Here is a 56840-nt window from a genome sequence, read left to right as displayed (position 1 = left end):
GGGAAAGAACTACATCACAAATTATACTGACAAGTCTGTAAATGGGAGAAAATGTATTGATACATCCTTTGTCCAGTGTATGATCTCTCAAACATTTAAAAAAGATAACAGGCTGTGAAAAAAGAATAGTTCTTATGTACTGTAACACTAGTGGATGATAAAAATGTGAAAGAAGATCATCAAAGCTGCTAGAGGGCTATCTAGATTTAAAAGACTGGCTTACATTAGGCGGATGCCCATGACTACGTTTTTGTCGTAAGTTATGTAAAATGACAACCCTTTGAAAAAAAAATGCAATGTGAAAAACCGAAGATAAAAACTGACTTTAAAAAAGTTAACATAGACGATTAAGCTGTTTTTATCTAACACCATTTCGTGTTCTCTTCAGTGTGATACAGTTTGGTTACCAATTTATTTTATCTCGAGTGGTAAAAACAATATTGGTTGAGACTTTGTACAAAGATTCACATGCATATCATTCATCAAGAATTAATAGAAACATGTGTTTAGCTTTATGTATTTCTTCTTTCCTTATGTTGTAGATTGAATTAATTGCAATGTGGGTGCTTTAGCTACACCATTTGTCTAAATGCATAATATGGTTATAAGGCTTTTCTACCTCAGGCATAGATTACCTAAGCTTTATTTGGCAACACTTTCAGGAATTTTGGATCTCAATGCTCTTCAACTTTGTACTTTATTTGGCTTTTTTTTTTAAAAACTTTTTTGGATTCGAGCGTCACTGATGAGTCTTTTGTAGACGAAACGCGCGTCTGGCGTATATACAAAATTTAGTCCTGGTATCTATGATGAGTTTATCTACCAATTAGTTTTATGTTTTTTTTCAACGAAAACATTCATAGCAAAATAAGACCTACAAATAATTCAATTAACGAAATTAAGATATCAAAGAGTAATTATATTGACCAAATTTGTTAGTTTGTTGTCAGAAATATAAAACAAAAAATCACCAAACCAAAATTGCAACATTATGCCTAAAAATCTGACATCGTGGTTAAATGAAAGTAAATGTCTACTAAGTACAAAACAATACCATATAGGTAATATCTGATCAAGCAGACATTTTGTTTACATTTTTAATATAAGGGTTGATTTTGGAATTTAAAACATTCATCATTTAGTCGGGTAGAGATTTTTTTTTATTTCATTCAATGAAAGATATAATATTTTGCAAGGTACATCGTTTTAACGTTGATTGCTTTCAAAATGGACATCATTTTAATACATTTTTCTGTACGGTGAGGTGTATAATAAAACTTCAAGCCTATTGGTTGTAGATGGTAAACTTGAATCAACTAGAAAAAGGAGGCTGGTGACAAAATAATGATAAATTGTACAACTAATCAATATTAAAGTAGACATTCAAGCTCGTTGGTTGTAGAAAGTAAATTTGAATCAACTAGAAAAAGGAGGCTGGTGTCAAAATACTGTTAAATTGTACAACAACCAATTAATATAAAACAAGACCTTTTAGGGAGATAGATGAAAGTATAGATGTTTAATTCTAGCGTCAAATATCATGTTCGTATGCAGGACATGTGCACAGTTTTGTATTAGATTAATTGCTGAGTATTTTTTTTAGATGCAAGTTCACAAAATATAAGTACGCAGGAAGATTCGTGTCACACCCAACAATAATGAAACCCACGAAATAAAACCCCTATAGTTAAACATGCCAATCTTTCATCAAGCTATCTGTCATGAATATCACTTGATCTTTATCTTTTCTACAATTCTATTTAATGTCATAACTGATAAGCCAATCTTTCATAAAGCTATCTGTCATGAATATCACTTGATCTTTATCTTTTTTACAATTGAAGTTTATGTGATAACAGATAAGACAGACCTATTGAAGGTAAATTATTTCCCAAATTTCTCATTATTGTTACTTTTGTCTTTACTTTATAACGTGAGAAGACTATTTAGCACTGGCTTGCACAATTGTATATTCAGGTTAACTGTTTTTTAAAAGCACGTTTATCATTAATTGATTATTACTTGCGCTGTTTAAACTTTCAATAAATGTCTATGAACTGGCTATTAAATTTTATCAAATAAAAGATCGCTATCAAATTTATAACACTAGTTTTCTGAAGGGATATCCAAGTGGCAACGTTTTTGTAGTAACAATTCGATATCAGAAAATGTAAGTTACCAACAACACGGCTAACAAGAATACCGCTTGCGTCCAACTTGTAGTCCTAAACCATAAAATATTTAGCATCAGCCCTGAATGCCTACCCCCCCCCCCCCCCACGCCAACCACTCTCCCTCCCCCTACAATAATCAAGACGATATGACATAGAGCAACGACTAATGAAGACATGCGTCCGCATTCAAGATTATAACATATATGTTGTGCAGAGTTGCCTAGTTTATCGAGTTCTCAATCAGCCCCTGTTAATATCTAATAGATAATATGTGCACTAGAAAAAAGGTAAACAAAGGACTACGTTTATTAGAAAATGCAAAAGAAGATGTTTAGCTAAGTTTCTAATATAATAAAATAGAAGTATTAAAAGAACTTCGTTCGTTTTTTTGCCAAGAATTGGTTGAGGTAACTTTTTTTTTTACCTTAAACAGATACGCATTCTCGGTCATACATATGACATCATTAATAAGTACAGTATAGAACTATTTTGTTCAATGATAAAAAAAACCTTCACATTTCAATGCTGAATACCCGCATTATATTCATACTCGATACTTCTATATCCATTTTATTTTACTGCAGAACTTTTTCACTTTTAGAAAAAATATCGTAACTTTCTAAATCAAGACATTTTTTTAACAAAATATGTGTCAATAGAACACCAAATATCGTGCAAATATCACATTTCTATTTTAATTAACTTGCGAAATCTTAATCAAAATCCTCATTTTAAAATCTTCAATTTAATACTTTTATTTTATATGGCAAACGTGTACGGCTTCAACTTGGTGTGAATTTTAAACTACTTTAAAGCAAAATGTGGAAGTGTTGGTTTTTATATTTTCCTTTTTTAACCGACACAAGCAGATTGAATAGAATACTGTAAACCAACTAATTTTCGCGAGCGATTTATTTTCGGGACTATCACGTGTAAAAAAATATCGCGAATATAAATCGTCGCGAACATGTAAAACTTAAATTTGTCCGTACATAACTACACCAAGTAAATTTGAGAATTGCGAAATTAATTCGCCATGAAATGGACAAGAAAGGGCTAAATGCGAAATAAAGTATCTGCGAAAATAAGTTGGTTTACAAATTTAAAACATTTGTTTTAATATCGCTGGGAATTGAGTTCTAAATTTATTCCAACTGAAGTCTATTCTGCCAATCAAAATTTACATATGGATTGTCGTTTAGTTTCAGGTTTCACAAAATGGTACAATCGTATATATGTAAGTATGCTTGTTCTTATATTGAATGAACACGAATTGATAAAGCTTAAGTATCAAGTACAAACAAGGTAAGCCCTTCGATTTGTTGTTTAATGTAAATTTCATTGAAGCCATGAAGGACTTATGATTTGCCAAAATGTCATCCTTGTGAAATGATATGTCTTTGTATGTGGGATTACTTGAGTACTCATTTATTCCTAATTCTTTTATAAGACATAGTCATGATTCGAGTTAAAAACAAAGACAGTATTATATGAAGCATTGTCCGTTGGAACAACATACTGATCGTGAATGGCCCATGGTCTGGTGTAGTCCTCAATGGAATCCATAGTTATTTTGAAGTTATGGTTCTAATTGATGTGATTGGGTTCTTTAAACTTAGGAAAATGAGAAATCACCTTTCGGAGACTTTTTTGTAGAATAATATTTGAATCCCAAGTAAAAAAAAAATAGCCAGAGTGGCTGTACCCGTAAGGCGAGTGGGAACAGTCATATGTATGAGGGTGTTTTGGTATCGCTCTAAGTCGAGGTCCTTTAATGCTTGTTTATAGTTAAATACTTCCGTGCTATGGTTTTGATGTAACTGTAGGATACAATAGGAACAGACTTGTTTTGAAAATAAATAGGAATGTTAGATGTTACCTGCTTGTAACGTAGAACGTTGCAGATGTTAATTGCATCAATTCTTCTATTAGTAACGTGAATAGGAAGACTTTGTCTCCTTTCCTAATGCAAAGGTTCCGAGCTAACTGGTTTGAAAACTTTAAGATGGTAAAGAGCTTCTTCACAAATTAAACTGACAAGTCTGTAAATGGAAGAAAATGTATTGATATATCCTTTGTCCAGTGTATAATCTTTCAAACATTTAAAAAAAAATAACAGGTTGTGACAAAAGAATAGTTCTAATGTACTGTAACCCTAGTGAATGATAAAAATGTGAAAGAAGATTAGCAAAGCTCATAGAGTGCTATCTAGATTTAAAAGACTGTGTGTTACATTTTATTGTTGTGTCGTTGTTCTCCTCTTATATTTAATGCGTTCCCCTCAGTTTTAGTTTGTTACCCCGATTTTTTTTTTCCATGACTAGTTAAGTGAAATGACAACCCTTTGAATAATAAATGCAATGTGAAAAAACGGAGATATAAACTCACTTAGAAAATTAACATAGACGATTAAGCTGTTTTTATCAAATGCCATTTCGTGTTTACTTAAGAGTTGGTTATCAAGTGTGAGGTTTATCGCTATTAAACCAGGTTTAATCCACCATTTTCAACATTTGAAGATGCCTGTACTAAGTCAGGAATATGACAGTTGTTGTCCATTTGTTTTTTATGTGTTTTGTAATTTGAATTTTGCCATGATAAGGGACTTTCCGATTTGATTTTCCTCTATATTCAGTATTTTTGTGATTTTAAATTTTACCAATTTGTTTTTATCTCGAGTGGTAAAAACAATATTGGTTGAGAATTTCAACAAAGATTCACAGGCATATCATTCATCAAGAATTCATAGAAGCATGTGTTTCGCTTTATGTATTTCTTCTTACCTAATTCTGGTACCTTTTTTAACAATCTACACCACTGGGTCGATGCCACTGCTGGTGTACGTTTCGTTCCCGAAGGTATCACCAGCCCAGTAGTCAACACTTAATCGCTTAAGTGTTGACATGAATATCAATAACGTGGTCATTTATAAATTTCCTGTTTTAAGAAACTTTAAATTTTTCGAAATAACGAAGTATTTCTTATCCCAGGCATAGATTACCGTAGCCGTATTTGGCACAACTTTTTGGAATTTTGAATCCTCAATGCTCTTCAACTTTGTACTTGTTTGGCTTTATAAATATTTTGATATGAGCGTCACTGATGAGTCTTATGTAGACGAAACGCACGTCTGGCGTACTAAATTATAATCCTGGTACCTTTGATAACTATTTACTAATGTTGTAGATTAAATTAATTGAAATGTGTATGCTTTAGCTACACCATTAGTCGAATTGCAAAATATGGTTTACAAATTCGTTTTATGTTTTTATCTGAAACTACGATAGGTAGAACGAAAACACGCATAACAAGGTAAGACCTACAAATAAATCAATTAACGAATTAAAATGTTAAAGAGTAATTCTCTTGACCAAATTTGTCAGTTTGTTGTCAGAAATATAAAAAAATAATCACCAAACAAAATTGCAACATTATGGCTAAACATCTGACATCTTGGTTAAATGAGAGTAAATTTCTACTAACAACAAAACAATAATATATAGTTAATATCTGATCAAGCAGACATTTTTGTTTACATTTTTAATATTCGGGTTGATTTTGGAATTTAAAACATTCATCATTTAGTCGGGTAGAGATTTTTTTATTTCATTCAATGAAAGATATAATATTTTGCAAGGTACATAGTTTTAACGTTGATTGCTTTCAAAATGGACATTCATTTAATACATTTTTCTGTACGTTGAGGTGTATAATAAAACTTCAAGCCTATGGGTTGTAGATAGTAAACTTGAATCAACTAGAAAAAGGAGGCTGGTGACAAAATAATGATAAATTGTACAACTAATCAATTTTAAAGTAGACATTCAAGCTCGTTGGTTGTAGAAAATAAATTTGAATCAACTAGAAAAAGGAGGCTGGTGTCAAAATAATGATAAATTGTACAACAACCTATTAATATAAAACAAGACCTTTTAGGGAGATAGATGAAAGTATAGATGTTTGATTCTAGCGTCAAATATCATGAGCGTATGCAGGACATGTGCACAGTTTTGTATTAGATTAATTGCTGAGTATTTTTTTCAGATGCAAGTTCACAAAATATAAGTACGCAGGAAGACTCGTGTCACACCCAACAATAATGAAACCCACGAAATAAAACCCCTATAGTTAAACATGCCAATCTTTCATAAAGCTATCTGTCATGAATATCACTTGATCTTTATCTTTTCTACAATTCTATATATAGCTAGTTAATGTTATAACTGATAAGCCAATCTTTCATCAAGCTATATGTCATGAATTCCACTTGATCTTTATCTTTTCTACAATTGAAGTTTATGTGATAACTGATAAGACAGACCTATTGAAGGTAAATTATTTCCCAAATTTCTCATTATTGTTACTTTTGTCTTTACTTTATAACGAGAGAAGGCTATTTAGCACTGGCTTGCACAATTGTATATTCAGGTTAACTGTTTTTTAAAAGCACGTTTATCATTAATTGATTATTACTTGCGCTGCTCAAACTTTCAATAAATGTCTATGAACTGGCTATTAAATTTTATCAAATGAAAGATCGCTATCAAATTTATAACACTAGTTTTCTGAAGGGATATCCAAGTGGCAACGTTTTTGTAGTAACAATTCGATATCAGAAAATGTAAGTTACCAACAACACGGCTAACAAGAATACCGCTTGCGTCCAACTTGTAGTCCTAAACCATAAAATATTAAGCATCAGCCCCGAATGCATACCCCCCCACGCCAACCACTCTCCCCCTACAATAATCAAGAAGATATCACATAGAGCAACGACTAATGAAGACATGCGTCCGCATTCAAGATTATAACATATATGTTGTGCAGAGTTGCCTAGTTTATCGAGTTCTCAATCAGCCCCTGTTAATATCTAATAGATAATATGTGTACTAGATAAAGGTAAACAAAGGACTACGTTTATTAGAAAATGCAAAAGAAGAAGTTTAGCTAAGTTTCTAATATAATAAAATAGAAGTATTAAAAGAACTTGGTTCGTTTTTTTTGCCAAGAATTGGTTGAGGTAACTTTTTTTTAACCTTAAACAGATACGTATTCTCGGTCATACATATGACATCATTAATAAGTACAGTATAGAACTATTTTTTTCAATGATAAAAAAAAAACCTTCACATTTCAATGCTGAATACCCGCATTATATTCATACTCGATACTTCTATATTCATTTTGTTTTACTGCAGATAGTTATCAAAAGTACCAGGATTATAATTTTATACGCCAGACGCGCGTTTCGTCTACATAAGACTCATCAGTGACGCTCAGATCAAAATAGTTCAAAAAGCCAAATAAATACAAAGTTGAAGAGCATTGGAGACCCGAAATTTCAAAAAGTTGTGCCAAATACGGCTAAGGTAATCTACTCCTGGGGTAAGAAAATCCTTAGATTTTCGAAAAATTCAAAGTTTTGTAAACAGAAAATTTATAAAAATGATATTCATGTCAACACCGGAGTGCTGACTACTGGGCTGGTGATACCCTCGGGGACGAAACGTCCACCAGCAGTGGCATCGACCCAGTGGTGTAAATAGAAAAAATATTCGTAACTTTCTAAATCAAGACATTTTTTTTAACAAAATATGTGTCAATAGAACACCAAACATCGTGCAAATATCACATTTCTATGTTAATTAACTTGCGAAATCTTAATCAAAATCCTCATTCTAAAATCTTCAATTTAACAATCTTAATTAATATGGCAAACGTGTAAGGCTTCAACTTGGTGTGAATTTTAAACTACTTTAAAGTAAAATGTGGAAGTGTTGGTTTTTATATTTTCCTTTTTTTAACTGATACAAGCAGATTGAATAGAATACTGTAAACCAACTAATTTTCGCGAGCGATTTATTTTCGGGACTATCGCGAGAAAAAAATATCGCGAATATAAATCGTCGCGAACATGTAAAACTTAAATTTGTCCGTATATAACTACACCAAGTAAATTTGAGAATCGCGAAATTAATTCGCCGTGAAATGGACACGAAAGGGCTAAATGCGAAATAAAGTATCTGCGAAAATAAGTTGGTTTACAAATTTAAAACATTTGTTTTAATATCGCTGGGGATTGAGTTCTAAATTTATTCCAAATGAAGTCTATTCTGCCAATCAAAATTTACATATGGATTGTCGTTTAGTTTCAGGTTTCACAAAATGGTACAATCGTATATATGTAAGTATGCTAGTTCTTATATTGTATGAACACGAATTGATAAAGGCGAGGAGGGGGTAGTAAAAGGAAGAGATTTACCTTTTTTTGCTAAAGATGCTATATAGAAAACATTAAAAATGAATGCAACACTTTTTACATTTCTTGGGTTCGAATCGAGTTTCTGAATTTGCTTAAGCTTTCAAAAGGTACGCTCAAACTTCAATGCTTAAAAGCAGCAATATATAACAGCAGAAACAGCTGCAGTGCTATCTGATCAAAAGGACTTAAATAATAGCCAAAGCCATCTTAGGTCAACATAACCGGAAGGAGAAAGACATTAACAAGAGACGACAATAAGCAGTGATTTAAATTGTTTTCATCGAGTGTTATTCCCTTAGAAAAAAAGGATGATTGTTTTTAAAATTAGATAATCATTCAAAAAAAAGAATCAATAGTACCTTCTCCCCCACAGAAAAAATATCAAAATATCTATAGGATTGTTTACATTTATATTTCTACATAAAAATATGATGATGTGGTATGATTGAAAAATTTACAACCATAAATCAGTGACAAAAAATACCAGATATATTTTCATGTAGTATCTTCAACCGTTGATATACACTACATGTATGCTATCGTCTAGAATGTGTGTGTAAATTATTTAGGGATTTTATTTTCAATTGGAAGCAAAAGATACCAAATGGATATTCCAACTCAGATATGTAAGTCAAAAAACAGACTGACAACGCCATGGTTAAAAACGAATGAAAGCAAACAGACGAACAACAGTACACAGACCAAAACATAGAAAACTGAAGACTCAACCACACGAACCCAACCAGCAACATGAAACAGCTGCAGTGCTATCTGATCAAAAGGACTTAAATAACATGAAACAGCTGCAGTGCTATCTGATCAAAAGGACTTCTATGTGCTCTGGGAGGATAATCATGATTGAGACTGCCTTTATAAATTGGTTTTGTTGAAGCATGATTTAATCTTTTTTCATCAACAATTTAAAAGTATTGTCAACAAATGTTCATATTTAGCTTTTTTTTGTCATTTCAGTTCTTTTAGTTACTGTTTTGTCCACCATATGGAAGACATCATCTGGTATGCTATTATTCCATTTTATTTATGTTGTATCAGTGTCCTAGAAAAATTAAACATAACAGTAAATTGAACGCTTTGAAATTTGCTTTGAACTCTTTTCTAAACTGTGAGCACTATCTTAGTTCTTCATACATTATCACATGATAAAGTTAATATGTTTTTCTCAAACTGATATGCATATCAGTCAATTGTCATTCCTCAAAGTTCATATCGATTATAAAACAAATTAGAATTGAGATTTAAAAAAATTGATTTGTCCTAAGAATAATATAGAGAAGACACATCAGTGTATTGTGTTCTTTTTTATTCTTTTCGTTATGGTATTTTTCTCGTGTTAACATTTACATATACAAAAATTAGACATCATACTTCAATTTTTCAGTTTCTAAAAGAAGTGATGTCGAGACTGCTTAAATTGTTAACACGTTTTTTTTATTAAGAGATCTTTTTATTCAAGAATGATTTTAAAATAGGAAATTAGCATTAGTATATTTTTAGGTCTCGAATGTTTTTCCTGTCATAGCGAATCTGACAGATCCAGGTGTTCGACACACAAAGTAGTATGTCGAGATGGACTTGAGGTAGATGTTTAAATGTTTAGTTAATTACATATGAATGAAAAACTGTTTAACACCCGAAACTAAGATATACAAGAAAATACATGATGCATTTTATATTTCAGTTTGATTATATCTTCCACTTATTAGTGTTTAAATCAAAACATTTTGAAACTAACGTTTTCTCGATTTAAAAAAGACGATGCTTGTTTCATGTTGTTAGTCGTTTCTTTTTTGGACACGAAACTATTCCTTTGTCACCGTCGTACGGTTGATAGTTATCCCAAATTCTTTCACTATGCCCGTTTCTGTAGTGACGTTACAGATTTTGATGAAATTCAATCATATACAAGTGGTTAATTGTCAAAAATTTCATTACCAAAAAATAATTAAACCCTTCACTTCATATTTTCCCCCTTTGCCAATGGAAAGTTGAGTAACAGCACAGCATGTGGCCCAAGACCACAATTAATGACCCCGCTTTTCGTTGTTCACGAATATAGTTCCCTTTAATTATAGTGTATTTTTTCTTTATTTTTTTTCTTTCCCTTTCTCATTCATTTCTTAGCTTTTCTGGGGTGGAAATGAAAGAACAGAGCTGAAATAAACTTCCAGATGGTTTATTTTAACTGATTTTAATAAGGAAAGAGTGATTAGGCCAGGTGCAAAAAGGTTATATTTACACTTTTCGGAACATCTCTTGACTTGCCTATAAGGGTATGGATGCGTATTGGCCAAATCTGTATGATGTAAAGATGCAATTTTTCTGAAAATTGCATATATTTTTGGACTTGTACTTTACATTACACACACAAAAAATTAGATAAAAAGAACAGACAAAATTTTTTTAATGCGACAAAACGTTATAAAGAAATGATAGAGGAATTAATTGTGGTCTCGGGCCATGTATATGAAAAAACTAACTATAAAAATCAGTTGCAAAAGGCTAATCTCATCAAATGGACTTGGCTATGTTTACATTTATAGTAGGCGTTAGAAGTGTTAGGTGGCAGGTTTGTTTTTGAATTAAGATTTATGCTATGCAAGCATATTCAGTATACGGTAACGGGTATACAATTTCTTGATATGACAAGTATTTGGATTTATATCTACTGGTCATACAAAACGTGATACTTCAGTCAAACATTTTCTAATCATTTGAAGTGTCTATTTTAAAAATTGCCTTTATGTATTTCTTGGTTATTCTTTAGGAATGCTTCTTTGACAAAACAACGTTGCAAAATTCTGCTGTTGTTTACACTGCAGGCTGCAGATCAAAAGCGGTAAGTAAATGACTTTATCTAGATTCAGGGATTATAACATCAAATACAAATACCGGTCATTACCTTATTTCATTTTTGAATTACTATTCTGTCCAATACTACAAGGTGAAGTACATGCATGTGGTAACATGTCACAAAGCATAATCTACACGAGACTCTTTGCAACATACATATGATAGATAAACAACATCATTGCTAAAGATTACATTTACACAAGTAGTTTGTTGAAAATGAAAATGCGGTTAGAATTATCCGACTAATTTCTATTATGTATCAACTTTCTTTACAACAATTACATTAGAAGACATGATCTATAATGTTTTTTGTCGAGCTTTCGACTTTATCGAAAAAGCGAGACATAGCGATCCAACATTCCGTCGACGTCGTCATCGTCGTCAGCGGCGGCGGCGTCCACACAAATTCACTCTGTGGTTAAACTTTTTAAAATTTTATTAAACTATCCTGGATTTCTACCAAACTTGGACAAAAGCTTGTTTATGGTCATAAGATAGTATCTAGAAATAAATTTTGTATTTAACATGTTTAACTTATAAATGGACTTACTTTTTTTCCAGATAACATGACATACAGTCTGCAGTTAAATTGTTTAAAACATTTATAAGATTCAGAAACTATCCTGGATTTTTACCAAACTTGGACAGAAACGTCTTTCAATCAAAAGATAGTATCAAGAGGAATATTGTTTTTATTTTTTTTACTCATTTTTTTTTAGCCTGCGATTAACAGCAAAAATAGTCTAGACACTGGGCTCCGTGGAACCCTTACAAATTTTTCTATAATAAAATTTACATGTAGAAAGAGAATTATCTCATTGACACTCGTACCACATCTTCTTTTAACTTATTAAAAAAGTCTGTCGTATTATATTAAAAACAAATGTTGTATTATATTAAAAAAGATGATTTGGTATGATTGACAATTAGAAAACACTTCACAAGAGACCAAATGAAATAAATACATATAGACAACCGAACGGCCTTCAACAATGAGCATATCTCATACCGCATAGTCAGCTATATGACCCCGAAATGACAACGTAAAACAATTCAAACGAGAAAACAAACGGCCTCATTTATGTACAAAAAATGAACGAAAAACATAAAACAACGACAACCACTGAATTACAGGCTCCTGACTTGGGACAGACACATACATGCAAAATGTGGAGGGTTAAACCTGTAAGCGGGATCCAAACCCTCCCCTAACATGGGACAGTGTTATAACAGTACAACTATAAAAATCAGTTGAAAAAGGCTGAACTCATCAGATGGATAAAATTCAAATACAAGTGGACGTGGTATGCGTTGTTTTATGTATACACGATAATTCTTTTACATTTTGCATGTGAATAATCTGATAAGCATAGAAAATCATAATTAAAACATATGTAGGATGATCAATAAGTCACGCAGCATTTAGTTATACAGAAGTTAACGACAATAAGATTTCTGACATACAATTTTGATATATTGATAACCTTTATTTCGCGTATCTAGCTAATGCTATTGGTGTTTAGTTTCCAATAACAAGCATCACAATAATACATACAACATTTGTACTAGTCAACTACATTATGCTGCCTTCGAATCAACCAGTCTTTGCTTTTACCTTAATGTGACACGCTTAGTGAAAACACCAAATGTTAAGTCTTAGGTTTTCTTTGAACGGGGATGAATGCACTTACAATCTTCCACTTTCGGGACAAGTACAATAAACGAGATTATCAAACCGTTGCAAATTTAAAAAAAAGAGATGTGAAAATTTCAAAATAGAAACCAAACTTATCAGTGGTTGTGAAATACAAACTTTTTATTCTATTTAAGGTGTGTGATTTGTTAGGAAATGCCGTAGGGAAAAGAGATGACATGAGCCGGTCACGGAGGACGTCGGTAGTCTGTGCACAGTGCTGTAATACAGCACCAAAGAATAAAATACCTTGCAATGCACAATTATGCGACGATCGTAAGTGTTATCTTGTTTACAGATCGATGTGTCTTGAGGTAAATCATACAACAAAAATTATAGATTTTGGTATATCTAAATATATCTTTATAAAAACGCAAGATTTGATAATGATGGTAATACACTATAATATCTAAATATCGACAAAATGACGACCAACCTCATGACCAAAAGAAAATATTAGGAACGATTAGTTTCCGTAAATTCATGTAATCCTACAGGTTTTCTATTAGTCTTTATTTACAAAATATTTCAATAAAACAAAATGCTATAGTCTAGTTTATGTCATACTCTGTAACGAACCAAACAAGGAAATATGGACGGGATGGTCTATACAATATTAAACTAATATTTCACCTCAGATAAACCATATAATGTTGGCAACTGTAAACCATTTGAAGAGTGTAATTTGCAATTTAAATAAGTTAATCATTGTTTAACAGCTTCCTTTGAAATTGAAAATATGCACTGAAAATAAACAAACGTAGCATTAATGTGTCCATTCGTGAAAATATAAAAAAACATCACCTGAAATTCTGACCATAAAAACAAATTAATTGATACCTAAATCCGACCTTATAAATATGATATAATTACAGGTCTGACCTGCCTATCGTGTCACAGCGTATCAGATATTTCTAAGTGTTTGACACATCATACAGTGTGTCAAGGGCCAGATGAGGTAGGTTTGTAGTAAGGTAATTAACCATTATACCTGATCATCGGCAATCTTAATATTTCTATTATTTCTATATATATACATGTATATATTGTAAAATAAGAGGCAAAAACGCTACCACATGGATATTTTAAATCATAAGTCACTGACAAACTGATAATGTCATGATAAAAATTGACGAACAAATAGAACGAAAGGACAAACAAAGGACTACAAAACACTGTAAATAAAAGGACTCACAGTCTGAGTAACACAAACCAGTGATTTAGCTTTAAAGAAGACTTATTTCATCAACAAGGACAATTTTACGATGCGAACCTATAATCTTTAAATGTATTTATATAAAATGCAAGAAACCATTGGTAAACCGCTTACACATGTTTGCTAAAAAATTATCTCGCAAATTTTCTTCTTTATAATTTTTTGTTGATTTTGAAAATGAAGTGATCATTGATTTAACGTTTTACCATTCCACATATGAAATGTTTTGGTCGATGCGGAAATATTTATTTTACATAATCACGGGCTATGTTGTTTTGGTGTTGATTTTTTTTAAGTATATAGTTCTTTATTTGTTTTTCGTTCATGTTTGTTTGGTACACAAATAAGGCCGTTAGTTTTCTCGTGTGAATTGTTTTATATTTGTCATTTCGAGGCCTTTTATAGCTGACTTTGCGGTATGGGTTTTGAAGGCCGTACGGTGACCTTTTGTTGTTAATTTTTGTGTAATTTAGCCTCCTGTGGAGAGTTGTTTTATTGGCAATCATGCCACATCTTCTTTTTTTTATACTGTCTTCCTGTGTGGGACCGAATGGATATAAAATACTATCGAATGAGTGTTTCTGGCTCATCCTTTTATCCACTCATGCAACTGTTTAGATAATGTTTCGTATTGGCAATATTTTATAAATTTGCGTATAGCATTCCAATTACATTCCTATTCCTTTGTTTGTGGATGTTGAATACCTTTATTTGTTACATAATTATCAATCCCTTATATATATGTCCGAATTAGATTTATCAGTAGAAGAACAATAATAATAATTAAAAAAAAAAACACAAGATAAAATTGTAAGAATTATGAGAAAAAAAGCTATTAACAAGTGGAACGAGAGAAGGGCAACTGTCATATTCGTTGCTGAGTACAGTGAAGATTGTGAACTTTTTTATTACAGGAATGTTATTTAGACAAAACAATTCTACCCAACTTATCTACTGCCTACAATGCAGGATGTCGGTCAAAGACGGTAAGAAGATTATGCAAAATACTTCGCAATTAGTTTCTAAGGTATTTGCTTCAAGTTATTTTTTTAATATGTGTATTTATGTTCTAATTATGATAAATGTTTGTATGTAACTTATATTTTACAACAGTTTAACTATCAATGTAAAACCGTAAACTTGCAACAAGAATTCGTTTAACAGTAGTAGTAAGATTAGTTTTAAGTTAAGAACCATATAATACACAGAGAATATAGTAAATACATTCAAAGCATAAATGGAATACGCATTAGCTTCTGTTTAATCCGAAACAGTCAGACTTAAAAAAAAAAAGAGACTGGTCTCTTTAAAATTTCAAGGGAGATACATGGCCAAAAAATACCAAAATAATTTTATGAACCGGTATGTAAAAAAATGGATATGTAAAGGGTCTATATGGACGTTGATTGAGCTAATGCTAAATATAGATGAATAAACCCTGCTCATAACCTAGCAATACCATCTCCTTGAAATCATATTGGAAATAGAAATACAGAACCCGTTGCATCTCCGTAAAGGTTAAAATTCAGTAATTTTTCATTTTTTTTTCTCAATTAAATGATTAAACTTATTTGTTATAAGGAAGCTATTAAACCAAGAGTCCCAAATGGTGAAGTTGAAATCATCCCTTCGTAAATTTTACGGACGCCATCACGAGTTGGTTGACCGTTATGGAATAACCGTTTCACAAAGGATATCGGATATGTTCCTTACGTCGTAACTACAATCCCCCTCCCTTTCATGAATGTGACCTACCGAATTAGACTATTTACCGGATTTGTAATCACATAAGCAACACGACGGGTGCCACATGTGGAGCAGGATCTGCTTACCCTTCCGGAGCACCTGAGATCACCCCTAGTTTTTGGTGGGGTTCGTGTTGTTTATTCTTTAGTTTTCTATGTTGTGTCATGTTTACTATTGTTTTTCTGTTTGTCTTTTTTAATTTTTAGCCATGGCGTTGTCAGTTTGTTTTAGATTTATGAGTTTGACTGTCCCTTTGAAATCTTTCGTCCCTCTTTTATACTTGTACACGAGTATGAATAAGCCAAATATATTATTATGAATTAGGCCATTCATTTTCTCAATTGAATTGTTTCACATTTTACATTTCGGGGTCTTCTGTAGGCGACTAGTGTTTTTTTTTCTCATTGTTGAAGGCCGTACTATTGCCTGCAATATTGCTAACATTCACTTCATTTCAACCTAGTTGATTGCTGTCTCATCATACTCATTTGCAGTTAAACCACATCCCCTTATTTGTATATTATAAGTATAAAATATTTGTCGCTGAACTAAATGACAGCAATTAATAAATCGTTAATTCAGTTTTAAAATAGCTTTAGTTAAAATTTAAATTAAATATTTCGTCTATCAAATATGTCAAGCCGACTGAAAGTGTCCGTCAATAATGCACCATATAATGTTTAATGACACGATTTCAGTCCTAAAATGTTTATAAAATATTTCCCCTATGTTTGTAAAAAATGTAATTAACACTTTCCTCCTTCATGACAGGAACTCAGCTAGCAATAATAAAGAACACTTTAAAACACCAAAAGGAGTATATAACATGTAGGTTAAATGCGAAAACTAATAAATATAGAATTGTGTTTATAAAATTAATGTCAAGTATTTGTCGCTTATCAATCAAACACAATTTGGATAAAAGGAACTTAATTTAGAAAAGAAAAATTGGCAGTGTGTATTTTATCGACAATTTTAGGGGATTTCTGTTGATTTTCATGCTTAAATATCGTGTTTTTCTAAATTTTCACAACTCCAAATCTCAACATTCTTTTATTAATTACCGAATCCTCATGGGCTATTATTTTGTCATGGGTGGACCGATTTTCCGTTTTGGACTGAGAGGGTAAACACATAAACATTTATTTTCGAACATTCGTAATATGCGAAACTTTCTAAAGCATTTTTGAACACACAGTCTGACGAATGTGTCGGAAACGCGGTCAATAAAGTGTTATTTTTTATTATATTATTCTGATAAATTACGATGCCAAAAAAAAGGGGTGGGCCGCTCTTGTTCAATTATCTTGTCTTTCCAGCTCTTATGTCAAAATTTTAATCTTCAACACCAATGTCATGTGTTTGCAAAGATCTGCAAATATAAAAACCAACGTCGTTGTTTGCCGCTGGAAGACGTTTTTTTATTACAGAGAAAGAAACTTCAATTGGATATGACATCATTGCTTAAAAATACACTTAGATGACCTATGGTCAAAAATGTTATAAGGCTTTAATCATTTAGTGTGGTATAGGTTGCAAAATTTTGATTTATAATATATACTATATTGAAACGACATATATGTCCCCTTGGCATCAAACCCCCAAACGACGTATATGTCGCTTTGGCATCAACACTGATACGACATATATGTCGCTTTGGCATCAAGAGGGTTGATTAATATTACGAACGCTTCCACGAACGTGTATTCCTAAGGAACGCTTCTACTACTACATGATAACGTAATACATATTTTTTCATACTAAATTGTTTTTATGAACTTAAGAAAGGCATGTGTAGTGTCAACAAAACTCAATGTGAAGGTTTCCTTTACGATTGTCATATTATTCTATGATCAAATATAACATACACTATGTATATGTTCCGGACCATATGAATATTTGGACCGTACGCGTATGGTCATGACCATATGCGTATAATCATATGGTCCGACCGTACGCGTATGGTTGGACCATATGAGTATAACACTCGTTTGGTTATTAACGGGCCGGACCATATGAGTATTTGGACCATATAGGTATTATTTTTAAAATTACATTTTAAAAATTTCAATAATACAAAAACTTTATCTAAAAAAACAATAATGGTTAACTGACAATGTATTATTTTTAATTCAAATACTGCGTAAAAATTAAATATTGATGCCATAGTTAGTTTTCATAGCTTATTACATTCTTGCATGTAGGCTTGGGTGACATTTACTTCCACACGGTATCATAGCTTTTTTGCATTTGCAGGTCTTGGTTGTGCACGACCCCTTTCATTTACACCTTTTCTTTGCGAGTGAAACTTATCCTTTTTGCAGCTGCGTACAGTAATACCGAGGTATTGGGCTAATTCCGATATGTCTACGGTATTTTAAGAATTATTACAAATAATTATCTATAGCTATAATTCGTAATAATTTAATTTTGGATGTAACGCGTCTTCTGATTGGCTGACGTTATTTTGTTATTAGCCCATAGACATAATTTAGTCATGTGACCGTGACGTCATCAACGTTTTTTCATTGTTTTCTACGGTTTAAAATGGAATTTAGAATTAAATTATAAGAAATGACTGTAATATTTTTTTCTGTCTATTCGAAATAACATAAAAAATGTGGTGCACACTGTTAAATAACCCGCTAGGCGTGTTATTCAGTGTGCACCAATTTTTTTATGTTATTTCTTCATAGACAGAAAAAAATACTACAGTCATTCCTTAAATAAATTGTTATAATATTAGTTATCTTGGTGTAATCAGGGGTGTACAGAATTTTACACCGTTGTTGAAAATTCATACACCCTGAGGCGCAGCCGTACACCCCTGATTATACCAAGATAACGAATTTATTTCTTATGAACAATTTCTTTACTCATTTTGAAACCAGTAAGTAAAATTGTAAAAATGGTAATGAAATTTCCAGCGTAATATCATTTCAATGTCCATGTTGCTGCACATTGTCAAATACTTTTTTACTTTATTTTTGGAAAAATTCAGAAAATTTTTGTGTTCTTTTGAGTTTACAAAATTTTATTTTTGGCATTTTCTTCTTATTATTTTTTTCTTTATTTTGGGAAAATTTTATTTATCCCCGGGTGAACAAGGGTGGGTGTTATTTACACCGGGGTAGTCAACCAATCAGATTGCAGTATTTTCTCTGCATAAGAAATAAAGATTAGTACTAGTTTTTATCATATACTTAGCATTAATAAGATAGCTTTTGCATATGTGTAATGTGCGGAAGTACACAAGCCATAATTTCCCAACCGGTCTGATAACCCATATCAGGGGCATCTCGTGCACAAAACCCATAATAGTGCCTCTCGTGCAAGCTACTACCGGTATCGGTTGTTTACTTTTCCATTGTGACGTCAGATATTTTTATGACGACGTAAAAATTTACGGGAACTTTTGTGGGATAGTTTAGTACTTGCTAACAAATGCCATTGACAATTATGAATCATTTTATAGTACAACAAACATGGAGTTGTAATGATCATAAAACTCTTCCAAGTTTTTAACGTTTCAAAATGCCTCTATAGAAAATAGTAACATACATAAATATGGAGGTAGTGATATTATTGTTGGGCAATTATAGTGTATTTTTGGATTCATAATTTAACTTTTATATAAAGTTTTTGACTGTTTTAGTTATTTTATTTGTTAATTTGCCATACATAAAACAATTGTCGGAAGTATATGATAAATCGATTAATACATGGCCTTTTCCATATCGGCCCGGGTATTATCACCCCGACTTCGTCTCGGGCTGATATGGGGGTCTCGGGATGATACCCGGCCGATATGGAAAAGGCCATGTATTAATCTCTATATGAATACTAGTGAAATGTAAAACTTGCACAGAAAAATACATATGATATTTGAAATAAGCAAATGAAGTTTTATCATAAATCTACTGTTAAAAACCTTTGAATTTGGTAATGTTATGTATTTCCTTCTCCGGGAATATATTCTTTTCCCTTTATTTGGCAAACCTTTTGAAATATATCTTCAACATTGGCCTTATTTTTTTTACCTGTTCTCCTTTTCTCTTGTGGACAAAACATACATCTGGCGTAAAATAGTAAGCCTGATATATATCATAAGTTTATTTTAATGTTCATACAATAACTTTAAAGTAGTAAGAGGCACATACATTGTATGAGGAAAACATGCACTTTGCGGCATTGGTGTAGATATATCCAAATAGCACATACTTAATTTAGCCGATCTCAGTGTTGTGTCTGATCTCGTTTTGATAGGTATGTAGTCTCTTATCTGGGGCTGTTGGGAAGAGAAATGTTGATATTCAGCTACAGAGACTAAAGAAGGCATCGATTTCTTGTAGCGAGTGTTGTAATACACAGCCTGATAGGGGTGGTGTCCCATGTAACAGAAATCTATGCAAATTGGGCAAGTATAAAATTGGCGTTAAACTGCAAATAACACATTGTTCTAATGGCCTCCTTTCGAGTTATATCCATTACCAGAAAAGTTCGTCTATATTGTGCACTCTGTATTATCATTTGCAAGATAAAGGAGATCGCATGTATCCCTGCTCTATCAAAGTTCGTCAAGCGTCTTAATGATCGTCATTATGCAAGATAAACTAGAAATAATATTTGTTCAATAAGTACTTAATCACAATTCTCTAATGATAGCAGTGTTGAATGTCATAAGATTATAAGAATTAAATTTGTCAAATAAATCGTACAATGTAGCCTTATGTTTTTTTCAACCAATCGATCAACATAAGAACAGGAGTGACGACGCCCCTAAACGCACGAAGAATGTTCACTTAAACCAAATTCGTTGACGGAAATCGAAAGTTGTCTATTATTTTATTAACCATTCTGTAATCGAAATAATAGATAAGTGAGTTTACAAGTCGCAGATTCATAAAACTTACGCTTGCATTCAAAACAATATTGCTATAATCATTTCCTTAAGATATATGAGACCTTCAATTATTAATTCATGTGGAAGAATTCTGCTTCTCAATTATTTGTGACGATATTCCAAAATGTAACAACTGAATAAATTCATGCGGGTTAACCAAACATACACATTATATACGACTTCCCGAGACAGGCATTTCTAGAAGACAAAATAATACGTTTTAACATATGTACATGTATGATGTTTTTTTTTTATTTTATTTCTTTCTACTTTGATATTGGATTTCTTTGTTTTCTTCATATTAATGATGTATTTATTGTTTTGTTCATGTTTCAACATTTGTATATCAATTTGACTAAAACAGCAACTTTTTTATTGGAATATTAATGCACCGCAGGAACAGTTTACGTGGTACGGTTTGATATGAAAACATTTCAGCTGTTTCTTAATTCAAAATTGCTATAACATAGTCTCTTATTTTGCTCAATCATAGGAACTTCCGCGTATGAGACATGCGGTGTATGTGACCGTGTGTCAAGTCCTGGTGCTTGTTCTGTTTATCAAGTTTGTCCTCCGAATGAGGTGAATACTTTGTTTCACTTGTGTAAGCATCTTGACGTTTCCGTCTTAACCCTCTTACTGTCGAGTTTTTTTCTTGCTTTGTCGCGCCAAAAGCATCTTGACGTTTCCATAGACTATGGAAACGTCAAGATGCTTTTGGCGCGACAAAGCAAGAAAAAAACTCGATAGCAAGAGGGTTAAGACCCCTTTTGGCCTATTTTGTCGGAAATTTTAAAACACATGAAAAATAATATCAAAACTTAACCCTCTTGCTGCCGAGTTTTTTCTTGCTTTGTCGCACCAAAAGCATCTTGACGTTTCTTATGCGTGACGTTGCAAAACTTGTGCCTCTCTGTAGAACTGCGCTTTCCCGCCGTCAATAGTTTTTCCCACGTCAATGTAGCCGTAATTATGAAAAGCGATGTTTAAAGTAATTTTACAAAAGTTCTTGCTCTAAGATTGTCATAAACGATGTTTTTAATACAACATTATTTAATAAATACAACTTTTAACCTTGAAATATAGATATATTTAATATAAAAATAGGGAGAAGTTTTAAAAGTATCTTCTTAAGGAAATACATGTACTAGAAAATTGAAGAAGGATAAAAAGTCATATAATAAAACAATTGTTAACTTTTGATTTCAGTTGATACAATGAGTGATCAACGCCATAGATGTGACAATCACACTCGGTCGTTGGTCCGGTGAATATCATATCTCTTGGGTTGATAAATCATTGTATAATCCTCATCAAAATTCTATAATTGTATAGTATAGTATAGAGACTGTGATAATCACTTGTTTATCAAAATGCAAATTTGGTACAGCTAACGCGGTACCGTTTGTTTTAGTTTTACTTGAGATCTTTTTTAAACGGCCGATTATACATGAATCAGTATAACGCATGATATATTGCTCTTTATTCAAAAGCATAATCTAGGTTCGTTTCTATATATAATTTTTGTACATTTATTTGGAATCTGTTTTTAAACGTAAAACATACATAATGTGAATTCAATGACATATTGCACAAGCTTACATGTATGACTTTAATTCATAAGATATTGTGCATCTTTAGCTTTATATATTTTGCTAAAAACATAATCAATATTTGTTACGTTTTCATCATTCAGATTGTCCATTATTCAAAGTCCAATTCGTTTTGAAATTACATTGCTCTAATTGTTATAACATACTTGTTTTTCTTCGTTTTACTATACATAGCATCATCTGTGTCGTATGACACATGTGGAGTGTGTGACCATGTGTCTCGTCCCAGTGATTGTACTGTTTTTCAAAGTTGTCAACCTACTGAGGTAATTAATTAGTTTCCGCATTGTAATCATATATCTCACGATCCTTAAAAACAGAGCTTAAAAAGATAAAAGGTGTAGGTAATCCATTCATGACAAACATTCAATATATGCATAGCAAAAGTAAAACAAAAACTAGAAAAACAAAACAAAACAAACCCCCAAAAAACATTCAGATTTTTTTTTAAAACAACGCTTTTTGTTGTTTTTTTTTCAGGTCAAAAATTTTGGCAACAGCTATAATACAATCAAATCAAATTGTATCAACGGAATGTATTTTATTTTTCTGTGTATTGCTCTGGTGATCGATGATCTGTTTGTACTGAATTTCATATTTTTCAAATGTAAGGCAAATGAACAAGTTATACATGTGAAGGTGCCTGTTGACAGCAGTATCTTCGGTTTTGACTCCGAACAGTTACATGCTCACGTATAAAAATTGCAGTTTTTATCTTATTTGTCTCGGGCGAAGACTGCTTACATCTATGTCATTTATTTTCTTTGATGTTATATCACATATTGCTAAAATTTCACGGTGGATTTTCGTTCATGATTTTTATAGATGTATAGTCTAATTGAAATTTTCATCAACAACAATTAACATGCAATCTTTATGTATTTTTGCATTGACTATATGCTAAAATAAAATTCAAATTGACATGTCTTTGGTCACAAAAGTAAAATTCTAGAATCTACTAGAAGTCGAATCAAATCGAATATGAATCAACATCTACTACAAAAACGCTGTTTTATCCAATTCGTAACCATAGAAGTAGCGAAACAGCATCGGTTTGAGGGTTTTTAATTTATGACCTCATAGTTTACCTCAATGTTGATGCTTCGAAATCTTTCAAGTAGTTTTGCGGAATATAAATTCATCTTAAATTCTTCCTGGTTTACAAACTGTAATTAATAGATTAGTTTTGTACTGCAATAGAACATGAATATGAGTTCTGTAGTTTACAAGTTGTCAACATGAATTAGAATTGGATGTATGGAAGGTATAACAGAAACAGGTAATTTGTTTCAGAGTAAAGAAATTATAACACAGCAAACATTCAAATAAATACAAACACGGTTGCACTTTAATATTATGGCATTGGCCGCATTTGTATGACGAAACCATAGTTCAACTGAGTTCTCTTGATTATTTTAAAACTTATTTTCGATGTATTATTAACATTTGCAGGTGTGTAAACTGAATCAGATATTTTCAGGTGGTAGAATCATACATGAACTGGGATGCGAAATAAAGACAGTAAGTATGGCAAATATAATATCAATTGGCGGACTTTTGTTCAAGTTTATTGTTAACTCTCTGAAATTGTTAAACATCTCACAGTGGTATACTGCTATTGCCTTTATTTATTCATCCCTTATTTTATTGATTTTGTATTTACACTGTATCATAGATAAACTCTATTCGTTTAATGTATGTTCACTTGTGTTAATATGACTTTTGATTAAATAAAGTAATTTCAATTGATATTTTATAGTGGGTCTTTCTATGTTGTGATGTTACACTGTAGTTTCAGATGAGGTGAAGATTAGAACATTCAAATGTTTAAACCCGCTGTAATTGTTTGCACCTGTCTTAAGGCATGAACCTGATGTTCAGTTGTTTTTTATGTTGTTCATGCTTGTTTCTCGTTTTTGTATATAAATTAGACCGGTGGTATTCCTGTTTGAATAGTTTTACATTATTTATTATTTGGGCCCTTCATACATGTAGCGTGATGTTCGGTGTGATCCACGGCTCAGTGTTGATATCCCTAATTTAACCTATAACGGTTTACGTTTGAATCGAGTGATGTCTCATTGTCATTCATACCACATTTAATTATATCTACTCAAAACAAATACCGTTATGTGAGGATATGATATCAAATAGCATAAGAAATGTTGCGCATTTAGAAAACATTTGTTAAGACAATACACCCATCCCCCACCCCTCTAGCTAAATAGTCAGCCCTATACTACATACAACTCCATTCTATCAAACGCCTCTACAAGAGACTCAAAACATTTTTAGCACCATTCTCCAAAAGATGGGCACAAAAACTTTACGATTTGCACCCAATACACAGGCGCGGACCCAGAGCTTGAAGCGGGCGATTTAGTGAGAAATGTTTTTTGAACACTAGAGAAGTTTTCTTGTAATACCAAGCCATATGTTTTTCAATAAATGGCACACTTTTTGTTCATCCGGCATATGGTTACTCTAAATAAACTGTATTACAGTAAGGTGCATTAGTACAATACGGTGGTATGATACGGGATTTACACGCAGCTGCTGTGTTTATTTCTTACCTAACTACCTACACTGTATTATTATACAAAACATGTTAAAATGGTCATAAATTGTAAACATAACGCATGTTCTAATTTTTGTTTTAGTTAATTATAATCAGTTAAATATTACATACATATCAAAGCGATTAGACAAACTATTATTATTGTAAAATTTGAAGTATTCAAATAATCGAGTTGTCCTACTTTTATTTATGTCAGCGAGATTTCAGTATGATTCAATTTAGATTGTCAGCAGATATAGTATTTATATTTAGAGGTTATATTTTTTGCTTGTTTGCGCATGTTAAATAAACTCATCATAGATAGATAATAGGATTACATTTGGTATATACGCCAGACGCGCGTTTTGAACGTCACTGATGAGTCTTTGATGACGTCTGGCGTATATAATAAATTTAGTTCTGGTATCTATGATATGTTTATTTGTCTACAAAAGACTCATAAGTGACGCTCGAATCCAACAAAGTTAAAAAGGCCAAATAAAGCACGATGTTGAGGAGCATTGATGACCCAAATTCCTTAAAAAAAGTTTTTATTAATACAGCTAAGGTAATCTGTTCCTGAGGTAGAATAGCCTTAGTATTTTAAATTCATTTTTTTTTATAAACAGTTAATTTATAACCAGTTAAAACACACTGAGACCATCTAATGTAATTGTTTATTTGTATTTTGTAGGTTTGTGACGCAATGTTGAGAGAATACAAGGCAAGTCACCATGGAAAACGAGCAGATCATGGAGATCTTGTTTTATGTTCAGCATGTTGTACTGGAAAAAATTGTAACACGAAGGCTGATTGTAAAACCCTTATCCAGAGTACGTTTATTTAAGCATTTCATATAATTATAGCTATAATATAAAACTTAAATCATTGGGAATATCTTTCTCAACGATAGTTTAAAAGCATTGCTATCTACATGTTCATGATTTGATAAAAATGTGTATCATAAGTTCAAAGAAACAGAATCCATTCCATAACAGATCATGTGATAACTAGAAAAAGACCGGATGTGAATGCAAAAGTTCATGCCAAAACATGATGTTAAAGCTTGGCAGTTGAATGGCAAAACATTTAGAGTCGTAATCCCAGGCAAGCAAGCATTTATTTAAAGCATTATATTATTGCATCTGATAAATAATGAAATGCAATGTCGTGCTTTCATATGTCCCGAAACCGTAATTTAAGAAAAATGAGTCAGGAAAATAGTTGAAATTGTTACATTTATACAGTCATATATTATACAAAATATGCAGTTCAGTTTGGGTAATGTTTTTTGTTTTTGTGTTTTTCAGATCAGCCTTGTTTCAACAGTACAACTTGTGGATGATGCCATTGAACTTTTCTGAATAAAAAATAAACCCACTTCACTTTCATGTATTGGTATATGATATTGGAGAGAGAAAACAATTTTATAATTTCCTGTATCATGATTTTATCAGTAGTTATTATTGTGTTATAATATGTAATGAACACCGCTGATTGATTTCTTGGTATATGAAATAATGTGTATAGTAAACAATTTCAGAAATACTGAACTCCGAGGAAAGTCCATAATCAAAGGGCAAACCCAAATGATCAAACACATCAAAAGAATGGACAACAACTGTCATACTCCTGACTTGGTACAGGCATTTGCAAATGTAGAAAATGGTTGATTGGACCTGGTTTTATAGCACTAAACATTTCACTTGTATGACAGTCGTTTCAAATTCCATTATATTTACAACGATGCGTGAACAAAACAGACATAATAGGTAAAATTTTCTAAAAAGGGATACAGCAGTCATCACGGTGTAACAAAATTATCAAATATTAAACAAACAAAAAAGAAGCACTAAAACGAATCTATCAACTATAACAACCACATTCATTGCTTACTTATATAAGTTTAAGTATTTTAATCAACCCATAAAGGATTGAAATATTTGAAGTCCTGTGAATGAATGAAAAGGTTCACATCAACTCTAGTGTAGAGTCGCTTGTTTGTCGTCAGAATGTAAATGTCACACTGGAAGAGATATAAAATAATTTTGTCGTTCAAAGTGTTTTCAAAATTAAAATAGAGCAATATAATATTGGCATTATAGTAGAACAATAACGTAATGAATTTATAATAGAATAATAACATAATCGCGGGATGTTCAAAAGTACAGAGCCACGTCATGTGTTCCCAAGAAACACAAACAGTGAAACTTACACAACATCAGAAAAAAATAAAGATAATCCAAACAACACATTGACGGGATGTATAAGTACCGAGCCACGTCAAATGGATATCACTGAAAACAGAATAAACAGTAAAAATAATATTTATAATAGAACAAAGACAAATAAAAGAACAACATAACACGTTATTAGGATGATAAACAACGTCAGTACGCAGAATCTATACCCAAGACCGTCATGTTTTATTTGTGAAGTTGATACGAAATATAAATCAACAAGGTTTTGGTACCTTTCGATGATTTTTTTGTAGAAAAAGAAGAGACGTTCTTTGACCTACCCCTGGTTCTTCAACTTTCTGGTCAAACTTTGGTGATGTTTTATAAAGTCTGAGTAGGAGCTGAACGCTCTTGAATATCGAATAAATTAAATACAATAAAATGTATGTACCATATGCAGGTGAAGTTGGTATATTGCTACTTAGGTGGGGTAAATTAATAATTTCAAAATAAAAATCGTCTCGTTTGTCATTGCTTCTCGTACTGAGACGACTGTGTAAGTTGATTCGAGGTATAAGTCTAAAAATGAGGCAGAGGAATCCATGTCTGTTATTTATTTAATTTCTTATTCTTGGGAATATATTAATGGAACCCAATCAGAAAAGTTAGGATTGTTAATGAAAAGAACATCATCAATATATCTGGATCTTCTTGTTTTTGAAAAGTGTCTTAAGGGGCTCCGATTCATATGAAAATAAGAAGAGGTCGGCAATCAGAGGCGCACAGTTTATTCCCGTAGAAATCTACCTCCGACTCCAAATATGTTGTCGAAAAGAAACTCCAGTATACAACACTTGTTCCTCTGTGTAGCATGTTTTACCCTTTTGTGCACTATAAAAAAAAAATTGCATTATGATATCCCAAAGGAATAAATTTATAGCGTACGCTACCATTTTTATGTTGAAAGGCATTATATGGATTATTTCTTTCTGGCGATTTTTCAATTTCACACAAGGAATGGTGAGTACAGGGTCGAAAAATCAAAAGATTTGATAGAACTAATTTCAGATAAAGACCGACATTTAAAATTGTCTTGAAGTTCTTTAGAACTTTTAAGAATCCACATATGGTTTATACCACTACGCGAGAAAACAGTTTCACAGTATATTTGAAGACCCACTTTCACTGCGGACAGAATTTTAGTAAATCTAATAGAAATTCTTTAGCAGAACATGTAGAGGAGCCGGAAATGTACCGTGTTTGTACAGAACTTTGTGAAGCTTATGTATCGCACACAAACAAGGTAAGTCCTCCTATTTTTTGTTCAAAGTAATGTTCATTGAAGCCATGAAGGACTTATGATTTGCCAAAATCTCATCCTTGTCAAATGATATGTCTTTATATATTGGATAACCTGAGTGCACTTTTATTCCTAATTCTTTTACAAGACATTCGTAGTAATACGTATTACATACAAAGACAATATTATTCGAAGCTTTGTCCGCGGGAGCAACAACGTACTGATCATGAAGAGATGTGAGACATTTCACGGGCTCTTTGTCTCTGAAAACGGACTTTGGTCGATCATACACAGTTTTTCAAGTTATGAATGCGATGTTTTATTAGAGACCTGATTGTTTTGACCCATTCTGACAAAGTGTTCAGTGCAACTTTTTCTTGTTTAGCTAAAAGTCCTCAATGGAATCCATATTTTGAAGTTATGGCTCAAATTGATGTGTTGGGGTTCTCTAAACTTAGGACCATGATTAATCATCTTTCGGAGATTTTCATGTAGAATTATGTTTAGATCCCCAGAAATAAAATAGCCAGAATTATAAGGCGAGTGGGAACAGTCACATGTCTGAGGGTTTTTCATGTATTGCTCTAAGTCAAGGTCATATAATGCTTGCTTATAGTAAAATACTTTAGGTGCTATGGTTTTGGTGTAACTGTAGGATACAATAGGAACAGACTGATTTTGAAAATAAATAGGATTTTTTTAGATGTTACCTCCTTGTGATGTAGAACGTTGCAGATGTTGATTGCATTAAATCTTCTATTGGTTAAGTAAAAAAGAAGGAATTTCCTGTTTTCCTCGTGTAAAGGTTGCGATCTTACTGGTTTGAAAATACGGAAAAGAACTACATCACAAATTACACTGACAAGTTTGTAAATGGAAGAAAATGTATTGATACATCATTTGTCCAGTGTATAATCTTTCAAACATTTAAAAAAAATAACAGGCTGTGAAAAAAGAATAGTTCTAATGTACTGTAACCCTAGTGTATGATAAAAATGTGAAAGAAGATTAGCAAAGCTCTTAGAGTGCTATCTAGATTTAAAAGACTGTGTGTTACATTTTATTGTTGTGTCGTTGTTCTCCTCTTATATTTAATGCGTTTCCCTCAGTTTTAGTTTGTTACCCCGATTTTGTTTTTTGTCCATGACTACGTTTTTGTCGTATTTAAGTGAAATGACAACCCTTTGAATAATAAATGCAATGTGAAAAAACGGAAATATAAACTCACTTAAAAAAATTAACATAAACGATTAAGCTGTTTTTATCTAATGCCATTTCGTTTTTCCTTAAGAGTTGGTTATCAAGTGAGAGGTTTCGCTCTATTTAACCAGGTTTAATCCATCATTTTCAACATTTGAAGATTCCTGTATCAAGTCAGGAATATGACAGTTGTTGTCCATTTCTTTTTGAGTTGTTTTGTAATTTGAATTTTGCCATGATGAGGGACATTCCGATTTGATTTTCCCCTAAATTCAGTATTTTTGTGATTTTACATTTCACCAATTTGTTTTATCTCGAGTGGTAAAAACAATATTGGTTGAGACTTTCAACAAAGGTTCACAGGCATATCATTCATCAACAATTAATAGGAGCATGTGTTTCGCTTTATGTATTTCTTCTTACCTAATCCTGGTATCTTTGATAACTATTTACACCACTGGGTCGATGCCACTGCTGGTGGACGTTTCGTCCCCGAGGGTATCACCTGCCCAGTAGTCAACACTTAATCGCTTAAGTGTTGACATGAATATCAATAACGTGGTCATTTATAAATTTCCTGTTTTAAGAAACTTTAAATTTTTCGAAATAACGAAGGATTTTCTAATCCCAGGCATAGATTACCTTAGCCGTATTTGGCACAACTTTTATGGAATTTTGGATCCTCAATGCTCTTCAACTTTGTTCTTGTTTGGCTTTATAAATATTTTGATATGAGCGTCACTGATGAGTCTTATGTAGACGAAACGCGCGTCTGGCGTACAAAATTATAATCCTGGTACCTTTGATAACTATTTACTAATGCTGTAGATTAAATTAATTGCCATGTGTAGGCTTTAGCTGCACCATTAGTCTAATTGCAAAATATGGTTTACCAATTCATTTTATGTTTTTATCTGAACCTACGATAGGTAGAACGAAAATATGCATAGCAACGAAAGACCTACAAATAAATCAATTAACGAAATTAAAATAATAAAGAGTAATTCTCTTGACCAAATTTGTTAGTTTGTTGTCAGAAATATAAAAAAAAATCACCAAACAAAATTGCAACATTATGGCTAAATATCTGACATCTTGGTTAAATGAGAGTAAATTTCTACTAACAACAAGACAATAATATATAGTTAATATCTGATCAAGCAGACATTTTTATCTACATTTTTAATAATAGGGTTGATTTTGGAATTTAAAACATTCATCATGTAGTCGGGTAGAGATTTTTTTTTATTTCATTCAATGAAAGATATAATATTTTACAAGGTACATAGTTTTAACGTTGATTGCTTTCAAAATAGACATTCATTGTATAGACTTTTCTGTAGGATGAGATGCATAATAAATCTTCAAGCCTATTGGTTGTAGATTGTAAACTTAAAACACCTAGAAAAAGGAGGCTGGTGACAAAATGATGATAAATTGTACAACTAATCAATACTAAACTAGACATTCAAGCTCGTTGGTTGTAGAAAGTAAATTTGAATCAACTAGAAAAAGGAGGCTGGTGTTAAAATACTGATAAATTGTACAACAACCTATTAATATAAAACAAGACCTTTTAGAGATATAGATGAAAGTATAGATGTTTGATTCTAGCGTCAAATATCATGAGCGTATGCAGGACATGTACACAGTTTTGTATTAGATTAATTACTGAGTATTTTTTTTAGATGCAAGTTCACAAAATATAAGTACGCAGGAAGATTCGTGTCACACCCAACAATAATGAAACCCACGAAATAAAACCCCTATAGTTAAACATGCCAATCTTTCATAAAGCTATCTGTCATGCATTCCACTTGATCTTTATCTTTTCTACAATTCTATATATAGCTAGTTAATGTCATAACTGATAAGCCAATTTTTCATCAAGCTATCTGTCATGAATTCCACTTGATCTTTATCTTTTCTACTATTCTAGTTAATGTCATAACTGATAAGCCAATCTTTCATCAAGCTTTCTGTCATGAATTCCACTTGATCTTTATCTTTTCTACAATTGAAGTTTATGTGATAACTGATAAGACAGACTTATTGAAGGTAAATTATTTCCCAAACCTTCTCATTATTGTTACTTTTGTCTTTACTTTATAACGAGAGAAGTCTATTTAGCACTGGCTTGCACAATTGTATATTCAGGTTAACTGTTTATTAAAAGCACATTTATCATTAATTGATTATTACTTGCGCTGTTCAAACTTTCAATAAATGTCTATGAACTGGCTATTAAATTTTATCAAATGAAAGATCGCTATCAAAGGAGTAGGTTCAGTAAGACCCCTTTTTGGCCCCAAAATATAGCAGTTTTAGAAAACTGTGAAAATGTAATCGTTTAGATATTTATTGCAAAGTAGAATGCTTCTGCCTCATAAACATGGGCTGTTTTTGACAACACAATGCACATATATCGGGTACGAGCATCATTAAGTCATGCTAAATTACTGAAATCTTCACAATTGTAGCATTTTAGTTTCCGTCTGAAATGAAAGTGGCCGCATTCGTGTTCATTCATGATATTGAAATGTAATTTGTATTTGATGACAATACATGATATATATAAAGGTTGAGAATGAACACGGATGCGGCCACTTTCATTTTTGACAAAAACCATCTGAAAAGTGACGATTTTTGGCATATTTGATAGATTTTTCATATTTAAGCTTGAATCGGGGCGTTTTAAATGTCTTATTGAGTTGAAATCTTCCACATTAAATAATTGAATCAATTGAAATAGACACTTAAGTGTTTAGAAAGTGTCTAAAATCTTTCGTTAGATGAACTTGAAAATTGAGGCCGAAATCGGCCCTTATCGGACCTACTCCTTTATAACACTAGTTTTCGGAAGGGATATCCAAGTGGCAACGTTTTTGTAGTAACAATTCGATATCAGAAAATGTAAGTTACCAACAACACGGCTAATAAGAATACCGCTTGCGTTCAACTTGTAGTCCTAAACCATAAAATATTAAGCATCAGCCCCGAATGCATACCCCCCCCACGCCAACCACTCTCCCCCTACAATAATCAAGAAGATATCACATAGCGCAACGACTAATGAAGACATGCGTCCGCATTCAAGATTATAACATATATGTTGTGCAGAGTTGCCTAGTTTATCGAGTTCTCAATCAGCCCCTGTTAATATCTAATAGATAATATGTGCACTAGAAAAAAGGTAAACAAAGGACTACGTTTATTAGAAAATGCAAAAGAAGAAGTTTAGCTAAGTTTCTAATATAATAAAATAGAAGTATTAAAAGAACTTCGTTCGTTTTTTTGCCAAGAATTGGTTGAGGTAACTTTTTTTTTTACCTTAAACAGATACGCATTCTCGGTCATACATATGACATCATTAATAAGTACAGTATAGAACTATTTTTTTCAATGATAAAAATACTTCACATATCAATGCTGAATACCCGCATTATATTCATACTCGATACTTCTTTATCCATTTTGTTTTACTGCAGATCTTTTTCACTTTTAGAAAAAATATTCGTAACTTTCTAAATCAAGACATTTTTTTAACAAAATATGTGTCAATAGAACACCAAATATCGTGCAAATATCACATTTCTATTTTAATTAACTTGCGAAATTTTAATCAAAATCCTCATTCTAAAATCTTTAATTTAACAATTTTATTTTATATGGCAAACGTGTACGGCTTCAACTTTGTGTGTATTTTAAACTACTTTAAAGCAAAATGTGGAAGTGTTGGTTTTTATATTTTCCTTTTTTAACTGATACAAGCAGATTGAATAGAATACTGTAAACCAACTAATTTTCGCCAGCGATTTATTTTCGGGACTATCGCGAATATAAATCGTCGCCAATATGTAAAACTTAAAATTGTCCGTACATAACTACACCAAGTAAATTTGAGAATCGCGAAATTAATTCGCTGTGAAATGGACTAGAAAGGGCTAAATGCGAAATAAAGTATCTGCGAAATTAAGTTGGTTTACTAATTTAAAACATTTTTTTTCTAATATCGCTGGGAATTGAGTTCTAAATTTATTCCAACTGAAGTCTATTCTGCCAATCAAAATTTACATATGGATTGTCGTTTAGTTTCAGGTTTCACAAAATGGTACAATCGTATATATGTAAGTATGTTAGTTCTTATATTGAATGAACACGAATTGATAAAGGCGAGGAGGGGGTAGTAAAAGGAAGATATTTACCTTTTTTGCTAAAGATGCTGTATAGAAAAGCATTAAAAATGAATACAACACTTTTTACATTTCTTGGGTTCGAATCGAATTTCTGAATTTGCTTAAGCTTTCAAAAGATACGCTCAAACTTTAATATTTAAAAGCAACAATATATAACAACAGAAACAGCTGCAGTGCTATTTGATCAAAAGGACTTAAATAATAGCCAAAGCCATCTTAGGTCAACATGACCGGAAGGAGAAACACATTAAAAAGAGACGAAAATAAGCAGTGATTTTTTAAAATTGTTTTCATCTAGTTTTATTCCCTTAGAAAAAAGGATGATTTTTAAAAAAAAATAGATAATCATTCAAAAAAAGAATCAATAGCACCTTCTCCCCCACAGAAAAAATATCAAAATATCTATAGGAGTGTTTACATCTATATTTCTACATATACAAATATGATGATGTGGTATGATTGAAAAATTTAACAACCATATACCAGTGACAGAAAATACCAGATATATTTTCATGTAGTATCTTCAACCATTGATATACACTACATGTATGCTATCGTCTAGAATGTGTGTGTAAATTATTTAAGAATTTTTTTTAAATTGGAAGCAAAAGATACCAAATGGATATTCCAACTCAGATATGTAAGTAATAAAACAAACTGACAACGCTATGGTTAAAAACGAATAAGCAAACAGACGAACAACAGTACACAGACCAAAACATAGAAAACTGAAGACTCAACCACACGAACCCAACAAGCAACATGAATGATTCTATGTGCTCTAGGAGGATAATCATGATTACGACTGCTTTTATAAATTGGTTTTGTTGAAGCATGATTTAATCTTTTTTCATCAACAATTTAAAAGTATTGTCAACAAATGTTCATATTTAGCTTTTTTTGTCATTTCAGTTCTTTTAGTTACTGTTTCGTCCACCATATGGAAGACATCATCTGGTATGCTATTATTCCCTTTTATTTATTTTGTATCAGTATCCTAGAAAAATTAAACATAACAGTAAATTGAACGCTTTGAAATTTGCTTTGAACTCTTTTCTAAACTGCGAGCACTATCTTAGTTCTTCATACATTATCACATGATAAAGTTAATATGTTTTTCTCAAACTGATATGCATATCAGTCAATTGTCATTCCTCAAAGTTCATATCGATTATAAAACAAATTAGAATTGAGATTTAAAAAAATTGATTTGTCCTAAGAATAATATAGAGAAGACACATCAGTGTATTGTGTTTTTTTTTTATTCTTTTCGTTATGGTATTTTTCTCGTGTTAACATTTACATATACAAAAAATTAGACATCATATCTCAATTTTTCAGTTTCTAAAAGAAGTGATGTCGAGACTGCTTAAATTGTTAACACGTTTTTTTTATTAAGAGATCTTTTTATTCAAGAATAATTTTAAAATAGGAAATTAGCATTAGTATATTTTTAGGTCTCGAATGTTTTTCCTGTCATAGCGAATCTGACAGATCCAGGTGTTCGACACACAAAGTAGTATGTCGAGATGGACTTGAGGTAGATGTTTAAATGTTTAGTTAATTACATATGAATGAAAAACTGTTTAACACCCGAAACTAAGATATACAAGAAAATACATGATGCATTTTATATTTCATTTTGATTATATCTTCCACTTATTAGTGTTTAAATCAAAACATTTTGAAACTAACGTTTTCTCAATTTAAAAAAGACGATGCTTGTTTCATGTTGTTAGTCGTTTCTTTTTTGGACACGAAAATATTCCTTTGTCACCGTCGTACGGTTGATAGTTATCCCAAATTCTTTCACTATGCCCGTTTCTGTAGTGACGTTACAGATTTTGATGAAATTCAATCATATACAAGTGGTTAATTGTCAAAAATTTCATTACCAAAAAATAATTAAACCCTTCACTTCATATTTTCCCCCTTTGCCAATGGACAGTTGAGTAACAGCACAGCATGTGGCCCAAGACCACAATTAATGACCCCGCTTTTCGTTGTTCACGAATATAGTTCCCTTTAATTATAGTGTATTTTTTCTTTATTATTTTTCTTTCCCTTTCTCATTCATTTCTTAGCTTTTCTGGGGTGGAAATGAAAGAAGAGAGCTGAAATAAACTTCCGGATGGTTTATTTTAACTGATTTTAATAAGGAAAGAGTGATTAGGCCAGGTGCAAAAAGGTTATATTTACACTTTTCGGAACATCTATTGACTTGCCTATAGGGGTATGGATGTGTATTGGCCAAATCTGTATGATGTAAAGATGCAATTTTTCTGAAAATTGCATATATTTTTGGACTTGTACTGTACATTACACACACAAAAAAATAGACAAAAAGAATAGGCAAAATTTTTTTAATGCGACAAAACGTTATAAAGAAATGATAGAGGAATTAATTGTGGTCTCGGGCCTAAGAGGTGCATTTCAGCAAGTTTTGAATTTATACTTTGACAACTTCTCTGAATGATCTATTGGTATTGATTTGTCAAACTATATGAGAAGAAATGATTTCCACTTTTATTTGATAGAAATTTGTAAAAAAAGTCACTTTTCAGCTGATATGCCCAAAAAGTAGCTTTTTCACTTTTTTCAATATTTTTGAAAAGGCAGCATCCTTAATTTTTCTTTGACATTTTTTTTTCTGATATCTATTTGTGTTTGTGGTATTTATTTCATGTGTTTTACTCATTTGTGAACTCTGAACACAAAGAAAAGTGGATAAAAGCATTAAAAGAGTGCAAAATGTGCTGTTTTAATAGTCTAGGTCTAACGGTCCGTACGAAGCAAGTGAAATATGAAGTTCTATGCACTTAAAAATTGTATTTCTTTAAACAGATTGCACTGAATCTATATCAAAAGCACTTATTACTGGTTGTTTAAACTTGGCTGTTTCACAGAATACCTTTATTTTCTTCTGTTGGATGGCTGGTGGTTAAAATATTGGCATTTTAAGACTGAAATTTCATGCAGATTTTAAACAGTAAATTGAAAAAACTTTGCATCAGACCATACTGTCTACATATATAGTTAAAAGCAACAGTCTTGTAACATCCAGGCTTCATATTTGATCATATCCCAGCAAGGATTTGAACAAAAAGAAGCATATTTCCATCTCCAATATCATTTATATGCAATTTAAGATGGAAATATAGGGAACGGCCCAAATTGACAACTTGTTATTTTAAGCTTGACATTGCTTAAGACCATGTAAAACTCATGTGTTATGCTATTTGAAACTTATATTTACATCAAAAGAACATTTATGATATGTAAAATGTTTTGTTTTAACTTAACAACTTCAGAAAATTGTTGTAAGTGGAAAATATTGCATTTCATATAAGGCCTCACTTCATTTGAAAACCTCTATTTTTTGGCATAGGCACATATAAAATGAACTTTTGTCAAATTTTTATAAGTCTCATACATTAAGTATGCTATCATGTACTTTGAATAGATAATATATTATCCATTGAGACATTAAAAAGTGCAATTTGGTGTTTTTTGGGGATTTTTGAAGCCAAAATTTGAAAGTTGAAATTGTTCTATTTCAACGTCAAAATTCAGCAACCAAAGTTGAGATATAAAAAAAAACACATTTTCTATAATATATATCATATGGCTTTGAAACTTTGTAAACTGACTCATAATACACTAAGCTTAACTCATGCCAAGTTTTATTGGAATTGGTCAAGTTTTTGGCCCCTTATAGGCCCAAGACCACAATTAATGACCCCGCTTTTCGTTGTTCACGAATATAGTTCCCTTTAATTATAGTGTATTTTTTCTTTAGTTTTTTTCTTTCCCTTTCTCATTCATTTCTTAGCTTTTCTGGGGTGGAAATGAAAAAAGAGAGCTGAAATAAACTTCCGGATGGTTTATTTTAACTGATTTTAATAAGGAAAGAGTGATTAGGCCAGGTGCAAAAAGGTTATATTTACACTTTTCGGAACATCTCTTGACTTGCCTTTAGGGGTATGGATGTGTATTGGCCAAATCTGTATGATGTAAAGATGCAATTTTTCTGGAAATTGCATATATGTTTGGACTTGTACTGTACATTACACACACAAAAAATTAGACAAAAAGAACAGACAAAATTTTTTTAATGCGACAAAACGTTATAAAGAAATGATAGAGGAATTAATTGTGGTCTCGGGCCATGTATATGAAAAAACTAACTATAAAAATCAGTTACAAAAGGCTAATCTCATCAAATGGACTTGGCTATGTTTACATTTATAGTAGGCGTTAGAAGTGTTAGGTGGCAGGTTTGTTTTTGAATTAAGATTTATGCTATGCAAGCATATTCAGTATACGGTAACGGGTATACAATTTCTTGATATAAGTATTTGGGATTTAAATCTACTGGTCATACAAACGTGATACTTCAGTCAAACATTTTCTAATCATTTGAAGTGTCTATTTTAAAAATTGCCTTTATGTATTTCTCGGTTATTCTTTAGGAATGCTTCTTTGACAAAACAACGTTGCAAAATTCTGCTGTTGTTTACACTGCAGGCTGCAGATCAAAAGCGGTAAGTAAATGACTTTATCTAGATTCAGGGATTATAACATCAAATGCAAATACCGGTCATTACCTTATTTCATTTTTGAATTACTATTCTGTCCAATACTACAAGGTGAAGTACATGCATGTGGTAACATGTCACAAAGCATAATCTACACGAGACTTTTTGCAACATACACATGATAGATAAACAACATCATTGCTAAAGATTACATTTGCACAAGTAGTTTGTTGAAAATGAAAATGCGGTTAGAATTATCCGACTAATTTCTATTATGTATCAACTTTCTTTACAACAATTACATTAGAAGACATGATCTATAATGTTTTTTGTCGAGCTTTCGACTTTATCGAAAAAGCGAGACATAGCGATCCAACATTCCGTCGACGTCGTCATCGTCGTCAGCGGCGGCGGCGTCCACACAAATTCACTCTGTGGTTAAACTTTTTAAAATTTTATTAAACTATCCTGGATTTCTACCAAACTTGGACAAAAGCTTGTTTATGGTCATAAGATAGTATCTAGAAATAAATTTTGTATTAAACTTATAAATGGACATACTTTTTTCCAGATAACATGACATACAGTCTGCAGTTAAATTGTTTAAAACATTTATAAGATTCAGAAACTATCCTGGATTTTTACCAAACTTGGACAGAAACTTCTTTCAATCAAAAGATAGTATCAAGAGGAATATTGTTTTTATTTTTTTTACTCATTTTTTTTAGCCTGCGATTAACAGCAAAAATAGTCGAGACACTGGGCTCCGTGGAACCCTTACAAATTTTTCTATAATAAAATTTACATGTAGAAAGAGAAATATCTCATTGACACTCATACCACATCTTCTTTTAACTTATTAAAAAAGTCTGTCGTATTATATTAAAAACAAATGTTGTATTATATTAAAAAAGATGATTTGGTATGATTGACAATTAGAAAACACTTCACAAGAGACCAAATGAAATAAATACATATAGACCACCGAACGGCCTTCAACAATGAGCATATCTCATACCGCATAGTCAGCTATATGACCCCGAAATGACAACGTAAACAATTCAAACGAGAAAACAAACGGCCTCATTTATGTACAAAAAATGAACGAAAAACATAAAACAACGACAACCACTGAATTACAGGCTCCTGACTTGGGACAGACACATACATGCAAAATGTGGAGGGTTAAACCTGTAAGCGGGATCCAAACCCTCCCCTAACATGGGACAGTGTTATAACAGTACAACTATAAAAATCAGTTGAAAAAGGCTAAACTCATCAGATGGATAAAATTCAAATACAAGTGGACGTGGTATGCGTTGTTTTATGTATACACGATAATTCTTTTACATTTTGCATGTGAATAATCTAATAAGCATAGAAAATCATAATTAAAACATATGTATGATGATCAATAAGTCAGGCAGCATTTAGTTATACAGAAGATAACGACAATAAGATTTCTGACATACAATTTTGATATATTGATAACCTTTATTTCGCGTATCTAGCTAATGCTATTGGTGTTTAGTTTCCAATAACAAGCATCACAATAATACATACAACATTTGTACTAGTCAACTACATTATGCTGCCTTCGAATCAACCAGTCTTTGCTTTTACCTTAATGTGACACGCTTAGTGAAAACACCAAATGTTAAGTCTTAAGTTTTCTTTGAACGGGGATGAATGCACTTTCAATCTTCCACTTTCGGGACAAGTACAATAAACGAGATTATCAAACCGTTGCAAATTTAAAAAAAAAGAGATGCGAAAATTTCAAAATAGAAACCAAACTTATCAGTGGTTGTGAAATACAAACTATTTATTCTATTTAAGGTGTGTGATTTGTTAGGAAATGCCGTAGGGAAAAGAGATGACATGAGCCGGTCACGGAGGACGTCGGTAGTCTGTGCACAGTGCTGTAATACAGCACCAAAGAATAGAATACCTTGCAATGCACAATTATGCGACGATCGTAAGTGTTATATTGTTTACAGATCGATGTGTCTTGAGGTAAATCATACAACAAAAATTATAGATTTGGGTATATCTAAATATATCTTTATAAAAACGCACGATTTGATAATGATGGAAATACACTATAATATCTAAATATCGACAAAATGACGACCAACCTCATGACCAAAAGAAAATATTAGGAACGATTAGTTTCCGTAAATTTATGTAATCCTACAGGTTTTCTATTAGTCTTTATTTACAAAATATTTCAATAAAACAAAATGCTATAGTCTAGTTTATGTCATACTCTGTAACGAACCAAACAAGGAAATATGGACGGGATGGTCTATACAATATTAAACTAATATTTCACCTCAGATAAACCATATAATGTTGGCAACTGTAAACCATTTGAAGAGTGTAATTTGCAATTTGAATAAGTTTATCATGGTTTAACAGCTTCCTTTGAAATTGACAATATGCACTGAAAATAAACAAACGTAGCATTAATGTGTCCATTCGTGAAAATATAAAAAAACATCACCTGAAATTCTGAACATAAAAACAAATTAATTGATACCTAAATCCGACCTTATAAATATGATATAATTACAGGTCTGACCTGCCTATCGTGTCACAGCGTATCAGATATTTCTAAGTGTTTGACACAGCATACAGTGTGTCAAGGGCCAGATGAGGTAGGTTTGTAGTAAGGTAATTAACCATTATACCTGATCATCGGCAATCTTAATATTTCTATTATTTCTATGTATATACATGTATATATTGTAAAATAAGAGGCAAAAACGCTACCACATGGATATTTTAAATCATAAGTCACTGACAAACTGATAATGTCATGATAAAAATTGACGAACAAATAGAACGAAAGGACAAACAAAGGACTACAAAACACTGTAAATAAAAGGACTCACAGTCTGAGTAACACAAACCAGTGATTTAGCTTTAAAGAAGACTTATTTCATCAACAAGGACAATTTTACGATGCGAACCTATAATCTTTAAATGTATTTATGTAAAATGCAAAAAACATTGGTAAACCGCTTACACATGTTTGCTAAAAAATTATCTCGCAAATTTTCTTCTTTATAATTTTTTGTTGATTTTGAAAATGAAGTGATCATTGATTTAACGTTTTACCTTTCCACATATGAAATGTTTTGGTCGATGCGGAAATATTTATTTTACATAATCATGGGCTATGTTGTTTTGGTGTTGATTTTTTTAAGTATATAGTTCTTTATTTGTTTTTCGTTCATGTTTGTTTGGTACACAAATAAGGCCGTTAGTTTTCTCGTGTGAATTGTTTTATATTTGTCATTTCGGGGCCTTTTATAGCTGACTTTGCGGTATGGGTTTTGAAGGCCGTACGGTGACCTTTTGTTGTTAATTTTTGTGTAATGTAGCCTCCTGTGGAGAGTTGTTTTATTGGCAATCATGCCACATCTTCTTTTTTTTATACTGTCTTCCTGTTTGGGACCGAATGGATATAAAATACTATCGGATGAGTGTTTCTTGCTCATCCTTTCATCCACTCATGCAACTGTTTAGATAATGTTTCGTATTGGCAATTTTTTATAAATTTGCGTATAGCATTCCAATTACATTCCTATTCCTTTGTTTGTGGATGTTGAATACTTTTATTTGTTACATAATTATTAATCCCTTATATATATGTCCGAATTAGATTTATCAGTAAAAGAACAATAATAATAATTAAAAAAAAACACAAGATAAAAATTGTAAGAATTATGAGAAAAAAATCTATTAACCAGTGGAACGAGAGAAGGGCAACTGTCATATTCGTTGCTGAGTACAGTGAAGATTGTGAACTTTTTTATTACAGGAATGTTATTTAGACAAAACAATTCTACCCAACTTATCTACTGCCTACAATGCAGGATGTCGGTCAAAGACGGTAAGAAGATTATGCAAAATACTTCGCAATTAGTTTCTAAGGTATTGCTTCAAGTTATTTTTTTAATATGTGTATTTATGTTCTAATTATGATAAATGTTTGTATGTAACTTATATTTTACAACCGTTTAACTATCAATGTAAAACCGTAAGCTTGCAACAAGAAATCGTTTAACAGTAGTAGTAAGATTAGTTTTAAGTTAAGAACCATATAATACACAGAGAATATAGTAAATACATTCAAAGCATAAATGGAATACTCATTAGCTTCTGTTTAATCCGAAACAGTCAGACTTAAAAAAAAAAAGACTGGTCTCTTTAAAATTTCAAGGGAGATACATGGCCAAAAAATACCAAAATAATTTCATGAACCGGTATGTAAAAAAATGGATCTGTAAAGGGTCTATATGGACGTTGATTGAGCTAATGCTAAATATAGATGAATAAACCCTGCTCATAACCTAGCAATACCATCTCCTTGAAATCATATTGGAAATAGAAATACAGAACCCGTTGCATCTCCGTAAAGGTTAAAATTCAGTAATTTTTCATTTTTTTTCTCAATTAAATGATTAAACTTATTTGTTATAAGGAAGCTCTTAAACCAAGAGTTCCAAATGGTGAAGTTGAAATCATCCCTTCGTAAATTTTACGGACGCCATCACGAGTTGGTTGACCGTTATGGAATAACCGTTTCACAAATGATATCAGATATGTTCCTTACGTCGTAACTACAATCCCCCTCCCTTTCATAAATGTGACCTACCGAATTAGACTATTTACCGGATTTGTAATCACATAAGCAACACGACGGGTGCCACATGTGGAGCAGGATCTGCTTACCCTTCCGGAGCACCTGAGATCACCCCTAGTTTTTGGTGGGGTTCGTGTTGTTTATTCTTTAGTTTTCTATGTTGTGTCATGTTTACTATTGTTTTTCTGTTTGTCTTTTTTAATTTTTAGCCATGGCGTTGTCAGTTTGTTTTAGATTTATGAGTTTGACTGTCCCTTTGGTATCTTTCGTCCCTCTTTTATACTTGTACACGAGTATGAATAAGCCAAATATATTATTATGAATTAGGCCATTCATTTTCTCAATTGAATTGTTTCCATTTTACATTTCGGGGTCTTCTGTAGGCGACTAGTGTTTTTTTTCTCATTGTTGAAGGCCGTACTATTGCCTGCAATATTGCTAACATTCACTTCATTTCAACCTAGTTGATTGCTGTCTCATCATACTCATTTGCAGTTAAACCACATCCCCTTATTTGTATATTATAAGTATAAAATATTTGTCGCTGAACTAAATGACAGCAATTAATAAATCGTTAATTCAGTTTTAAAATAGCTTTAGTTAAAATTTAAATTAAATATTTCGTCTATCAACTATGTCAAGCCGACTGAAAGTGTCCGTCAATAATGCACCATATAATGTTTAATGACACGATTTCAGTCCTAAAATGTTTATAAAATATTTCCCCTATGTTTGTAAAAAATGTAATTAACACTTTCCTCCTTCATGGCAGGAACTCAGCTAGCAATAATAAAGAACACTTTAAAACACCAAAAGGAGTATATAACATGTAGGTTAAATGCGAAAACTAATAAATATAGAATTGTGTTTATAAAATTAAAGTCAAGTATTTGTCGCTTATCAATCAAACACAATTTGGATAAAAGGAACTCAATTTAGAAAAGAAAAATTGGCAGTGTGTATTTTATCGACAATTTTAGGTGATTTCTGTTGATTTTCATGCTTAAATATCGTGTTTTTCTAAATTTTCACAACTCCAAATCTCAACATTCTTTTTATTAATTACCGAGTCCTCATGGGCTATTATTTTGTCATGGGTGGACCGATTTCCCGTTTTGGACTGAGAGGGTAAACACATAAACATTTATTTTCGAACATTCGTAATATGCGAAACTTTCTAAAGCATTTTTCAACACACAGTCTGACGAATGTGTCGGAAACGCGGTCAATAAAGTGTTATTTTTTATTATATTATTCTGATAAATTACGATGCCAAAAAAAAGGGGTGGGCCGCTCTTGTTCAATTATCTTGTCTTTCCAGCTCTTATGTCAAAATTTTTATCTTCAACACCAATGTCATGTGTTTGCAAAGATCTGCAAATATAAAAACCAACGTCGTTGTTTGCCGCTGGGAGACGTTTTTTTATTACAGAGAAAGAAAATTGGATATGACATCATTGCTTTAAAATACACTTAGATGACCTATGGTCAACAATGTTATAAGGCTTTAATCATTTAGTGTGGTATAGGTTGCAAGATTTTGATTTATAATATATACTATGTTGAAACGACATATATGTCCCCTTGGCATCAAACCCCCAAACGACGTATATGTCGCTTTGGCATCAACACTGATACGACATATATGTCGCTTTGGCATCAAGAGGGTTGATTAATATTACGAACGCTTCCACGAACGTGTATTCCTAAGGAACGCTTCTACTACTACATGATAACGTAATACATATTTTTTCATACTAAATTGTTTTTATGAACTTAAGAAAGGCATGTATAGTGTCAACAAAACTCAATGTGAAGGTTTCCTTTACGATTGTCATATTATTCTATGATCAAATATAACATACACTATGTATATGTTCCGGACCATATGAATATTTGGACCGTACGCGTATGGTCATGACCATATGCGTATAATCATATGGTCCGACCGTACGCGTATGGTTGGACCATATGAGTATAACACTCGTTTGGTTATTAACGGGCCGGACCATATGAGTATTTGGACCATATAGGTATTATTTTTAAAATTACATGTTAAAAATTTCAATAATACAAACACTTTATCTAAAAAAACAATAATGGTTAACTGACAATGTATTATTTTTAATTCAAATACTGCGTAAAAATTAAATATTGATGCCATAGTTAGTTTTCATAGCTTATTACATTCTTGCATGTAGGCTTGGGTGACATTTACTTCCACACGGTATCATAGCTTTTTTGCATTTGCAGGTCTTGGTTGTGCACGACCCCTTTCATTTACACCTTTTCTTTGCGAGTGAAACTTATCATTTTTGCAGCTGCGTACAGTAATACCGAGGTATTGGGCTAATTCCGATATGTCTACGGTATTTTAAGAATTATTACAACTAATTATCTATAGCTATAATTCGTAATAATTTCATTTTGGATGTAACGCGTCTTCTGATTGGCTGACGTTATTTTGTTATTAGCCCATAGACATAATTTAGTCATGTGACCGTGACGTCATCAACGTTTTTTCATTGTTTTCTACGGTTTAAAATGGAATTTAGAATTAAATTATAAGAAATGACTGTAATATTTTTTTCTGTCTATTCGAAATAACATAAAAAATGTGGTGCACACTGTTAAATAACCTGCTAGGCGTGTTATTCAGTGTGCACCAAATTTTTTATGTTATTTCTTCATAGACAGAAAAAAATATTACAGTCATTCCTTAAATAAATTGTTATAATATTAGTTATCACCCCTGATTATACCAAGATAACGAATTTATTTCTTATGAACAATTCCTTTACTCATTTTGAAACCAGTAAGTAAAATTGTATAAATGGTAATGAAATTTCCAGCGTAATATCATTTCAATGTCCATGTTGCTGCACATTGTCAAATACTTTTTTACTTTATTTTTGGAAAAATTCTGAAAATTTTTGTGTTCTTTTGAGTTTACAAAAAAACAAAAAACAAAAAAATATTTTTTAAAAATCATGAATTTTTTTTTTTGTGGCATTTTCTTCTTATTATTTTTTTTCTTTATTTTGGGAAAATTTTATTTATCCCCGGGTGAACAAGGGTGGGGTGTTATTTACACCGGGGTAGTCAACCAATCAGATTGCAGTATTTTCGCTGCATAAGAAATAAAGATTAATACTAGTTTTTATCATATACTTAGCATTAATATGATAGCTTTTGCATATGCGTAATGTGCGGAAGTACACAAGCCATAATTTCCCAACCGGTCTGATAACCCATATCAGGGGCATCTCGTGCACAAAACCCATAATAATGCCTCTCGTGCAAGCTACTTCCGGTATCGGTTGTTTACTTTTCCATTGTGACGTCAGATATTTTTATGACGACGTCAAAATTTACGGGAACTTTTGTGGGATAGTTTAGTACTTGCTAACAAATGCCATTGACAATTATGAATCATTTTATAGTACAAAAAACATGGAGTTGTAATGATCATAAAACTCTTCCAAATTTTTAACGTTTCAAAATGCCTCTATAGGAAATATTAACATACATAAATATGGAGGTAGTGATATTATTGTTGGGCAATTATAGTGTATTTTTGGATTCATAATTTAACTTTTATATAAAGTTTTTGACTGTTTTAGTTATTTTATTTGTTAATTTGCCATACATAAAACAATTGTCGGAAGTATATGATAAATCGATTAATACATGGCCTTTTCCATATCGGCCCAGGTATTATCACCCCGACTTCGTCTCGGGCTGATATGGGGGTCTCGGGATGATACCCGGCCGATATGGAAAAGGCCATGTATTAATCTCTATATGAATACTAGTGAAATATAAAACTTGCACAGAAAAATACATATGATATTTGAAATAAGCAAATGAAGTTTTATCATAAATCTACTGTTAAAAAACTTTGAATTTGGTAATGTTATGTATTTCCTTCTCCGGGAATATATTTTTTTTCCCTTTATTTGGCAAACCTTTTGAAATATATCTTCAACATTGGCCTTATTTTTTTTACCTGTTCTCCTTTTCTCTTGTGGACAAAACATACATCTGGCGTAAAATAGTAAGCCTGATATATATCATAAGTTTATTTTAATGTTCATACAATAACTTTAAAGTAGTAAGAGGCACATACTTTGTATGAGGAAAACATGCACTTTGCGGCATTGGTGTAGATATATCCAAATAGCACATACTTAATTTAGCCGATCTCAGTGTTGTGTCTGATCTCGTTTTGTTAGGTATGTAGTCTCTTATCTGGGGCTGTTGGGAAGAGAAATGTTGATATTCAGCTACAGAGACTAAAGAAGGCATCGATTTCTTGTAGCGAGTGTTGTAACACACAGCCTGATAGGAGTGGTGGCCCATGCAACAGAAATCTATGCAAATTGGGCAAGTATAAAATTGGCGTTAAACTGCAAATAGCTCATTGTTCTAATGGCCTCCTTTCGAGTTATATACATTACCAGAAAAGTTCGTCTATATTGTGCACTCTGTATTATCATTTGCAAGATAAAGGAGATCGCATCTATCCCTGCTCTATCAAAGTTCGTCAAGCGTCTTAATGATCGTCATTATGCAAGATAAACTAGAAATAATATTTGTTCAATAAGTACTTAATCACAATTCTCTAATGATAGCAGTGTTGAATGTCATAAGATTATAAGAATTAAATTTGTCAAATAAATCGTACAATGTAGCCTTATGTTTTTTTCAACCAATCGATCAACATAAGAACAGTGACGACGCCCCTAAACGCACGAAGACTGTTCACTTAAACCAAATTCGTTGACGGAAATCGAAAGTTGTCTATTATTTTATTAACCATTCTGTAATCGAAATAATAGATAAGTGAGTTTACAAGTCGCAGATTCATAAAACTTACGCTTGCATTCAAAACAATATTGCTATAATCATTTCCTTAAGATATATGAGACCTGCAATTATTAATTCATGTGGAAGAATTCTGCTTCTCAATTATTTGTGACGATATTCCAAAATGTAACAACTGAATAAATTCATGTGGGTTAACCAAACATACACATTATATACGACTTTCCGAGACAGGCATTTCTAGAAGACAAAATAATACGTTTTAACATATGTACATGTATGATGTTGTTTTTTTTTTTTATTTCTTTCTACTTTGATATTGGATTTCTTTGTTTTCTTCATATTAATGATGTATTTATTGTTTTGTTCATGTTTCAACATTTGTATATCAATTTGACTAAAACAGCAACTTTTTTATTGGAATATTAATGCACCGCAGGAACAGTTTACATGGTACGGTTTGATATGAAAACATTTCAGCTGTTTCTTAATTCAAAATTGCTATAACATAGTCTCTTATTTTGCTCAATACATAGGAACTTCCACGTATGAGACATGCGGTGTATGTGACCGTGTGTCAAGTCCTGGTGCTTGTTCTGTTTATCAAGTTTGTCCTCCGAATGAGGTGAATACTTTGTTTCACTTGTGTAAGCATCTTGACGTTTCCGTCTTAACCATCTTACTGTCGAGTTTTTTTCTTGCTTTGTCGCGCCAAAAGCATCTTGACGTTTCCATAGACTATGGAAACGTCAAGATGCTTTTGGCGCGACAAAGCAAGAAAAAAACTCGATAGCAAGAGGGTTAAGACCCCTTTTGGCCTATTTTTGTCGGAAATTTTAAAACACATGAAAAATAATATCAAAACTTAACCCTCTTGCTGCCGAGTTTTTTTCTTGCTTTGTCGCACCAAAAGCATCTTGACGTTTCTTATGTGTGACGTTGCAAAACTTGTGCCTCTCTGTAGAACTGCGCTTTCCCGCCGTCAATAGTTTTTCCCACGTCAATGTAGCCGTAATTATGAAAAGCGATGTTTAAAGTAATTTTACGAAAGTTCTTGCTCTAAGATTGTCATAAACGATGTTTTTAATACAACATTATTTAATAAATACAACTTTTAACCTTGAAATATAGATATATTTAATATAAAAATAGGGAGAAGTTTTAAAAGTATCTTCTTAAGGAAATACATGTACTAGAAAATTGAAGAAGGATAAAAAGTCATTTAATAAAACGATTGTTAACTTTTGATTTCAATTGATACAATGAGTGATCAACGCCATAGATGTGACAATCACACTCGGTCGTTGGTCCGGTGAATATCATATCTCTTGGGTTGATAAATCATTGTATAATCCTCATCAAAATTCTATAATTGTATAGTATAGTATAGAGACCGTGATAATCACTTGTTTATCAAAATGCAAATTTGGTACAGCTAACGCGGTACCGTTTGTTTTAGTTTTACTTGAGATCTTTTTTAAATGGCCGATTATACATGAATCAGTATAACGCATGATATATTGCTCTTTATTCAAAAGCATAATCTAGGTTCGTTTCTATATATAATTTTTGTACATTTATTTGGAATCTGTTTTTAAACGTAAAACATACATAATGTGAATTCAATGACATATTGCACAAGCTTACATGTATGACTTTAATTTATAAGATATTGTGCATTTTTAGCGTTATATATTTTGCTAAAAAAATAATCAATAATTGTTACGTTTTCATCATTCAGATTGTCCATTATTCAAAGTCCAATTCGTTTTGAAATTACATTGCTCTAATTGTTATAACATACTTGTTTTTCTTCGTTTTACTATACATAGCATCTTCTGTGTCGTATGACACATGTGGAGTGTGTGACCATGTGTCTCGTCCTAGTGATTGTACTGTTTTTCAAAGTTGTCAACCTACTGAGGTAATTAATTAGTTTCCGCATTGTAATCATATATCTCACGATCCTTAAAAACAGAGCTTAAAAAGATAAAAGATGTAGGGAATCCATTCATGACAAACATTCAATATATGCATAGCAAAAGTAAAACAAAAACTAGAAAAACAAAACAAAACAAACCCCCAAAAAAATTCAGATTTTTTTTTAAAACAACGCTTTTTGTTGGTTTTTTTCAGGTCAAAAGTGGAATTCTTGGTAAAACACTTTCGTTGAGTGATTATTTGACGTTCTTTTGAAAATATAAAAAATGTTCACAACAAATATTTTAAAAAAGGCCATTGGTTTCATTATGCATTTGCTAAATGATGTTATCATTTTAATTTTAAATTTTACAGAATTATCACTGCATTCTATCATTGTATATTTTTAATATGACAAATATAGGTACTAACATTTTTCTTGGATTTTGGTAACAGCTATAATACAATCAAATCAAATTGTATCAACGGAATGTATTTTATTTTTCTGTGTATTGCTCTGGTGATCGATGATCTGTTTGTACTGAATTTCATATTTTTCAAATGTAAGGCAAATGAACAAGTTATACATGTTAAGGTGCCTGTTGACAGCAGTATCTTCGGTTTTGACTCCGAACAGTTACATGCTCACGTATAAAAATTGCGGTTTTTATCTTATTTGTCTCGGGCGAAGACTGCTTACATCTATGTCATTTATTTTCTTTGATGTTATATCACATATTGCTAAAATTTCACGGTGGATTTTCGTTCATGATTTTTATAGATGTATAGTCTAATTGAAATTTTCATCAACAACAATTAACATGCAATCTTTATGTATTTTTGCATTGACTATATGCTAAAATAAAATTCAAATTGACATGTCTTTGGTCACAAAAGTAAAATTCTAGAATCTACTATAAGTCGAATCAAATCGAATATGAATCAACATCTACTACAAAAACGCTGTTTTATCCAATTTGTAACCATAGAAGTAGCGAAACAGCATCGGTTTGAGGGTTTTTAATTTATGACCTCATAGTTTACCTCAATGTTGATGCTTCAAAATCTTTCAAGTAGTTTCGCAGAATATAAATTCATCTTAAATTCATCCTGGTTTACAAACTGTAATTAATAGATTCGTTTTGTACTGCAATAGAACATGAATATGAGTTCTGTAGTTTACAAGTTGTCAACATGAATTAGAATTGGATGTATGGAAGGTATAACAGAAACAGGTAAGAAACAGGTAATTTGTTTCAGAGTAAAGAAATTGTAACACAGCAAACATTCAAATAAATACAAACACGGTTGCACTTTAATATTATGGCATTGGTCGCATTTGTATGACGAAACCATAGTTCAACTGAGTTCTCTTGATTACTTTAAAACTTATTTTCGATGTATTATTAACATTTTGCAGGTGTGTAAACTGAATCAGATATTTTCAGGTGGTAGAATCATACATGAACTGGGATGCGAAATAAAGACAGTAAGTATGGCAAATATAATATCAATTGGCGGACTTTTGTTCAAGTTTATTGTTAACTCTCTGAAATTGTTCAACATCTCACAGTGGTATACTGCTATTGCCTTTATTTATTCATCCCTTATTTTATTGATTTTGTACTTACACTGTATCATAGATAAACTTTATTCGTTTAATGTATGTTCACTTGTGTTAATATGACTTTTGATTAAATTAAGTAATTTCTATTGATATTTTATAGTGGGTCTTTCTATGTTGTGATGTTACACTGTAGTTTCAGATGAGGTTAAGATTAGTACATTCAAATGTTTAAACCCGCTGTAATTGTTTGCACCTGTCTGAAGGCATGAACCTGATGTTCAGGGGTTTTGTATGTTGTTCATGCTTGTTTCTCGATTTTGTATATAAATTAGACCGGTGGTATTCCTGTTTGAAAGATTTTTAAATTATTCATTGTTTGGGCCCTTCATACATGTAGCGTGATTTTCGGTGTGATCCACGGCTCAGTGTTGATATCCCTAATTTAACCTATAACGGTTTACGTTTAAATGGAGTGTTGTCTCATTGTCATTCATACCACATGTAATTATATCTACTCAAAACAAATACCGTTACGTGAGGATATGATATCAAATAGCATAAGAAATGTTGCGCATTTAAAAAACATTTGTTAAGACAATACACCCATCCCCCATCCCTCTAGCTAAATAGTCAGCGCTATACTACATACAACTTCATTCTATCAAACGCCTCTACAAGAGACCCAAAACATTTTTAGCACCATTCTCCAAAAGATGGGCACAAAAACTTTACGATTTGCACCCAATACACAGGCGCGGATCCAGAGCTTTAAGCGGGGGGATTTTGTGAGAAATGTTTTTGAACACTAGAGAAGTTTTCTTGTAATACCAAGCCATATGTTTTTGAATAAATGGCACACTTTTTGTTCATCCGGCATATGGTTACTCTAAATAAACTGTATTACAGTAAGGTGCATTAGTACAATACGGTGGTATGATACGGGATTTACACGCAGCTGCTGTGTTTATTTCTTACCTAACTACCTACACTGTATTACTATACAAAACATGTTAAAATGGTCATAAATTGTCAACATAACGCATGTTCTAATTTTTGTTTTAGTTAATTATAATCAGTTAAATATTACATACATATCAAAGCGATTAGACAAACTATTATTATTGTAAAATTCGAAGTATTCAAATAATCGGGTTGTCCTACTTTTATTTATGTCAGCGAGATTTCAGTATGATTCAATTTAGATTGTCAGCAGATATAGTATTTATATTTAGAGGTTATACTTTTTGCTTGTTTGCGCATGTTAAATAAACTCATCATAGATAGATAATAGGATTAAATTTGGTATATACGGCAGACGCGCGTTTTGAGCGTCACTGATGAGTCTTTGTTGACGTCTGGCGTATATAATAAATTTAGTCCTGGTATCTATGATGAGTTTATTTGTCTACAAAAGACTCATAAGTGACGCTCGAATCCAACAAAGTTAAAAGGGCCAAATAAAGCACGATGTTGAGGAGCATTGATTACCCAAATTCCTTAAAAAAAGTTTTCTAAATACAGCTAAGGTAATCTATTCCTGAGGTAGAATAGCCTTAGTATTTTAAAAAATTCAAATTTTTTGTAAATAGTAAATTTATAACCAGTTAAAACACACTGATACCATCTAATGTAATTGTCTATTTGTGTTTTTGTAGGTTTGTGACACATTGTTAAGAGAGCACAAGGCAACTCACCATGGAAAACGAGCAGATCATGGACCTCTTGTTTTATGTTCAGCATGTTGTACTGGAAAAAATTGTAACACGAAGGGTGATTGTAAAACCCTTATCCAGAGTACGTTTATTTAAGCATTTCTTATAATTGTAGCTATAATATCAGACTTAAAAAATCATTGGTAATATCTTTCTCAACGATAGTTTAAAAGCATTGCTATCTACATGTTCAAAACCAGTTCTGTGTGAATGATTTGATAAAAATGTGTATCATAAGTTCAAAGAAACAGAATCCATGATTCCATAACGGATCATGTGATAACTAGAAAAATACCGGATGTGAATGCAAAAGTGCATGCCAAAACATGATGTTAAAGCTTGGCAGTTGAATGGCAATAGATTTAGAGTCGTAATCCCAGGCAAGCAAGCATTTATTTAAAGCATTATATTATTGCATCTGATAAATGATGAAATGCAATGTCGTGCTTTCATATGTCCCGAAACCGTAATTTAAGAAAAATGAGTCAGGAAAATAGTTGAAATTGTTACATTTATACAGTCATATATTATACAAAATATGCAGTTCAGTTTGGGTAATGTTTTTTGTTTTTGTGTTTTTCAGATCAGCCTTGTTTCAACAGTACAACTTGTGGATGATGCCATTGAACTTTTCTGAATAAAAAATAAACCCACTTCACTTTCATGTATTGGTATATGATATTGGAGAGAGAAAACAATTTTATAATTTCCTGTATCATGATTTTATCAGAAGTTATTATTGTGTTATAATATGTAATGAACACCGCTGATTGATTTCTTGGTATATGAAATAATGTGTATAGTAAACATTTACAGAAATACTGAACTCCGAGGAAAGTCCATAATCAAAGGGCAAATCCAAATGATCAAACACATCAAAAGAATGGACAACAACTGTCATACTCCTGACTTGGTACAGGCATTTTCAAATGTAGAAAATGGTTGATTGGACCTGGTTTTATAGCACTAAACATTTCACTTGTATGACAGTCGTTTCAAATTCCATCATATTTACAACGATGCGTGAACAAAACAGAAATAATAGGTAAAATTTTCTAAAAAGGGATACAGCAGTCATCACGGTGTAACAAAATTATCAAATATTAAACAAAAAAAAAGAAGCACTAAAACGAATCTATCAACTATAACAACCACATTCATTGCTTACTTATATAAGTTTAAGTATTTTAATCAACCCATAAAGGATTGAAATATTTGAAGTCCTGTGAATATTCACATCAACTCTAGTGTAGAGTCGCTTGTTTGTCGTCAGAATGTAAATGTCACACTGGAAGAGATATAAAATAATTTTGTCGTTCAAAGTGTTTTCAAAATTAAAATAGAGCAATATAATATTGGCATTATAGTAGAACAATAACGTAATGAATTTATAATAGAATAATAACATAATCGCGGGATGTTCAAAAGTACAGAGCCACGTCATGTGTTCCCAAGAAACACAAACAGTGAAACTTACACAACATCAGAAAAAAATAAAGATAATCCAAACAACACATTGACGGGATGTATAAGTACCGAGCCACGTCAAATGGATATCACTGAAAACAGAATAAACAGTAAAAATAATATTTATAATAGAACAAAGACAAATAAAAGAACAACATAACACGTTATTAGGATGATAAACAACGTCAGTACGCAGAATCTATACCCAAGACCGTCATGTATTATTTGTGAAGTTGATACGAAATATAAATCAACAAGGTTTTGGTACCTTCCGATGATTTTTTGTAGAAAAAGAAGAGACGTTCTTTGACCTACCCCTGGTTCTTCAACTTTCTGGTCAAACTTTGGTGATGTTTTATAAAGTCTGAGTAGGAGCTGAACGCTCTTGAATATCGAATAAATTAAATACAATAAAATGTATGTACCATATGCAGGTGAAGTTGGTATATTGCTACTTAGGTGGGGTAAATTAATAATTTCAAAATAAAAATCGTCTCGTTTGTCATTGCTTCTGGTACTGAGATGACTGTGTAAGTTGATTCGAGGTATAAGTCTAAAAATGAGGCAGAGGCATCCATGTCTGTTATTTATTTAATTTCTTATTCTTGGGAATATATTAATGGAACCCAATCAGTAAAGTTAGGATTGTTAATGAAAAGAACATCATCAATATATCTGGATCTTCTTGTTTTTGAAAAGTGTCTTAAGGGGCTCCGATTCATATGAAAATAAGAAGAGGTCGGCAATCAGAGGCGCACAGTTTATTCCCGTAGAAATCTACCTCCGACTCCAAATATGTTGTCGAAAAGAAACTCCAGTATACAACACTTGTTCCTCTGTGTAGCATGTTTTACCCTTTTGTGCACTATAAAAAAAAATTGCATTATGATATCCCAAAGTAATAAATTTATAGCGTACGCTACCATTTTTATGTTGAAAGGCATTATATGGATTATTTCTTTCTGGCGATTTTTCAATTTCACACAAGGAATGGTGAGTACAGGGTCGAAAAATCAAAAGTTTTGATAGAACTAATTTCAGATACAGACCGACATTTAAAATTGTCTTGAAGTTCTTTAGAACTTTTAAGAATCCACATATGGTTTATACCACTACGCGAGTAAACAGTTTCACAGTACATTTGAAGACCCACTTTCACTGCGGACAGAATTTTAGTAAATCTAATAGAAATTCTTTAGCAGAACATGTAGAGGAGCCGGAAATGTACCGTGTTTGTACAGAACTTTGTGAAGCTTATGTATCGCACACAAACAAGGTAAGTCCTCCTATTTTTTGTTCAAAGTAATGTTCATTGAAGCCATGAAGGACTTATGATTTGCCAAAATCTCATCCTTGTCAAATGATATGTCTTTATATATTGGATAACCTGAGTGCACTTTTATTCCTAATTCTTTTACAAGACATTCGTAGTAATACGTATTACATACAAAGACAATATTATTCGAAGCTTTGTCCGCGGGAGCAACAACGTACTGATCATGAAGAGATGTGAGACATTTCACGGGCTCTTTGTCTCTGAAAACGGACTTTGGTCGATCATACAGAGTTTTTCAAGTTATGAATGCGATGTTTTATTAGAGACCTGATTGTTTTGACCCATTCTGACAAAGTGTCTAGTGCAACTTTTTCTTGTTTAGCTAAAAGTCCTTAATGGAATCCATATTTTGAAGTTATGGCTCAAATTGATGTGTTGGGGTTCTCTAAACTTAGGACCATGAGAAATCATCTTTCGGAGATTTTCATGTAAAATTATGTTTAGATCCCCAGAAATAAAATAGCCAGAATTATAAGGCGAGTGGGAACAGTCACATGTCTGAGGGTTTTTCATGTATTGCTCTAAGTCAAGGTCATATAATGCTTTCTTATAGTAAAATACTTTAGGTGCTATGGTTTTGGTGTAACTGTAGGATACAATAGGAACAGACTGGTTTTGAAAATAAATAGGATTTTTTTTAGATGTTACCTCCTTGTGATGTAGAACGTTGCAGATGTTGATTGCATTAAATCTTCTATTGGTAAAGTAAAAAAGAAGGAATTTCCTGTTTTCCTCGTGTAAAGGTTGCGATCTTACTGGTTTGAAAATACGGAAAAGAACTACATCACAAATTACACTGACAAGTTTGTAAATGGAAGAAAATGTATTGATACATCCTTTGTCCAGTGTATAATCTTTCAAACATTTAAAAAAAATAACAGGCTGTGAAAAAAGAATAGTTCTAATGT

General features: G+C 31.9%; 2 protein-coding genes across 2 annotated transcripts; both read left to right on the top strand.

Moving 5' to 3' along the window:
- Positions 1-1836: 1836 nt before the first annotated feature.
- Positions 1837-26416, top strand: LOC139526447 (uncharacterized). The gene is made up of 14 exons (XM_071321595.1): positions 1837-1879; positions 3377-3411; positions 9409-9453; positions 9952-10034; positions 11222-11293; positions 13138-13276; positions 13876-13958; positions 15131-15202; positions 20229-20379; positions 21359-21595; positions 22653-22744; positions 23931-23999; positions 25730-25868; positions 26346-26416. The coding sequence occupies exons 2-14, from the start codon at positions 3393-3395 to the stop codon at positions 26378-26380; spliced, it is 1236 nt and encodes a 411-aa protein (XP_071177696.1). The 5' UTR covers positions 1837-1879; positions 3377-3392; the 3' UTR covers positions 26381-26416.
- Positions 26417-31701: 5285 nt separating this feature from the next.
- Positions 31702-53793, top strand: LOC139527827 (uncharacterized). Its single transcript, XM_071323505.1, has 13 exons — positions 31702-31773; positions 33808-33842; positions 34824-34868; positions 35369-35451; positions 38384-38455; positions 40289-40427; positions 41027-41109; positions 42279-42350; positions 47339-47489; positions 49763-49854; positions 51271-51339; positions 53073-53211; positions 53713-53793. The coding sequence occupies exons 2-13, from the start codon at positions 33824-33826 to the stop codon at positions 53745-53747; spliced, it is 999 nt and encodes a 332-aa protein (XP_071179606.1). The 5' UTR covers positions 31702-31773; positions 33808-33823; the 3' UTR covers positions 53748-53793.
- Positions 53794-56840: the final 3047 nt, after the last annotated feature.

The sequence above is a fragment of the Mytilus edulis genome, chromosome 6, assembly GCF_963676685.1.
Source record: "Mytilus edulis chromosome 6, xbMytEdul2.2, whole genome shotgun sequence".
In the NCBI taxonomy this organism is placed as follows: domain Eukaryota; kingdom Metazoa; phylum Mollusca; class Bivalvia; order Mytilida; family Mytilidae; genus Mytilus; species Mytilus edulis.
Note: the sequence above shows the minus strand (reverse complement) of the source record. Positions and strands in the feature narration are given on the sequence as shown.

Bases quoted from the DNA above. Each gene is read 5' to 3' on its own strand.
- LOC139526447 (XM_071321595.1), top strand. The intron at 13,959-15,130 runs GTAGGTTTGTAG...TTTTTATTACAG, and splicing joins TGTGTCAAGGGCCAGATGAG to GAATGTTATTTAGACAAAAC. The intron at 20,380-21,358 runs GCAAGTATAAAA...GCTCAATCATAG, and splicing joins CAGAAATCTATGCAAATTGG to GAACTTCCGCGTATGAGACA.
- LOC139527827 (XM_071323505.1), top strand. The intron at 34,869-35,368 runs GTATGCTATTAT...GTATATTTTTAG, and splicing joins CATATGGAAGACATCATCTG to GTCTCGAATGTTTTTCCTGT. The intron at 35,452-38,383 runs GTAGATGTTTAA...GTTATTCTTTAG, and splicing joins TATGTCGAGATGGACTTGAG to GAATGCTTCTTTGACAAAAC.